Raw genomic sequence first — 60,948 nt, forward strand, 5'->3', positions numbered from 1 at the left:
GTCCCGCGTTCTTCATTTACGAAGAATTAGCAAGGCTCGCTTTTCTATTTACGAGGAATGAGACGAAGCTAATTCGTCGTAAAACCTTTCGAAATTTCCTATAAATACTCACTATTTTGCTTCTCAAATCAAAGATAAACTCACCAATTTGCTTCTCAAATCAGAGATAATTACTCACCAGTTTGCTTCACAAATTAGAAAGATTTGAAAAAAAAGAAGGAGAAAAAAAATACTGGAACACATGTGGGCAGAGACAAGGCTAGACTTACGTAGGTCTCGCTTTGTTTCTTCCCACCTGCGATTCCAGTATCTTTCTTCTTTTTTTTTCAAATATTACAACGGTAGTCCCTAATTGGTCGTTAAGAGAGGAAATAGATTCCAGTATCTAAATTCTCTACACTAACCACCTAGTCTACCCTAAACTAATCAAATTAGAGAGGAAATAGCAAGGCCCGTATTTTTATTTTACGAGGAAATAGCAAGGACCGTGTTTTCCAGTTACGAGGTCTTTACGACGATTTCTGCTTACGTGGAATTAACGAGTCCCGCGTTCTTCATTTTTTTAATTTCGTCATTATTTCCTCGTAATTTTACGAGGAAATTACGAGGATTATGTTTAAATCCATAAAATCTGAAACCCCAAACTCCATATTCCTTATCTTCTACTTCATATATTCCAAACCCCAAACCCATCTTCTCTTTAACCTCAATCTATTCTTTCCATTCCAAACCCCAAATTCTAAAACCACAATTCCTTAATTTATAATCTCAATCTCTTATTTCTAATACAAACTCCCATTACCTTACACAAAATCAAATTATATAAATAGTTTTTCATGATTAAATCCATCAAATCACATGCATTAAGTCTGAAAATCAATCTTATTAAAAAAAAATACATCAATCGGATACATCGACATTCTAGTCATCACTAGAAATATCATCATTTTTATTAAACTCGTCTTCAACAGCTTCGTCCGTGGCATCGTCGGTAAGATCTTCGTACTCATGATTATGCGGATCAATAAGAAGGATGTCATCAATTTCTTGTTCAGGTTCCTCGACTTCATTTATCTGTTCTTCTTGCAATGGTGGTTCTTCTCCACTGATGATTCGTCCTCGAGGTGTAACTTTGATCACGGCTAACCAATTTATTCCTGATTCTCTCATCCGAGGGTGTGGAAGGAAGCTAACTTGGTCTGCTTGTGAAGCTAAGATGAAATGCTCGAATTTGTTGTACCTGCAAAAATAAAGAAAACGTAGAAATTAATTTATTTTGCTCATGTATGGCAAAAAAAAGAATTTGTTGTACCTTCGTCCACCATTGACATCAACTACACCGAATTTGTTAAACCGAACACCTCTGTTGACGACGGGGTCGAACCATTCACATTTGAAGAGGACGCATTTCAGCTTCAATATCCCTGGGAATTAGACTTCAATAATCTCTGTCAATATTCCGTAGAAATCTGTTTTCCCTTTCACACATATTCCATAGTTACTGGTCGTCCGCTGTCTACCATACTCATATGTGTGAAAAGTATAACCTCGTGTGAAATACATCTGTGATGTGGTGACCTTTACAAGTGGAGATTGAATTACTTCGTGTAACCACTTAGGACAATCTGCATCGTCGTCATAATCAACCTGCAAAAATAAAGAGAACGTTGAAATACAGATCATGTATGAAAATAGAGTTTGATCGACATGAAAAAATTAAGAGTTTGAGTTAATACCTGATTCTTCAACCACTTAATAAAGTGTTGATCTTTCCTTTTGTCTACGTCACTTGTGGATATACATGGGAATGTTTCTTCGAGTTGAGAAACAAATAGGCTATAAAATCACATTTTATATTAATTAATCTTTGGCAATTATATAATTTATACTTATATGTGTTTAGAAGTGTACATATATGTTACCTTTCAAAATAACGCGGTTGCATCACATCGAGGTTGTGGCGCAGAAGAAGATCCTTCCAATATGGCAACTCCCAAAATATACTCTTCTCGTGCCAGTTGTGATGAACACCGTAAGAATCATGCATATTACGAGGGACATGCCTATTACCACCACAACGAACTATTTCGTTAGCTCCGTAGTAGTCGATTTGTTCTTCAATATGTTCTCCTGTTAGATATGGAGGAGGAGTGTCTCTCACAACCCTTTTGTGCCTAAACAATTTCTTGTTTCTTCGGTACGGACGACCAATGGGAAGAAATCGACGGTGACAATCGAACCAACTTGTCTTCCTACCATTCTTCAGTTGAAACGCATCTGTCATTCCATTACAATATGGACAAGCTAATCTCCCATATGTAGTCCATCCAGACAACATCCCATAGGCAGGAAACTCACTTATGGTCCACAAAAGCATCGCTCGCATCGTAAAATTCGTCTTCGTTGAGCAGTCATACGTCCTCACCCCTGTTGACCACAAATCATTCAACTCTTTTATCAGTGGTTGTATGAAAACATCCAGAGACCTTTTTGGATGGTTCAGACCATGGATTAATATGGTCAAGAATAGCAACTCCCGTTGCATGCACATCTCCGGTGGCAGGTTGTATGGCATAAGAAAGACTGGCCACAATGAATATTGTCTCCCTGACATTTCGAATGGAATAAATCCATCTGTGCATAATCCGAGATACACATTCCGACTATTGCTAGTGAAATCCGGATGTACTTTGTTAAAATATTTTCAGGCTCTTGCATCTGATGGATGAGTCATCTCACCATCCGTTTGAGTATGCTCGCCATGCCATCTCATATTTCCAGCAGTCTGCTCTGATTGGTACATTCTTTTCAATCTGTATGTAATTGGTAGATACCACATCCTTTGGTACGGTACCCTATTACGTCCCCGTCCTTGCGGCTTGAATCATGGCTTCTTGCAGAATCGACATTCTTCTAACTTCTCATCATCTACCCAGTAGATCATGCAATTGTCGATGCAAACATCTATCATCTCCGAAGGCAGCCCAAGACTATAAACCAATTTCTGAATCTCATAATATGAATCAGCAAACACATTGTCTTTCGGCAAATACTCTTTAAACAAGGCTGCCCATTCATTCATGCAACTTTCAGGTAGATTGTGATCAGTTTTAATATTCATCATTCTAGCAGCCAACGACAATTTAGAGAGACCTTCTCCACAACCATAGTAAAGTGGCTGATTCGCCGCATTTAACATTTCATAAAACTTTTTTGCATCTATATTAGGTTATTCATGTTCATCATGAGCTACGAATGCATCATCTACCATATCATGAACCCTATCATAATCTACCATCTGCTCCTCCTGATGGTAACTATGTTCATTATGCAAATGATGATCAACGGGTTCTTCCTGAAAATTGATATTACTACTACTAGCTTCATTCTGATCATAATTATAACCTTCTCCATGTTGAAACCAGATATTGTAATTTGGCGTGAAACCTCTATTTATTAAATGCTTCCAAACATTTTCACGATTTGCCAATATCGAATTGTTGCATTTCCGACAAGGACAAAACATATTACCACTTTCTTGGGCGAGCGGTGTGGAATCTGCTTGATGCATAAATGTCTCCAGCCCCGCAAGGTATTCTTTCGTCACTCTCCCGTTAGCATCTCTATGCATATACATCCACCTCCGCAACTCGAAAATATTCTCGGAGCCCGACATTTTTTTTTCTTTCACGTTTTTTTTTTCTTGTTGGTGTGTTTAAAATGATGTTCAAACGTCCATATTTATAGGAAATTTCCGAATCTGGTAGTTGTAATTTTTCTAGGAATTTACGACGAAATTTAGTTAGGTGGCCGAAAAAAATGTTTTACAACTACAAAGTTGGTGGATTCAAAATTTCCTCGCTAAGTAGACGTAAAATATTTTCTCGTAAAGTACACGCTACATTTACGTCGAGTTTACGAGGAAAGCGTATTTCCTCGTAAAATCCACGTGACATTACATCGACTTTACGACGAAATAATTTCGTCGTTATTTTACGAGGAAATAACACTGATTTTATATTTCCTCGTAAATTCTTCGTAAAGTCAACGTAAATTTACGAGGATTAGTTTTCCTCGTTAAGTTTCCTCGCTAAACTTGTGTTTTCTTGTAGTGCACAGACAGTGGGATTTGTAATAGGATCCCAAGAGAAAGAAAGGAGATAGCACAATGTAAAAAAACATTCCTTCCCAACAGAGAAAAAAATATTTTTAAAAACATTTACTTATATATCTTTTTTTTTAACATTTACTTATATATCTTAGAGAGAGAAAACATTTACGTATATACATTAACAAAAAATATTTACTTATATATATTTTTAAATAACATTTACTTATATATCTTAGAGAGAATTTTTTTTTAAAGAACATTTACTTATATATCTTTTAAGAGAAAACAGAGAGAAAAACATTTTAAAAACCAGAGAGAAAAATATTTACTTATATATCTCTGAATCAGTTTTCATAAAAAAATCCATAGATATTATTAAAAATCAGAAAATAGGAAAAATCAGAAGTCCAAGCAAAATACAACATGACCTTACATGATAACTAAATCGACATCATCATCATCAACATCGTGTAAATATAAGTTACAAAAAAAACATTATAAAAATATAAAATATTGATCGAACTAGAGATATATTCCTCTCATTCACTATGTTTGTTGCACTATGCTTCATTTGTAGCCAAAAATAATACATATTGTTTTTAAAATGCCTACAATAGTAACATTACAATCTCAATATTAATAAAATAATTAACATTAAGATGCAAAAACACTTGCGAGGCTCATATCAGGAAGGGGCAAGTGAAGTCTTTCACTTCTTCCTGTGGTAGCCTTTCTACTGCTGCAAATAATCCAGTACCAGAATCAATGACTTCAATCGGATATACTCAAATCATGCAATAATGTGATCAGGAACATGCATTCACCTTCCTCCTTTTTAATAATTTTAATTTATGTATCTTTCTTTGTGAATTATAATATGCAATAATATTTTACAGCAAAAAAACACTTTGGAGTTACACCACCAAAGGACTTTAAATTAAAAAATTACAATTACAGAAGAAAGAGAATTTAGGGAAAACGGTAAACATATAAAGTTAACTTCAAAAAGGAACCACACAGAGAAATTCATTTAAAATATACAGAAAGTAACTGCTGAATGAATAAAATAAATTTATAACAAATTTAAAATTCATTCAATAATAAAATGTAGTGAATTGTTACTATTAAAAGTCAATGTATAATTCATATTCAGAAAATTAATCAATAACACTTATATTACAAATTATAATTAGTTATTCATATAACATGGTTTATTTGGTGCCGAAATGTAATAACTTTTACAAAATTCAAATAAATATCTATATTTCCAAATAGAAACTATTGATATAGGTTAAAATGCTACCTACCTAATTTAAAGTATTTTTTATATAATAAAATGACTATTATTATTTTTTCCATCATCTAAAAATGTACCAAAAATAAATTAATTTAAAATAAACATATAAGAGATAAAATCATTTATGTTTTCGGTGTTAAACTCAGCCGACCAATATTTTAAAAAAAAATCTAATTACTAGCCCAAAAAAGAGTAAATAAATAAACATCAAATTCAAACATCCGATATGAAACACTAGAAAGCAACATCCAATATCTGATCACGAGGTCCATAACAAATTATAATCCTACAGTAAGGCATTTACTAAACTTCAAACGGCCAAATATAACTTCCAAAAATCTGTTTTAGATAAAATCAAACAAATTAGAAAAAGCAATTAGTGTTATAAATCATGGAGTGGATTGCCATTAACCAAGCCCGGTCCAAGACCGGCCCAATACCTAGAAAATGGAGAGACGGCCGATGCCCTAGAGAGAGGAGAGAGAGAGTCGACTTTAGGAGAGAGAGACGGCCACAAAGCTTGGAGAAAATGAAACCCTTTCCTTTTCCTAGTAGATGTAATCTTTCCATTATTATGTACTAGTAGTTTTCCTAATCCTAGTGAGTTTAGGTTTTGGATACTTTCCATTTATTTTTATCTTGTAATCCTTATATAAAAGAACATCTATTGATCATTAATAATACACAGAAATATTCAGTCTCTAAACTCTCTAATTACAACACGTTATCAGCATGATAGACTCCAAAACCCAGAGACAAAACCTAACCTAAAATCCGTCACACATAAACCCTAAACCAGGCGAAACTTACAATCGATCTATCTCTCAAACCCCGAGGAACCAGACGACGAGCCACATATCAAATTGAATCTCTGGACGAGACGAATTCATCAGCGGAAACCGTTTGTCGATCCGATCTCAGACGCGCCCGAACTCGCAGAAACAATACGCGGCGCCGTTTTGATCTTTTGGAACCCTAATCCCGAAGAACCCTAAATTGTTCTTGCTTGCGTTCCGGCTTGCAAACTCCGATCAAGCTCAACTCCGATCAAGCTCAGCTTCAGACGTTCCCTGTCCGTGATCAACGTCCTCAGCCTCAGCTCAGCTTGCGTCCAGCTCAGACCAAATCCCCGACCAGACGCAACCGTCCGCGAGAAGAAACAAGCTCGCTATAGTTCTCGGCAACGCGACCCGATAGGAGCCGTCCCGCGTCCGTTCGTCTCAGCTCGTCTATGATCTTTGGTGGTCCGGTTCAGACCTGCAAAAACAAAGGTACATACTTAATCTGAGAACATGAAGCGAACCTGGTTGTTTTGTAAAGATTGAAACCCTAAAAGATAATCTCTAAAACTAAAAGCCATAGGTTAAATAGATCAATCCCCTATGAGTAAATCGAAGGTCTATAAGTTCGATCTAAAACCTAAAAACGAGATTGATCCATTGATCAATTAAAATCAGAACCTTAAAGTTTTTTGAATCTCAAATCAAATCCCCTTGATCAAAGATCAAAGTTTTCGAAATCTCCTAAAACCCTAATTTTGGAAAATCGGTTTTAATTTTGATTTGAAACTTGAGTGTTTGATTGATCGCCTAGAGCTATGATTATGATTTTTTTAAAAACTTGAATCTGAATTTTGTTTAAACTAAAACCCTAATCTCGATTTTTAAAATTCCTAATGGCCTTGAAACCCTTAATCTTGATTGATATTTCTAAAGGCCTTGAAACCTTAAATCTCTCATTACTTAAAGCTTGAAAGATTGATTTAAATAATTTACATATTGAATGAGAGTTAGGTTGCTAGATTATTTAATTCTAAAACCTAATAGAAATGCAACTAAGAAATATGATAGAATGCATTTAGATCCCGTTTTGTATATGGCCGTGTGGCCTAATACATTGTTCATACTTGCGGCCTTGTGCCCTTGATTGATTAAAAGCTGTGTGGCTTAGTGCATATCAAAGTGACCGTGTGGCCTAGTATTAGGATGGTTATATAAACCGGATTGCATCATGATCCGATCCTTAAGATCGTTGTATCTTATAATGGCCGTGAGGTATAAGCGTCACAATGCAAAGCCGTATGGCCTAAGCATTATAGAGAGACTTATGAAATCATATGCACTGATTATTTGAATTGGTTGCAAGAATTCTAAATCAAAGAATTGATTGATAATATGATTACAGATGCCGAGATTTAACCCATGGATTATGCCATTCTAAATCTCTCTGGAGATAATTATCTAGAATTGGAAATGAACACTTCAAATTGCCCTGAAGTCTAAAGGACTCGAGAAATGTATCATTGAAAGAAATGATGAAATTGAAAGTGAAAAGTTAAGAGCCATAATTATTATGAGCCATCATCTCACTGAGGAACTGAAAAATTAGTATTTACATATCAAGAATCCTCGTGACCTTTGGACAGAATTAAATTCCAGATACACTATGGTATTATTACCAAAGGTCAAACATGAATGGATGAGTCTCAGATTCCAAGACTTTGAGACAGTGGCCGAGTTTCACTTTGCTTTGTCCAGGGTCGTGTACCAACTGAGATTATGTGGAGAAGAGGTAACAGATAATGATTGTCTATTCAAGACATACTCCACATTCCATCCAGAAGATTTGTTGTCAAAACATATCTACATAGAAAGAGGTTCTACCACTTACAATGACCTGATCTCTTGCCTAACGGTGATTGAGAATGACAAGGTACTAAAGAAAAGCAGTGAGATGAAATATCCTGAGGAAATGAATCAAGATGAATCCAAGGCAGCCGTGTCCAATGCAATAGATGGACAGGCCGGCTTATCTATTTAATTAAGAGGGATCTCGACATTTTATTTTAAAGTCCTTGTTTTGTGATTTGCTTTTAACCTACTTGATGGTTCACGATTTTATATATACAATGGAATTGGTTTTGAATTCATTGTCTTGCCTGATCTTACTTGAACATATAAATGATTTTAAAGAGTTGCCTAAAGGGCATAAAACCAAGTAAGAAATCATGAAAGGGGTATAGTAAACATAGTAAAGAAACTATGGCTAAGGCATTGCCTTAAAAGGCATTATACACACCCAAAAGAACATGTGACCCATTGAAGTTATAATGTATGGTTTCCAAGTAGAAACAATGGGTAAGGAAGGAAACAAGTTCCTTTAGACTTTAAGAAGAAAAACGCCTAAGACCTTGAAAGAAAGTGTTCGAGACTATACATATGATCTCTACTGATCAAAACTATGCTACAGATCAGTATGATAAAGAGGCAAGAGATGTGGTAACCCTATTGAGATAACACCACAAAATTTTACACTATATGGCATGATATGATTAGCCATCCTAAAGTCTAAACTTGATGCAAAGATTGAAAAGGCATAGAGTTATCCCGTAAAAGATCTCATGTTGTGAAACATGTACACAAAGGAAAACTCATTAGGCTAAATTGTCCCAAGCACCACGACCTTATAGTATGGTCATGAGGGGGAGAGAGGATAAACCCATGATCAATACTACAAGTTCGTGTATGGTCTACGACCAAGTTATATGGCTCGGTCATTACTCGGCCATAAAAGACCATTCCTCGGCCGTAGAGGCCATGATACAAACGGCCAAACCGAAGAGGCCATTACTCGGCTGAAGAGACCATGTTATGGTCGGTTGCAAAGACCATCACCTATAAACGGCTTGGCCACGACTTGGCCATGACTTGGCTGTATAGTGCAGGCTTGGCCGCATACAAGCCATTACCTATAAAAGGTTCGACCATGTAAGCCATTATCTATAAGACTAAGATTCTAAAGTCTATAAGCTTGGAGACATTATGTTTTACATGTATAGAATGATAATATGATCATATGCATCAGGCCATATAAGTGAGCATAGATATTCCCATCTCAGATAGAATACGGGTCATAAAACCAGACATACACCATCTTAAGAGATTTTGAATAAACCACCACATACATACATGTGCCGTCTAAGATGGAATCTCAAAAGAGGATTGGGAATATATAAGAATAAGATCTTCTCCACGAATTCAAAGGACCGTGAGCCAAAACTTGGGTGATTAAAATAGTGGCCAGGTACGGATTGCATGAAACAAATGAATCCGAATATTAAAGGAGAAAGATTATAAGCTGGATAAAGAATGTTAAAAGTACGAATGGTTTTAACCATCATTTTCTTGGCAAAAATCCTCGGACTAGAGATTATAATTAAAGACGTCCAAAGAAAGATTATATAAAGCTAGCTAATTGAGAAGCTAATCGAAATGCCAGACACTGACCCGAGAAATGACTAACCAGCTTAGCACCAAATGAATGTCCTAGAAGAGACATAATCAAGTTGCTATAGAGTCTATACAAGATAGATCAAGTGTTCCATAAGATAAAGGAATCTCGGATAGAAAAGAATGGTGCATAGAATAAAGATCCGAGATTATAAGAGAAACCATACCAGACATTGAGAAAAGGCTGCGCAACTACACATCTAAGGTACCAAACCATGTGGCTTGGGACGCCAAGCTACTAGGTAATAAAGGTCCTGGATAATAAGATCTCAAATCTATAGATCATGTCTGGAACATAATGGAACCACATGAAAGTGTCGACACACACACACATTTGTATAAAGATACATAAAGTTATAGCACTTGAACATAAAGAAATGAACGAGGATCATGAACCCATGAAAGAGTACTCATACAATCATAAAGATCATAAAAGATTATATTGAAAGATAAACGTGGAGGTTCAAAGTATCTAAAGGAGAGATGAGCGTATTGGCCATATACATATACAAAAACGCCATCTGATCAACCAGTGAAATAAATGGATCTTGTGAGAAGTAAAGAAACCGTGAGAGATGTACATGATGTAAAGGTGTTCATGTTTTCCTACTAACAGCATTCGATTATAGCTTGTTACACAAGGTACTCGCAGAGATCAAAAAACAGATTATAAGGAGATAAAATCCTATGTGGTGGATGCTGCTACAGATTTTCGAAATTGACAATGGTCTGGTCATAAGAAAGAAATTAGATACAAATGATGTAGTAAGCAGCATATGGATCACTGGATAAGATGAAAGAACAGCTTCGTTCCTAAGCTGATTCATGGACTAAAACATAAAGCAGCTGCATATAGTATGTAAAAGAAATTGATCACGCATGATCATTGATCTTGGAGTTGTATAAAAGATAATACAATACAGTCCATATATTTGAAATTCCTTGTGATTATACTAAACCTAAAAGAGGGTAGTAGGCATAGAATAAATCTATGTGGGTGTCCGACCAAAAGCATCCGGCCCCGGCCCTTCAAACTAAAGATGTCCGACTATGTCCGTCTAAGGGCGTCCGGCTCTTCAGCAAAGAACGCGTCCGGCTTTTAAGACTAAAAGACGTCTAGCCCTTCTTCTTGATCACGGGCTAGTAGAGACAAAAGATCAACCGGATACAAATGTATTGTAGTCCATAAGCTTGTGAGAGCCGAGATCTGTGACCTAATAATATATATTTCAGTGTGTGATATAATCCACATCAACAGAGGTCATGAGACACCATCAAGAGATGGATAAAGGACTACAATGTCCGAGATAGATATGGTACTGCATAAAGCAAGAAAGATCGATGTCCACATGTGAGATACATGAGAGTGTTCGGCCACAGAGCCATAATGAGAGATTATAAAACTCACAGCAATGATCATTGATTTTGAACACTCATGAGACAAGTAGTGGACATGTATAGACGAGGTCTATGACCCAGACATGGATCGGCCATATAGAGACATAGGTTCATGATAACCATGTCTAGTACATTGTCCATAAGTACTTATTTTGTCCGGCCAAAGTAAAGAGTTAACAGTAGACGATCACGTCTAGACTATGGACACATACAAACATGATTTGCAAAGACCCAATAAGTGATCTCCGAGAACAGTATGGTTCACATTAGTTAGCACACATGCTTTACCGGGATACTTAATGTCAAAAGACATGAGAGACGACCTGAGAGGTCGAAGTGGTCTAGTTACGGCTTAGTAATGAAACTGGCCGATTACTCTCTTCCTACATATACAAGAAAGATCACACACCAGATGCGTAGAATGTAGAAACCTACACTGAGGTTCACATTAGGGGGAGTAGTGCGTGTTGTACTCTTTTTCCTTCATCATGGTTTTGTCCCACTGGGTTTTGTTTTCCTGATAAGGTTTTAATGAGGCAATATGAAGCGTACTACAAATCCTGTATGGTTATGGCATCCAAGGGGGAATGTTATAAATTATGGAGTTGATTGCCATTAACCAGGCCCGGTCCAAGACCGGCCCAATATCTAGAAGATGGAGAGACGGCCGAAGCCCTAGAGAAAAGAGAGAGATAGCCGACTTTAGAAGAGAGAGACGGCCACAAAGCTTGGAGAAAATGAAATCTTTTCCTTTTCTTATTAGATGTAATCTTTCCAATTATTATGTATTAGTAGTTTTCCTAATCCTAGTAAATGTAGGTTTTGGATAATTTCCATTTATCTTTATTTTGTAATCTTTATATAAAAGAATCTCTATTGATCATTAATAATACACAGAAATATTCACTTTATAAATTCTCTAATTCCAATAATTAGCTAATTATATGAACCAAATACAATAGTTGATATTTTAAACAGTTAAAAATCCATTAGCACAGATCCACCCTAGTTAAAACATATAGAAGGGAAGCCCTCTCTCTTCGCTCCCTTGTTCTCTCTCTCGATATTTTTACAGGGACGAAAGAGAGATGAGTTAATATCATTTGTTTTTTTTGGACTTTTCGATCTGTAGATCGACACTACTCTTCCGCACCGTTGGATAATTTCCTTAGCACGGCGATTTTCGTTTCTCGTTAAGATGATTTTTGTTCTGTTTTGTCAAATTAAACTCGATTTGTTTCTTCATGTTCTTATCTTTCTCGAGTTGATTTGATTTTTGTTGTGTTTTAAAACCTAATCTGGTCTCTCCTTCTTTGAATCAAAATTTTTCCGGTTGATTTTTAAGGGTTCTTGTTTTCTCAATAGATATGCTTGATGTCTAACTCTGTTAAGGAATCAATCTCCACTCAAATAATATGGTGGAGTATCCTTCCGAGTATGAGATTAAGATGTTTGATCAAGCATAGAAGGAATGATGCAGACTCAGATTAGCTAGAGTTTTCTCTTGAAGGCGTTCTGGTGAGGCTCCGCACCAACCTCTTTGAAGCTTTTCATCATTGGACTTCATCTCTACCGAGTTAAAAAGAATATGGTAAAACCAACGGTGAGAACGGGAAGTAGGAGCGGGCAAGTGATTCAACTAATCGAAGAACGAGATCGAGGATCATCGGTCCGGTAAGAATTTTGGCGTAACCAACGATGCTCACTCTTTGGATCTAGGATGGTCGGCTACCACATCGAGAATACGTGTCAATCGTGCGACAATTGATTCATAAAGGAGCACGTGTTTTTCTTCATCTTTATCTGATGTAAATGGGGAAACGACTGGCATTAATTATGTGTCTGGGAATGGGTTCAATGGCTTGTAAGTTAGCCTATTGGGCTTTTCCATAATGGAAACATTTAACAAAAAAAACATATAAAATTGATTACTAAACCGTACGAGAGGGGATCGACTATTATTCTCTTTCGACTAGAGGCAGGCTATTAGAACTATCGTTCAGCACCGATAAGTTTTACGCATGTTATGTTGATCAGTAAAATACTATTTGATATATTCTTCTTGCTTTACTACATTACTCTCTGATTTATAGTATCAGGAAAAATCATTTTTTATTTTACTCAAACAACTAGATGATAACCCGTGCGTATGCACGTGGTAAATTTATTTAATAATGTTTGTTAATTAAATAGTTTTTAACATTTTGTTACACTACAGTTTTTATCGATTGTAAAATGACGAATACAAATGTTGATCTCTTAAATTTATCATCATTGTTGAAGAGTTAATGTATTACAGCTCATTTTAATTATTTTTAAGATTTCATATGTACAAAAATAAATTAAGTTTTTCAGCTGACATAAATCACCAAAACCAAATATGCAACATCAATTGTATAATGACAAAAGATGATTAGGTTTTCTGCTCTTGATTTGTTTACTGTTGACTCTCCATAAGTGATTTCATTTTCTACCTCTATAAAATTATGTTTTCGTTCTCGTTTATGTTTCATTGATATGAGTTTAATTTATTTTTAACTTATTCTATGAATTCAGAGAATTACATAAATGTAAATTTAAAAAGATGGATATTTGTAAAAATTAGTTCTACTCGAGATACATATATAAGAATAAAAAATTTGAAGAAAATTATTGACAAACTCTTTTAACAGGTTAGTGTTCAAATCTAATATATCAAGTTGTTATATAATATAAGTGCACACTCGAAATATAAATGTCTTTCTAGTATATATTCACCAGTTCGGTCATAAAATCATCTAATTCTACAACAACAAAACAAATTACTTATTTTATTAGCCTACACTTTTAAGGTTTAGTTATTTAAGAGTATACAGATAAAAATATATATAATACTTTATAATTTTAGTATATGTAAACTATGTATAAACTAATAATTGTTGATTTATTAAACGAAAAACCAGAAAACTTATAATAAATAGTACAAATCTCTCATTTTTACAATTATAATAGCTAGATAGGGTATTAAACAGAAACAAATATTAGACGAATGATCAAATCTCTCATTCTTCGAATAAACTCAAAAGATGGTGATTAGAATTTTGTCATTATATTTCATTAAAAGCTTTTTACGAATAAAAATCAAGACTAAATTATTTAATCTGAATGAAATAATATATATAGTGCTTCCAATATTAATAATCACTTCGATTTGAAGAAGTGTGTTTCTGGGATTGTCAGAATCAAATAAGATATTAGAAACTACTATTTAAAAAATAATTTGTATACATAAAAGTATATACATAAGAGTACACACATAAATCAAAACAAATACCTTTTGTGTTTTTGATAAATAAATCAAAACAATCATTTTATTTACTTTATATGGTATAAATTAGACTTTAGGAGTATATTTTAATATAAATATTTATTATTGATACTTCCTACTCATATAATTTTTTAACATTTGTATATTTACTGTAGCAAAAATTTAAACCGTTAATTACAAAACTTTTAATGTAAGATTTTTCAACACAAATTTCAAAATTAATATTTTAAGATCTCAATATTTTTTTCGCTGCAACTTTTGAAATTAACATATTTATATATTTTTATATAGTATATAATTTATTTCAAATGATATTAATTAATTTATATATATATATATATACATATATATATATATATAATATGAATATCTATTAATGAGACTTCATATTCATACGATTTATTAGAGCTGGTATTTTATTCGATAACCGAACCCGTATCTGAATCCGATTCAAAAATCCGAACCGATCCAAACATAAATATAATTAACCATATATTTCAAGTTTACTTATCTCATTTTATTCAAAATAATTATATTAATGATGCACATTGCTCAAAATTATATAATATACATATAATTATGGACAAAATCATTTGCTACTCACTTAAAATACATATCAACCTCTTGTTTCTTGCATTAATAAAAGTTCATCTAAAATTTCAAAACAACAACTAAATTTGTGTATTTCTATTTTTTAAGTTTTATCTCCAAACCTATTAATAGTTTAATCTTTTAAAATTTTGAAAACCATTTAAGTTAAAAGTATATTTTAAATACAAAAACTTAAAAACGAATAATATATTTATTTTTTTCTTCAAAAATTATATATCTGAATCCGACCCAAAATATTTGAACCCGAACATAAAATACCGGAAACCGACCCAAAGTGCACACATACTTGAACAGATTCTATACCTTTATACTGGAATACCCGATACGAAGCTGAATGGGTAACATGTATCCGAACGCCCACCTTACGATATATGATCATTTGTATCTTGATTGAACAAAAAAAAAGTTAAACCATTGATCACAAAAATTTCACTGTGGGACTTTTACCATTTTTAGTAATTTATAGTCATTTTTAAAAATTCAAAATATCACATATAAGAAAAAAATCTAAATTTGTATTATATTCTTAATGTGATTGTTTAATTTATTTTAATAATATAAAATTAAACAAAAAAGAGAGAGGATACAAAAATTGTTATCAAATATGTATTATTCATAATCATTAATTGTCATATATATGTTAATCATATTAGATAATTCTGTAACTTTTATTTAAGGAAATAAAAATATTCTTTTGTACACTATTAATTAATTTGATAGTTAGTTTAATAAAAATCATAGTATATGTTTATATGGACCAACTTATTTTTCTAAGAATTCTAAGAATCATTCTCGTGATGACACGTGGTTACGAAAACATGTTGTAATGCTCCACGATTAATATTTAGAGGATTTTCCGCTAGAAGGAGTGGCATACCATGTTTACATGGCGATGACTGTAAGTGGGCATGAGCAACCTTTGGCCACTTTTGTCACATCGACTTGCCCAACTCTAAGTCTTGCAGACACAAATCACCGAGAAGAATTCTGCCATAGAAAACAGCAGTACCCCCGCGGGTGATCCCATAATTATCTCATAGATCCTTATGCCAAAAGAAGGATGGAAGAATACTCCAAGCATTTGGAGTAGAGCATACACAAGCTGTCACAACTTGAAGCCTAGAACTTAGTTATCTAATAAAAAAATTCAGCCCTCAACACTATGGTTCTAACTGGTGACCATTAAAATAGGAATAGAAATGAGTAGTAAATGGATGAAGAGGAACAAAATAAAAGGAATGAAAATGAATATTTATTCTTTTTGTTCCATATCAATTTTGATAAGAAATGTTTTTCTTCTATAGTTCCTTAAAATTCAAGGAATGACAAGGAATCAAACGCAACGAAAATTCCCCATAAATGGTGTACTTTTTAATGAATGAGTAGGAATTGACTATTCCCCTTAATTCCATATGTCACCATTTGGACCCTATAAGAAAGAAATGATGTAGGTTCCAAACCTGCGATCGACCTATGCAGCTCATCGATACTCCAGCTAAAGGAGACAACATGACTCAACGGGCTTTGCTAGTGAATGGAAAGCCGACGAAAAACTGGTATCACGAATATAAACTGTGTTAACCTGGCCGGAAACGACAACGATTTGGATACAGATACAGAGATGCAGAAAGCAATCAGGCCAAGAAATCGGCAGAAAGGGCTTACGTAGAAGAAATCTTCTCAAAGAAATTTGAAGTTATTTTGTAACTCACATAAAGACTTCCCGGTGTTGCTTCCCCGATCCAAAGAATCGCTCCATACTCTTACGCGGATACTCCTTTCGCCGATGAGATTGCCATGATCTAGATGCTAAGAAAATAATCCTTCCTGAATATGAGAATGTATATGACAAAATCAGTGATCCATGTAATCACGTGGCCTAGTACAAACGACGGATGCTTACTTCAACTATCTAGAAAGAACTCTAAGAAGCCCATATGCAAGATTTTTCGCTCAAACTCTGACTAAACCCGCCCTGAATGGGTACATCAACTTTCCCAACTGATCAATACACTCCTTCGCAGCTCTGGCCGAACAATTTGTGAATAATTAGCAAGCAAAAGAACTAAGAAAAGACGGCCGAATATCTATATGATAGCCTTCAACACTAGGTTGAACCCGCTTCAACCAGAAAAATGTATTCATCCAGAAAAATGTATTATCCCCGGATGTAACGCCTCGACAACCATCACTGCCTTCAAGAGATGCATGTTGCCCGATAGTGACATGTACAAGAAGCTTACCAATTATCAATGCAGAACTATGGAGGACGTATTGTCTACAACTTGAGCACAAATAAAAGGTGAGGAGATTCAACATATCAGTACAAGCATTCCCAAAAGCAAAAACCCTGGATCGCGAGAAATGAGAAAAGCGATAAGGATCGTTGAAGATACCACCATCGTTCATAGACAAAGCCGAAGGAATTGCATTATCGACATGTCAAGACATCTCCAGTCTCTCCATCTCAAATCAGAATTGGTCAACATTATGAGGCAGATGTGTCTCCAAGTTAAGTGATTTCCGAAGAAAGCACCATAAGCATTCTAGAATACAAACCGATGGGGTGAATTCTATAATGGCCAGTGTCATAAAACGAAAGATTGTATCTTACTGAAAATTGAAATCAATGAACTATTAATGAAGGGATACCTCCGGAAATTCTTCTTCAGAAAAGGCCAAGAACCTCCTCAACAACACATAAGAGAACAACAAATTTAGTTTCATGTGGTTTTTAGCTTTGTCTGTTCTATGTAACGTAGATTTGGTTACTTTTCCGTTAATTTCCAGGCGCTTGTACTGTTTCATATTCTCGATTTTCGGGTTGGTTTAAGAAATAGAGGGTGATGGAGAGAGGGAAAAACAGCTCTCCAAATTTCGAAACAATGATCGTTAGCGATTGATCACTGTTACCAACCGAACAACAATTAATTGTGGTGGCTAGTCACTGATTCCATAGTATGCCAAACTAACAAAATCAAAAATGTATGCAACCGTTTACAATTTATACGAACGTCGTGTGCTTACAGTGCGAGGGCCTAAGAAAAAATATAAAAGTTAAATATTTTAATCGTTCATGTGTTGTCTACTTTGCACAACTTCCACATATACTAGGGATAAGTCCTTTGACATTATTCTAAGGGCAAATCTCCGAAATAACAGCTTTCCAAGTTTATGTCATAAAAATAGCTTTCAAAAACTAAAATGACCAAAATAACATTTTATCTTTTGAAAAATTTAATTTTTTTTATTTTTCAAAATTTGAAATCTTATCCCAAAACCCCACTTCCCAACTCTAAATTCTAAACCCTAACTCTAAACCCTAAATCCTAAATCCTAAACCCTAAACCCTAAATCCTAAACCCACCCCTTAACTCTAAACCCTAAACCCTAAACCCCACCCCTAAACTCTAAACCCTAAACCCTAAACTCTAAACCCCAAACCCTAAACCTTAAACCCTAAATCCTAAACCCACCCCTTAACTCTAAACCCTAAACCCTAAACCCCACCCCTAAACTCTAAACCCTAAACCCTAAACTCTAAACCCCAAACCCTAAACCTTAAACCCTAAACTCCGCCTCTTAACTCTAAAACCTAATGTCTAAATTAATTTACCACTACAAGAAAACATAATCTTAACGAGGGCGGTTTTCCTCGTTATTTCGTCGTAAAAAAAGCTTTACGACGAATTAGCGAGGAAACGCGTTTGCTCGTTACACGTCTGTCGTAACACATATTTCCTCGCTAATTCGTCGTAACTTAGCGAGGAATATATTTCGTCGTAAAGACGAAGTATGGCGATTCGTCGTAAAGACCACGTCAATATTCCACGTAAGGACGTCGCTATAATTCCTCGTAAATACCTCGAAAATAGTTCCTCGTAATCTACACGTAAATACCTTGAAAGAGTTTCCTCGCAAAATACACGTAACAACCACGAAATGATTTCCTCGTAAAATGGTCGTAAACTTTTCCTCGTTATTTCCTCGTAAATGGTTCCTCGTAAAATACTCGTTAAATGTTTCTCGTCATTTCCTCGTAAGGTTTCCACGTAAAGAGGTCGTACATTGGCTACGAATTTACTTCGTTTTTATTATTTTACAGAATTTAAAAATATAATTAAAAAATAATTAAAATTATTTAATTTAATAATAAATTAAAATTCAAAATAAAAATAAATCAATATGAAAATATTTTATATATAAATAAGTTTTGAATTTATATAATACAACAACAAAAAAAAAAACTAAGGGTCGTTCATCGCCCGGTAGAATTCATCACTCCTCCTCGTAACATCCGCCTCGTTATGTACGTCGGATGACTCGCCTTGAATGGGATGTTGTTGTCGCATGTTCCTCAACATGGACTCCCATTCCGGATTTGTGGCCGCAATAACGTCCAAGAAGCCCTCGACTCCACCCATACGAGATTTTGTCGCGGTCAACTCGTTACGCAGCTGAGCGGACTCTCTACGCAGCTCCGTGACTTCATCATCCCGTCGCTGACCATAAGACGATGTCGCTCTCGGAACATCGTTGACAGAACCAATACCCAACGTCCGTCCCTTTTTTTTAGGGACAACCTTAAAAACAAAAAATAAATATTGTAAGTAAAAATTTAAAGTTAAATTAAATGAATAATTAAAAATTAATTTTTTTGAAAATTTACCTCCTCGTAAATCTTATCCACTTCAAGTGTGGATAAGGTGACGGGTAATCCGTCGGTAGACTGCTGGGTCAGCTGAGTCTGGCGGTCTTCAACCCGAGCAACTACGTCGTTGTAGATTTGCTCGGACTTGCCATCTACAAATACGCCCGCCTTGTTCTTGTGGGTCCTCTCGTAAAGTTCCATAAGAGACGGGAGATGTCCCGTCTCTTTGGCCTAAAAAACAGTTAAGAAAGTTAGAATAAATTAATATATGTATTAAAAAAATTATTTAATAAAATATTTAATTACCATTTCCAAACGGACACCGGCGTGGGGTTTTTGGCCCGTAGTGTGAAGCATCGGCCCGTTCCCGTGCTCATCGACCGTGTTACGGGAGTTAGAGCAAGCCTGGGCGATTCTAATGGAATCAGGAAGGCGCCAATAACGGATGAGGCCATCCCACACATCCGTGGTGAGCTCAGCGGGTTTGCCACGCTCATACCCCTTCACGATCCAGTCACCCTTCCAGTTGGAGACCGTGTCCAACAAGCGAACTTTCGCTTTCGCGTTAAACTTCTTCCTCACCCTCTCAGTGATCCCCAAGGCCCAATTATATTTTTGCTGTTGGAAAAAATAAATTAACAATTAGTTTTTTAGAAAGTATATATATAAATCATGAAAAAATTAAAATATATATAATTAATTAATAGAAACTTACAGCGTAAATTTTGAACCACGTCTTTCTGACGTAGTGAGGCGTCTTACTCCAGTTTGGATGTGCCATGGAGAAGTAACCCTTGATCGTGTCGGTTACGTCCGATGCAAGACATCCGTCAACCCCCCACCTGGAAAATACAAATTTAAAATATAAATTATTTTTTAATGTTATAAAAGAAATTTAAACGAATTAAAAAAAAATTAATGCAACATACCACAACGTTCCGTCCGGTCGGTCTGGGTCGATGACTGGTAAACCTTCTCTGCCTGGCAGACTGAGAATGTCCTCTACAGTGTACTGCGAGTAAGGAGCACTCGGAGGCACCATCAGATCAGGATGAATATCGGCGGCCATCGGAGGTGCCATCGGAGGAGGCACAGGAGGAGGCATCGGAGGAGGCACATGAGGAGCCGATGGTGCACTAGAAGAAGTAGACCCAGAGACTCTCTGAGTGTACTGAGTCTCGGGGACAGTCTCCTGGCCCGAAGAACTGGGAGCGGAAGAAGAGGCCGGGTCTAAACGACTACCCGGCTCACCGAAGATCTCTCTGTAATGGGCAGTAAGTCTTCCTTTTCGAACCTGGGAAAAAAATGAAATTTTTAAAATTAACATCAACAATATATTTCCCAACATTATCCACCTAATCAACACTAAATAACATAAAATCCGCAAACCTATCTAAATTCCCTATACTAACCACCTAATCTATCCTAAACTAACCAAATTAGAGAGGAATCAGAGAGGCTTACCATTGCTACGAAATGGAGAGGAAGTAGAGAGGAAGTAGAGAGGAAAGAAAGAGTGAGCGCTCGGGTGTATATATAAGATTACATATCGTCGCAAATTCGTCGTAAGTTTACGACGAAATAGCGAGCAGTTACAAAGGCCCGTGTTTTTTTTTACGAGGAAATTGCGAGGAATCACAAAGGCCCGTGTTTTTGTTTACGAGGTATTAACGACGATTTTGCCTACGTGGAATTAACGAGGCTTGCTTTCCTATAAATATACTCACAACTCTCATTCTCAAACCACACATAAACTCCCAAATCACACACCTATCTGAAATCACATTCCTCAGCAAAATCATATTCAAATTATAAATATTTGAAAAAAATAGGAAAAGGATAAGATATTAGAATTCATGTGGGCGAGACTTACGTATTATAATTGCTGGAAGTCTTGCCACATGTTATTCTGGTATTTTGATCCTTTTCCCTTTTCTCTAGTTTTTACACTACGAGGTATTTACGACGATTTATGCTTACGTGGAATTAACGTGTTTTATGTTTAAATCTTTTTACGTGGTCTTTACGACGATTTTTGCTTACGTGGTCTTTACGACGATTTCTGGTTACGTGGTCTTTACGACGATTTATGCTTACGTGGTATTTACGACGATTTCATCCTACGTGGAATTAACGAGTGTTATGTTTAAATCCCTAGAATCCAAAAACCGAAACCCAAAACCCGAAACCCCATACCCGAAACCCCAAACCCCAACCCCCAAACCCGAAACCCGAAAGCCCAAACCCGAAAACCGAAACCCAAACCCCCATCTTTAATTTTCTACTTCATATATTCCAAACCCCATATTTAATTTTAAGTTTCGTCGTTATTCCTAAACCCCAACCCCCAAACCCGAAACCCGAAAGCCCAAAACCGAAACCCGAAACCCCGAAACCCGAAACCCAAACCCGAAACCCCAACCCGAAACCCCAAACCCCAACCCCAAACCCGAAACCCGAAAGCCCAAACCCGAAACCCGAAACCCAAACCCCCATCTATAATTTTCTACTTCATATATTCCAAACCCCATATTTAATTTTAAGTTTCGTCGTTATTCCTAAACCCCACCCCCAAACCCGAAACCCGAAAGCCCAAACCCAAACCCGAAACCCGAAACCCCAACCCCGAAACCCGAAACCCGAAACCGGAAACCTCATACCCGAAACCCCAAACCCCAACCCCCAAACCCGAAACCCGAAAGCCCAAACCCGAAACCCGAAACCCGAAACCCAAACCCCCATCTTTAATTTTCTACTTCATATATTCCAAACCCCATATTTAATTTTAAGTTTCGTCGTTATTTTTAACGAGTGTTATGGTTAAATCCCTAGAACCCCAAACCCGAAACCCGAAACCCGAAATCCAAAACCCGAAACCCGAAACCCCGAACCCCTAAACCCGAAACCCCAAACTCGAAACCCCAAACCCGAAATCCGAAACCCGAAACCCGAAACCAAAACCCCAAACCCCTAAACCTGAAACCCAAAACCAAAAACCCGAAACCCGAACCCAAAAACCCGAAACCCGAAACCCGAAACCCCAAACCCCAAACCCCGAACCCCTAAACCCGAAACCCAAACTCCGAACCCCTAAACCCCGAACCCCAAACCCCAAACCCCGAACCCCTAAACACGAAACCCAAAACCAAAAACCCAAAACCCAAACCCCAAACCCGAAACCCGAAACCCGAAACCCCAAACCCCAAACCCCAACCCCAAACCCCATATTCCTTATTTTCTACTTCATATATTCCAAACCCCATCTTTATTTTTAGGTTTCGTCGTTATTTCCTCGTTGTCTTACGTTGTATTTACGACGATTTCATCCTACGTGGTTTTTACGACGAATTCATCCTACGTGGTATTTACGACGATTTTGTCCTACGTGGAATTAACGAGTCCCGCGTTCTTTATTTTTATATTTCGTCGTTATTTCCTCGTTGACCTACGAGTCCTTTACGACGATTTTTTGTTACGTGGAATTAACGAGTGTTATGTTTAAATCCCTTGAATCCGAAACCCCAAACCCCATATTCCTTATTTTCTACTTCATATACTCCAAACCCCATCTTTATTTCCATTCCAAACCACAATTCCCACATTTGCTTATTCATAAAACAAACTCCCGGCATTACCTTATTCATAAAACAAACCCCACATTATCTTATTCATAAAACAAACTCCCTCATCTTATTCATAAAACAAATACATCAATCGGATACATCGACATTCTCGTCATCACTAGAAACATCATCATTTTCATTAAACTCGTCTTCAACAGCTTCGTCTGTGGCATCATCGGTAAGATCTTCGTACTCGTGATTATGCGGATCAATGAGAAGGATGTCATCAATTTCTTGTTCAGGTTCCTCAACTTCATTTTTCTGTTCTTCTTGCAATGGTGGTTCTTCTCCACTGATGATTCGTCCTCGAGGTGTAACTTTGATCACTGCTAACCAATTTATACCTGAATCTCTCATCCGAGGGTATGGAAGGAAGCTAACTTGGTCTGCTTGTGAAGCTAAGATGAAAGGCTCGAATTTGTTGTACCTTCGTCCACCGTTGACATCAACTACACCGAATTTGTTAGACCGAACACCTCTGTTGACGACGGGGTCGAACCATTCACATTTGAAGAGGACGCATTTCAGCTTCAGTATCCCTGGAAATTCGACTTCAATAATCTCCGTCAAGATCCCGTAGAAATCTGTTTCCCCTTTCACACATATTCCATAGTTACTGGTCGCCCGCTGTCTACCATAGTCATATGTATGAAAAGTATAGCCTCGTGTGAAATACATCTGTGATGTGGTGACCTTTACAAGTGGAGATTGAATTACTTCGTGTAACCACTTAGGATAATCTGCATCGTCGTCGTCATAATCAACCTGCAAAAATAAAGAGAATGTTAATGAAATACAGATAATGTATGAAAAAAAGTTTTAGTTAATACCTGATTCCGCAACCACTTAATGAAGTGTTGATCTTTCCTTTTGTCTACGTCACTTGTGGATATACCAGGAAATGTTTCTTCGACTTGAGAAACAAATAGGCTGTAAAATCACATTTTATAGGAATGAATCTCTCGCAATTATACAATTAATTATACTTATATGTGTTTCGAAGTGTCAATATATGTTACCTTTCAAAATAACGCATCAATGGATCTTCGCAATTGAGTAGAATATAGGTGTGTGCACTATGAGCGTCTTCTTCACTCGACCACCAAACCTCTTTAGACTTCCCACCGAGTCGCCCAATCTGGCTAAAGATGTCTGGAACACCAGCAACTGCATATGTTGGCGCAACACCACCATCATCATATCTTCTTGGAGCTCTTCTCCGTGTACGTACTTTTGACGCAAAGTAGTACGATGTGAAGTGAGAAACTTCTTCCGTCAAACTTCCAGCAATTATAGAACCTTCAACTTTGGCGAGGTTCTTTGCTTTTCCCTTCAAATATTTCATGGCTCGCTCATACTGATACATCCATCCGTAATGTACAGGTCCACGAAGCAATGCCTCATATGGGAGGTGGACAGCTAGATGCTCCATGACGTCAAAAAATCCGGGAGGAAATATCTTCTCCAAGTTGCACAATAAGATGGGAATGTTCTCCTGAAGCTGTTCCACAACTTCTTCTTTAAGAGTGCGTGTGCTCAGATCCCTGAAAAATGCTCCAATGCCTTTTATATTCAAAAAAAAATTAAACACATTGTTAGTCATATATTATTTTGTAAATTATTGTGATATAATACACTACGTACCTGCAAGTGCTTCATGTACGTTTGTTGGAAGTAGCTCCGCAAATGCAAAGGGCAGTAGTCGTTGCATAAATACATGACAATCATGACTCTTCATCCCGGAGAACTTTTGACCCTTTTCAACACATCTAGAGAGATTCGAAACATACCCATCGGGGAACTTCACTTCTGATGCCACCCAGTTGAACAACACCGACTTTTTTTCTGAAGATAATCTGAATATCGGAACGGGAACTTGTCCATTGCTTTTAATATGTAACTCGCTTCTTGAGCAAATATCCGGCAAGTCCAACCTCGATTTTATGTTGTCTTTTGTCTTCCCTGGGACATTCAATATTGTATTCATGATGTTCTCAAAGAAATTCTTCTCTATATGCATCACATCGAGGTTGTGGCGCAGAAGAAGATCCTTCCAATATGGCAACTCCCAAAATATACTCTTCTTGTGCCAGTTGTGATGAACACCGTAAGAATCTGGCATATTACGAGGGACATGCCAATTACCACCCCAACGAACTGTTTCGTTAGCTCCGTAGTAGTCGATTTGCGCTTCAATTTGTTCTCCAGTTAGATATGGAGGAGGAGTGTCTCTCACAACCCTTTTGTGCCTAAACAAATTCTTGTTTCTTCGGTAAGGATGGCCAATGGGAAGAAATCGACGGTGACAATCAAACCAACTTGTCTTCCTACCATTCTTCAGTTGAAACGCATCTGTCGTTCCATTACAATATGGACAAGCTAATCTCCCATGTGTAGTCCATCCAGACAACATCCCATAGGCAGGGAAATCACTTATGGTCCACAAAAGCATCGCTCGCATCGTAAAATTCGTCTTCGTTGAACAGTCATACGTCCTCACCCCTGTTGACCACAAATCCTTCAACTCTTTTATCAGTGGTTGTAGGAAAACATCCAGGGACCTTTTTGGATGGTTCGGACCAGGTATTAATATGGTCAAGAATAGTAACTCCCGTTGCATGCACATCTCCGGTGGCAGGTTGTATGGAGTAAGAAAGACTGGCCACAATGAATATTGTCTCCCTGACATTCCGAACGGACTAAATCCATCTGTGCATAATCCGAGATACACATTCCGGATATTGCTAGCGAAATCTGGATGTACTTTGTTGAAATGTTTCCAGGCTCTTGCATCTGATGGATGAGTCATCTCACCATCCGTCTGAGTATGCTCGGCATGCCATCTCATCTTTCCAGCAGTCTGCTCTGATTGATACAATCTTTTCAATCTGTCTGTAATTGGTAGGTACCACATCCTTTGGTACGGTACCCTATTACGTCCCCGTCCTTGCGGCTTGAATCGTGGCTTCTTGCAGAATCGACATTCTTCTAGCTTCTCATCATCTCCCCAATAGATCATGCAGTTGTCGATGCAAACATCTATCATCTCCGAAGGCAACCCAAGACTATAAACCAGTTTCTGAATCTCATAATAAGAATCAGCAGACACATTGTCTTCCGGCAAATACTCTTTAAACAAGTCCGCCCATTCGTTCATGCAACTTTCAGGTAGATTGTGATCAGTTTTAATATTCATCATTCTAGCAGCTAACGACAATTTAGAGAGACCTTCTCTACAACCACTGTAAAGTGGTTGATTCGCCGCGTTTAACATTTCGTAAAACTTTTTTGCATCTATATTAGGTTCTTCATCTTCATCATGAGCTACGAATGCATCAGCTACCATATCATGAACCCTATCATAATCTACCATCTCCTCCTGATGGTAACTATGTTCATTATGCAAATGATGATCAACCGGTTCTTTTTCCTGAAAATTGCTATTACTACTACTAGCTTCATTCTGATCATAATTAAAACCTTCTCCATGTTGAAACCAGATATAGTAATTTGCCGTGAAACCTCTATTTATTAAATGCTTCCAAACATTTTCACGATTTGCCAGTTTCGAATTGTTGCATTTCCGACAAGGACAGAACATCTTACCACTTTCTTGGGCGAGCGGTGTTGAATCTGCTTGATGCATAAATGTCTCCAGACCCGCAAGGTATTCTTTCGTCACTCTCCCGTTAGCATCTCTATGCATATACATCCACTTCCGCAACTCGTAAATAGTCCCGGAGCCAGCCATTTTTTTTCTTTCACGTTTTTTGTTGTTGGTGTGTTTAAAATGATGTTCAAACATCCATATTTATAGGAAAATTCGAATCTGGTAGTTGTAATTTTGCTATGAATTTACGACGAAAATTAATTAGGTGGGCAAAAAAAACGTGTAACACCTATAAAGTTGGTGGATTCAAAAATTTCCTCGCTAAATACACGTAAACTATTCCCTCGTAAATACCACGCAAAGTTTACGTCGTATTTACGAGGAAATAGTTTTTCCTCGTAAAATACTCGTAAAATTACATCCACTTTACGACGAAACAGTTTTGTCGTTACGTTACGAGGAAATAACGACAAAACTGTTTCGTCGTAAAGTGGATGTAAATTTTACGTATTTTACGAGGAAACTTTTTCCTCGTAAATACGACGTAAACTTTGCGTGGTATTTATGAGGGAATAGTTTACGTGTATTTAGCGAGGAAATTTTTGAATCCACCAACTTTATAGGTGTTACACGTTTTTTTTGCCCACCTAATTAATTTTCGTCGAAAATTCATAGCAAAATTACAACTACCAGATTCGAATTTTCCTATAAATATGGATGTTTGAACATCATTTTAAACACACCAACAACAAAAAACGTGAAAGAAAAAAAATGGCTGGCTCCGGGACTATTTACGAGTTGCGGAAGTGGATGTATATGCATAGAGATGCTAACGGGAGAGTGACGAAAGAATACCTTGCGGGTCTGGAGACATTTATGCATCAAGCAGATTCAACACCGCTCGCCCAAGAAAGTGGTAAGATGTTCTGTCCTTGTCGGAAATGCAACAATTCGAAACTGGCAAATCGTGAAAATGTTTGGAAGCATTTAATAAATAGAGGTTTCACGGCAAATTACTATATTTGGTTTCAACATGGAGAAGGTTTTAATTATGATCAGAATGAAGCTAGTAGTAGTAATAGCAATTTTCAGGAAAAAGAACCGGTTGATCATCATTTGCATAATCAACATAGTTACCATCAGGAGGAGATGGTAGATTATGATAGGGTTCATGATATGGTAGCTGATGCATTCGTAGCTCATGATGAAGATGAAGAACCTAATATAGATGCAAAAAAGTTTTAAGAAATGTTAAACGCGGCGAATCAACCACTTTACAGTGGTTGTAGAGAAGGTCTCTCTAAATTATCGTTAGCTGCTAGAATGATGAATATTAAAACTGATCACAATCTACCTGAAAGTTGCATGAACGAATGGGCGGACTTGTTTAAAAAGTATTTGCCGGAAGACAATGTGTCTGATGATTCTTATTATGAGATTCAGAAACTGGTTTATAGTCTTGGGTTGCCTTCGGAGATGATAGATGTTTGCATCGACAACTGCATGATCTATTGGGGAGATGATGAGAAGCTAGAAGAATGTCGATTCTGCAAGAAGCCACGATTCAAGCCGCAAGGACGGGGACGTAATAGGGTACCGTACCAAAGGATGTGGTACCTACCAATTACAGACAGATTGAAAAGATTGTATCAATCAGAGCAGACTGCTGGAAAGATGAGATGGCATGCCGAGCATACTCAGACGGATGGTGAGATGACTCATCCATCAGATGCAAGAGCCTGGAAACATTTCAACAAAATACATCCAGATTTCGCTAGCAATATCCGGAATGTGTATCTCGGATTATGCACAGATGGATTTAGTCCGTTCGGAATGTTAGGGAGACAATATTCATTGTGGCCAGTCTTTCTTACTCCATACAACCTGCCACCGGAGATGTGCATGCAACGGGAGTTACTATTCTTGACCATATTAATACCTGGTCCGAACCTGCCACCGGAGATGTGCATGCAAAGGTAATGCCGGGAGTTTGTTTTATGAATAAGCAAATGTGGGAATTGTGGTTTGGAATGGAAATAAAGATGGGGTTTGGAGTATATGAAGTAGAAAATAAGGAATATGGGGTTTGGGGTTTCGGATTCAAGGGATTTAAACATAACACTCGTTAATTCCACGTAACAAAAAATCGTCGTAAAGGACTCGTAGGTCAACGAGGAAATAACGACGAAATATAAAAATAAAGAACGCGGGACTCGTTAATTCCACGTAGGACAAAATCGTCGTAAATACCACGTAGGACAAAATCGTCGTAAATACCACGTAGGATGAATTCGTCGTAAAAACCACGTAGGATGAAATCGTCGTAAATACAACGTAAGACAACGAGGAAATAACGACGAAACCTAAAAATAAAGATGGGGTTTGGAATATATGAAGTAGAAAATAAGGAATATGGGGTTTGGGGTTTGGGGTTTGGGGTTTAGGGTTTCGGGTTTCGGGTTTCGGGTTTCGGGTTTGGGTTTCGGGTTTTTGGTTTCGGGTTTCGGGTTTAGGGGTTCGGGGTTTGGGGTTTGGGGTTCGGGGTTAGGGGTTCGGAGTTTGGGGTTTCGGGTTTAGGGGTTCGGGGTTTGGGGTTTCTGGTTTTGGATTTCGGGTTTGGGGTTTCGGGTTTTGGGTTTCGGGTTTCGGGTTTCGGGTTTCGGGTTTGGGGTTTCGAGTTTGGGGTTTCGGGTTTAGGGGTTCGGGGTTTCGGGTTTCGGGTTTTGGATTTCGGGTTTCGGATTTCGGGTTTCGGGTTTCGGGTTTCGGGTTTCGGGTTTCGGGTTCTAGGGATTTAACCATAACACTCGTTAAAAATAACGACGAAACTTCAAATTAAATATGGGGTTTGGAATATATGAAGTAGAAAATTAAAGATGGGGGTTTGGGTTTCGGGTTTCGGGTTTGGGCTTTCGGGTTTCGGGTTTGGGGGTTGGGGTTTGGGGTTTCGGTTATGAGGTTTCGGGTTTCGGGTTTCGGGTTTCGGGTTTCGGGGTTGGGGTTTCGGGTTTCGGGTTTCGGGTTTCGGGTTTGGGCTTTCGGGTTTCAGATTTGGGGGTTGGGGTTTAGGAATAACGACGAAACTTAAAATTAAATATGGGGTTTGGAATATATGAAGTAGAAAATTAAAGATGGGGGTTTGGGTTTCGGGTTTCGGGTTTGGGCTTTCGGGTTTCGGGTTTGGGGGTTGGGGTTTGGGGTTTCGGGTATGGGGTTTCGGTTTTCGGGTTTCGGTTTTCGGATTCTAGGGATTTAAACATAACACTCGTTAATTCCACGTAGGATGAAATCGTCGTAAATACCACGTAAGCATAAATCGTCGTAAATACCACGTAACCAGAAATCGTCGTAAAGACCACGTAAGCAGAAATCGTCGTAAAGACCACCTAAAAAGATTTAAACATAAAACACGTTAATTCCACGTAAGCATAAATCGTCGTAAATACCTCGTAGTGTAAAAACTAGGAAAAAGGGAAAAAGATCAAAATACCAGAATAACATGTGGCAAGACTTCCAGCAATTATAATACGTAAGTCTCGCCCACATGAATTCTAATATCTTATCCTTTTCCTATTTTTTCAAATATTTATAATTTGAATATGATTTTGCTGAGGAATGTGATTTCAGATAGGTGTGTGATTTGGGAGTTTATGTGTGGTTTGAGAATGAGAGTTGTGAGTATATTTATAGGAAAGCAAGCCTCGTTAATTCCACGTAGGCAAAATCGTCGTTAATACCTCGTAAACAAAAACACGGGCCTTTGTGATTCCTCGCAATTTCCTCGTAAAAAAAAACACGGGCCTTTGTAACTGCTCGCTATTTCGTCGTAAACTTACGACGAATTTGCGACGATATGTAATCTTATATATACACCCGAGCGCTCACTCTTTCTTTCCTCTCTACTTCCTCTCTACTTCCTCTCCATTTCGTAGCAATGGTAAGCCTCTCTGATTCCTCTCTAATTTGGTTAGTTTAGGATAGATTAGGTGGTTAGTATAGGGAATTTAGATAGGTTTGCGGATTTTAGGTTATTTAGTGTTGATTAGGTGGATAATGTTGGGAAATATATTGTTGATGTTAATTTTAAAAGTTTCATTTTTTTCCCAGGTTCGAAAAGGAAGACTTACTGCCCATTACAGAGAGATCTTCGGTGAGCCGGGTAGTCGTTTAGACCCGGCCTCTTCTTCCGCTCCCAGTTCTTCGGGCCAGGAGACTGTCCCCGAGACTCAGTACACTTAGAGATTCTCTGGGTCTACTTCTTCTAGTGCACCATCGGCTCCTCATGTGCCTCCTCCGATGCCTCCTCCTGTGCCTCCTCCGATGGCACCTCCGATGGCCGCCGATATTCATCCTGATCTGATGGTGCCTCCGAGTGCTCCTTACTCGCAGTACACTGTAGAGGACATTCTCAGTCTGCCAGGCAGAGAAGGTTTACCAGTCATCGACCCAGACCGACCGGACGGAACGTTGTGGTATGTTGCATTAATTTTTTTTTAATTCGTTTAAATTTCTTTTATAACATTAAAAAATAATTTATATTTTAAATTAGTATTTTCCAGGTGGGGGGTTGACGGATGTCTTGCATCGGACGTAACCGACACGGTCAAGGGTTACTTCTCCATGGCACATCCAAACTGGAGTAAAACGCCTCACTACGTCAGAAAGACGTGGTTCAAAATTTACGCTGTAAGTTTCTATTAATTAATTATATATATTTTAATTTTTTCATGATTTATATATATACTTTCTAAAAAACTAATTGTTAATTTATTTTTTCCAACAGCAAAAATATAATTGGGCCTTGGGGATCACTGAGAGGGTGAGGAAGAAGTTTAACGCGAAAGCGAAAGTTCGCTTGTTGGACACGGTCTCCAACTGGAAGGGTGACTGGATCGTGAAGGGGTATGAGCGTGGCAAACCCGCTGAGCTCACCACGGATGTGTGGGATGGCCTCATCCGTTATTGGCGCCTTCCTGATTCCATTAGAATCGCCAAGGCTTGCTCTAACTCCCGTAACACGGTCGATGAGCACGGGAACGGGCCGATGCTTCACACTACGGGCCAAAAACCCCATGCCGGTGTCCGTTTGGAAATGGTAATTAAATATTTTATTAAATAATTTTTTTAATACATATATTAATTTATTCTAACTTTCTTAACTGTTTTTTAGGCCAAAGAGACGGGACATCTCCCGTCTCTTATGGAACTTTACGAGAGGACCCACAAGAACAAGGCGGGCGTATTTGTAGATGGCAAGTCCGAGCAAATCTACAACGACGTAGTTGCTCGGGTTGAAGACCGCCAGACTCAGCTGACCCAGCAGTCTACCGACGGATTACCCGTCACCTTATCCACACTTGAAGTGGATAAGATTTATGAGGAGGTAAATTTTCAAAAAAATTAATTTTTAATTATTCATTTAATTTAACTTTAAATTTTTACTTACAATATTTATTTTTTGTTTTTAAGGTTGTCCCTAAAAAAAAGGGACGGACGTTGGGTATTGGTTCTGTCAACTATGTTCCGAGAGCGACATCGTCTTATGGTCAGCGACGGGATGATGAAGTCACGGAGCTGCGTAGAGAGTCCGCTCAGCTGCGTAACGAGTTGACCGTGACAAAATCTCGTATGGGTGGAGTCGAGGGCTTCTTGGACGTTATTGCGGCCACAAATCCGGAATGGGAGTCCATGTTGAGGAACATGCGACAACAACATCCCATTCAAGGCGAGTCATCCGACGTACATAACGAGGCGGATGTTACGAGGAGGAGTGATGAATTCTACCGGGCGATGAACGACCCTTAGTTTTTTTTTTTGGTTGTTGTATTATATAAATTCAAAACTTATTTATATATAAAATATTTTCATATTGATTTATTTTTATTTTGAATTTTAATTTATTATTAAATTAAATAATTTTAATTATTTTTTAATTATATTTTTAAATTCTGTAAAATAATAAAAACGAAGTAAATTCGTAGCCAATGTACGACCTCTTTACGTGGAAACCTTACGAGGAAATGACGAGAAACATTTAACGAGTATTTTACGAGGAACCATTTACGAGGAAATAACGAGGAAAAGTTTACGACCATTTTACGAGGAAATCATTTCGTGGTTGTTACGTGTATTTTGCGAGGAAACTCTTTCAAGGTATTTACGTGTAGATTACGAGGAACTATTTTCGAGGTATTTACGAGGAATTATAGCGACGTACTTACGTGGAATATTGACGTGGTCTTTACGACGAATCGCCCTACTTCGTCTTTATGACGAAATATATTCCTCGCTAAGTTACGACGAATTAGCGAGGAAATATGTGTTACGACAGACGTGTAACGAGCAAACGCGTTTCCTCGCTAATTCGTCGTAAAGTCTCTTTTACGACGAAATAACGAGGAAAACCGCCCTCGTTAAGATTATGTTTTGTTGTAGTGCACTCTTTTCCTTTTAATTTCTCATGGAAAAATGGATTTACAAAAAAAAGTTTTCCTCAACAATTCTGACCTGGAACAAAATGAATAAAAATTCTATTTTTTTATTTTTTCAGTTCCTCGAATGAAAATTTATACTTTCTTTTGTTCATTTTTTTTTCATTCATTTGGTGGTCACCAATCAAAACCCTAGTCATTAAGTTATTGTACAATTTTTTAAAAAAAAAATATTGTACCAATGTTTTTCGAACTTTGTTGTTCCAATGCTTTTTAAAATGATATTTTACAAAAAAAAAATATTCATTTTGGATATATGCATTTAAAGTACTATAATTACTGTAAATGTAAGTATGCAACTCTCTGTTGTAGTGAATAACTAACAAACTCAATTCTAAATTGAATAGGAAATGATTAAACAAATAGAAAAAATATAAAAGTATTTATTGAGAAGAAAAAAACTAAGTTCAAATAGAAATAATCTATAAAAATGAACCAATCACAATCTATAAAAATGAACTAAATCACAATATATCTGAAACTTATATGATCAGAATTGAGTAAATCATTGTGCTGGGGTTAAAACACAGTGCAATGGAATGTAACGGCCGATCGTGTTCCCCTGACCTTATGTGAACCTGTGAGGAAAATATTTTGACGATAGTAGGATATAATATAAGCAGAAACTAAATGAGACAAGCACTTTTTAACGTTGGAAAATCTCCTAGATGTGAGAAGGAAAAACCAACGGGACCGTACTCCACTCAAAAATCTACTATATAAATGGTTATGAGTACAACCACGTACTCATTTTTCAATACCCTGAACAGAACAGAGACTCTAGGTACAAAGAGCTATCTCCAACACAAGAACAACAACAACAAGAGCAACACAAAGAGCTTCAAAACAGGCAGCCACAAGACGACCTCAGCTCACTAGGATTCCGGCAACCAGAGACTAATCCCACCGTACAAATCCAGGATGAACAAGTCAACAACACCTCTGCCAAGTTTCAGCTCAATCAGAGAAGATCCAACCGTTGGATTTACCAAAAACTCAAGACAACACTGATGAAGAATTGTGACGACCAGCTTCACTAAAACCCAGACAACAGAAGCTCCAACCATTGAAATCCAAATCCCTTCCGTGAACCTTTAACCCACTGACTCAAGAATCTTCCCACAAAATATCAGCCCAAACAGTATCCGTTTGACCCTCCAAATCTGCCTTGACAAACCCAAACGAAATCTATCTTCTTCTCACCTTTTCTCTCTTTTGTCTAATGAGTCTTCTTAAGCACTCTTATTTTTTGTGTCAAGTCTAACCACACAAATTAGGTTAAGAGACTTTATATAGTGTCTCATTAACCCCAAAGGACCAATACTAATATCATGGACTAATACCAATGCCCAACTTCCAAGTTTGGTTATCACCAACCAAACCCAATGGGTTTCCACCATCTAGAAGGAACCCAACAAACTCCTCCTCCGACTAGGTGGAGGAAACAGCCATTCCGGCTATCCCTCGGCATACTTCAAGTTTCCCCCTCGGCAAAGACTTTGCCATCATATCAGCTCCATTATCTCATCCGTATCAACTTTCTCAAGTTGCACTTCCTTACAAGCATCCACATCTCGTATCCAATGATACCTCCTCTGAATGTGTTTCGACTTCGAATGAAATGTAGAGTTCTTCCCAAGACAGATAGCGCTTTGATTATCACAAAGCAACACATACTTTTCTTGCTTGAAACCGATCTCTTCACAGAAGTTCTTCAGCCACAACAACTCTTTACAAGCTTCAGTTGCAGCAATGAACTCTGCCTCAGTGGTAGATAGTGCAACGCACTTTTGCAGCCTTGACTGCCATGCCAAAGCTCCACCCGCAAACGTTACCAAGTAACCCGAAGTAGACTTGCTAGAATCAACATCTCCAGACATGTCAGAATCAGTGAAACTAACCAGCAAAGGCTTCTTTGCCCCAAATGTAATCTTCAGATCAGAAGTCCCTCGGAGATATCTCAAAATCCACTTTACCGCATTCCAATGTTCTCTTCCCGGATTGGAGAGAAACCTGCTGAAAAATCCAACGGCGTAGGCTAAATCCAGTCTTGTACACACCATGGCATACATCAAACTACACACTGCAGAAGCATATGGAACCTTCTCCGTATCTTCCTTCTCCGCATAAGTCTTCGGACTTTGTTGACTGCTCAGTCTTAAGTGTGGAGCAAGGAGGAGTACTCAACACTTTAGACTTGTCCATGTGAAACCGCTTAAGTACTTTTTCAATGTACCTCTCCTGAGATAAGTGAATCAGCTTCTCACCTCTATCTCGAACAATTCTCATACCGAGAATCTGTTTCGCTGGACCCATATCTTTCATGGTAAAGGACTCACTTAGCTGACCTTTCAGCTCCTTAATTATGTCCATGTTCTTGCCCACAATCAACATATCATCGACATTCAGCAACAAGATGATAAAATCATCCTCACCAAACACCTTCACAAATACACAATGGTCTGAATCAGTCTCTGCATAACCATGCTCTCCCATAACAGACTTGCACTTCATGTACCACTGTCTTGGTGCTTGCTTCAATCCATAAAGGCTTTTTTTCAAGCGGCAAACCAAATTTTCTTTGCCCTTTTTCACATAGCCTTCCGGTTGTTCCATGTAGATCTCCTCCTCCAAATCACCATGAAGGAAAGCAGTCTTCACATCCATTTGCTCAACCTCTAGATCAAGGCTCGCTGCCAACCCAAGCACAACCCAAATGGATGACATCTTCACAACAGGAGAAAAGATTTCATCATAATCAATCCCCTTCTTTTGGCTGTAGCCTTTCACAACCAATCTAGCCTTGTGTCAAAGTGGCAAATTGTTATCCTCATGCTTAATTCTGTACACCCACTTATTAAGCAAAGCCTTCTTGCCCTTAAGCAAATTCACCAACTCAAACGTGTGATTCTCTTCAAAAGAATCCATCTCTTCATCCATGGCTCCAAACCAAATATCCTTGTGTTCATCCTCCAAAGCTTCTTCATAGCTTTCTGGCTCTCTCCCATCAGTAAGTAATACATACTCACTAGGATCATACCTTGTCGACGGTTTAAGACCCCTCTCGGATCTTCTAACAATAATATGTTGGTTCTCAGCAGCTGGTGTCTCACCATGATCGTCACCATGATCACCATTGCCGTCTTCATGTGCGGGAGCATCTGCACTGGGTGTATCATCCTGAACCTCAACCTCGCCTCACCGTGGACTGATGTAGAAGGAGTAGCCTCTATATCGATCAAACCCTCAAAAATCTGAGTTGGATTTTTGAACTTGTCAATGTCCTTTATCGTTTGATCTTCCATGAACACAACATCTCTGCTCCTTACGAGCTTCCTCTCAACGGGATCATAAAATCTGTACCCGAACTCATCCTGACCATAACCGATGAACACACACTGCCGTGACTTCATCTCAAGCTTCGATCTCTCATCCTTGGGAATATGAACAAATGCCTTACACCCAAAGACCCTCAAGTGACTGTAACAAACATCCTTACCAGTCCAAACCCTCTCGGGAATATCACCCTCCAATGGAGCACTCGGTGACAAATTCAACACATGAACCACCGTGTTCAAAGCTTCTCCCCAGAAAGTCATTGATAAGCCTGACTGTTAGATCAAACATCTCATCCTCTCGACAATCGTCATGTTCATCCTTTCAGCCAACCCATTCAACTGTGGAGTCTTAGGTGGCGTGAACTGCTGCCTTATTCCATGCTCTTTGTAATAAGCATCAAATGGTCCAGAATACTCTCCACCATTACCACTCCGGATACACTTTATCTTCTTCCCCGTTTGTCTCTCAACCAACGCCACAAAATGCTTGAAATATCCCAGCACCTAATCCTTCGTCCTCATAAGAAATACCCACAACTTTCTTGAATGATCATCAATGAAAGTCACAAAATATGATGCGCCGCCAAGAGATCTTGTCCTCATTGGACCACACACATCTGAATGTACCAGATCCAGTACCTCGGGTTTTCTAGAAGGCGCAGAAGACTTGAAAGATACCATGTGTTGTTTTCCCGCAAAGCAATGCGAGCACTTCTGCAGGTGCAAACCAGAGATTCCTGGAATCACCTCATTCTTAGACAGCACAAACATTCCCTTCTCACTCATGTGACCGAGTCTCTTATGCCATAACTCCATGGCACCATCATTCTCCACCGCATTAACAACGTCTTTGGAGACCGTAGCATGCATCCAATAGAAGGATGAAGACTTCTCACCTCGAGACACAATCAAAGAACCGCGATTGAGCATCCATTTACCACCACCGTGAAAACTAAAATAACCCTCATCATCAAGTCTTCCTGTCGATATCAGATTCATCCTAATATCAGGAACATGCTTAACATCCTTAAGCACCAACCTAGTCTCAAAACTAGTTTCCAAGCATATATCACCAATGCCAGCAACCTGAGCCATCGCATCATTTCCCATCTTCACAGAACCATAATTACCTGTAGTATAGGTAGAAAACAAATCTCGCTGTGATGTTGCATTAATGGCATCACCCTCAAGAAGAATGAGAAACTGATCGTCGGTGACAGTCATCCGATCCACCTTTTCTTCTGATTTCCTTGCTGCTTGTTTTTCAACTTCCATCAATCCTTCTTCATGTGCCCTTTCTTGTGACAGAAATAACACTCCATATTAGCAAATTTATTAGATTTGCTTCTGCTCCTGTTCTTATCTCTCTTGGGATCTCTACTCGAACTCCTCTCCCTTAACTCAGTAACATAAACATTTGAATGTGAACTGCTAGCATTCGACTGTCTTCTTGCTTCCTCATTAAGAACATTGTTCTTCACTAAATCCATCGAAATAACACCTTCTGACGCGAAGTTACAAAGAGACATCCTGAAAACCTCCCAAGAATCCGGTAAATTACCGAGAAGCCACAGACCGTGGATCTCATCATCAAACTTGATGCCCATATCAGATAGCTTATTGAGCAACCCCTGAAACGCATTCAAGTGATCCATCATCGGAAATCCCTCCTGATACCTCAGCTCAATCAACTTCTTGATCATGTACATCTTGTTATTTTCGGTCTTCCTAGCATACAACTGCTCCTGCTTCTTCCACAAAGAACGAGCATCCGTCTCAGTCTCAATATGATGCAGAACATTATCATCAACCCACTGCCTTATCAACCCACACACTTGGCGATGCAGCAACTTCCACTCTTCATCCGTCTTCTTCTCAGGTTTCTTCTCCACGAAAACTGAAACATGGAATTCTTTAACAAAGAGCAGATCCTCCATCTTGCCCTTCCATAGATGATAGTTAGCACCATTCAAGCTTATCATCCAACCCATATTCTCCATCATTCACAAAAGCAAATAATAACCCGAAGTTATCAAACCCAAAGATCTAAAACCAGAAGCTCTGATACCACTTTGTTGGGGTACTTAAAACACACAGCGCAGCGGAATGTAACGGATCGTGTTCCCCTGACCTTGTGTGAACCTGTGAGGAAAATACTTCGACAATAGCAGAATATAGTATAAGCAGAAACTAAATGAGACAAGCACGTTTTAACGTTGGAAAACCTCCTCGATGTGAGAAGGAAAAATCAACAGGACCGTAGTCCACTCAAAAATCCATTATATAAATGGGTATGAGTACAACCACGTCATCCCTGTTCAACACCCTGAACAGAACAGAAACTCTAGCTACAAAAAGCTATCTCCAACACAAGAACAACAAGAACGAGAGAGCAACACAAAGAGCTTCAAAACAGGCAGCCACAAGACGACCTCAGCTCACTAGGATTCTGGCAACCAGAGACTAATCCCACCATACAAATCGAAGATGAACAAGTCAAAAACATCTCTGACAAGTTTCAGCTCAATCAGAGAAGATCCAACCGTCTGATTTACCAAACACTCAAGACAATACTGCTGAAGAACTGTGACGACCAGCTTCACTAAAACCCAGACAACAGAAGATCCAACCTTTGAAATCCAAATCCATTCGGTGAACCTTTAACCCACTGAGTGAAGACGCTTCCCACAAAATATCAGCTCAAACATGATCCGTTTGACCCTCCAAATCTACCTTGACAAACCCAGACGAAATCTATCTTCTTCTCTCTTTTTTTCTCTTTTGTCTAATGAGTCTTCTTAAGCACTCTTCTTTCTTGTGTCAAGTCTAACCACACAAATTAGGTTAAGAGATTTTATATAGTGTCTCACTAATCCCCAAGACCCAATACTAATCTCATGGACTAATACAAATGGCACAACTTCCATGTTTAATTATCACCAACCAAATCCAATGAGTTTCTTCCATCTGGAAGGCACCAAGCATATTGAACTTTGTTTTGAAGTGATTAACTAGTTACTTATATATTAATCCAACAAATATCATTTTATACGAAGGGCTCCCGAAAATTACAATTATATGAGGGGCCTAAGGCCATTGTTATAACTATAAGCACAGCTCTATATACGAGCAAACTAAAACTAGACCTAAGATGGAAGCTGGGAACTATGGTATGATTCTAATCTACCGTAAAAATCCTACGAGAAAAAATGCAGTGAAATAACAATTTTAATATCTCAAAACCTCTTTCTGTCTCTGCTATTATTATCCCAGTTGAAAAAATCAAAAGATAAAAACAGTCCGAGGGAGAGGAAACGGTGGTCCGAGGCAGCCGTGGCTCCTATCATCAGCTACTGTCTTTTTACCATTGATGATTTATCTAGTCTCAACCTTTGCTGCGTCGTTGGTTTGTACATGACACTTGTTTTTTTCTTTTGAGCAAAAACCTCTTTCCGTCTATGAAACATGTTTCATTCCTACTAATTCCAAACTATAAGATTTCTGGTCTTATATTGTATAATAGTTTTTGAAAGCCTTTAGTTAAAAAAAAAGGTTTTCATTCATCTCGTTAAAAAAAGAAAAGAAAAAGAAGAACAGTAATATCGGGTTCGGCCGGTTTGGCTTTTATTTCTGGTCAAGGTCCCGATTTGGGTAACGTTAGCATTTTATTGGAAATGTAACCAATGTTGGAAAGAAATAATATTTAATTAAATAGAAAAAGAGAGGTCAAGTGGGGCAACGTTCCGAAGATTTCAAAAAACGGAAATCAATCCAAACCGTTAATCAAAACGCTCCCTTAACCCTCCGATTATATCTATATGGTCTCCTTGACACAACGTCTCACTTTCTCTTTCCCCCTTCACACCCGATTTCAAAATCCTCTCTCTCTCTGAGTACTCAATCAGATGCCGTTTATTTCCGAAACTGCTAGCGCGATTAAGCGCCGGTTCGGATTCAACGAGCGGGGCGCCACGTCGGAGTCGGCACGCGCTGTGCCGTGCACGCCGGATCCAAGCGCCGTATCGAGGGAGAACCACGCTCATCATCAGTCCATGGTTCGAAGAATGGCGGATTTGGACGAAGAAGCAGAGATTAGCGCTGGATCTGCACAGATATCGAGGTCTCACAGCTTCGAGTTCAACGAAGATCCGGCCTTCTGGAAAGATCACAATGTGCAGGTGCGGTAGATATTTGATTCAGTTGGTTAGGGATTCACAACTATTACACTGATTCTTGGCTAAATCTTCTAGGTTATCATAAGAACCCGTCCACTAAGCAGCTCAGAGATTTCAACACAAGGGAACAACAAATGTGTTAGGCAAGACAACGGCCAGGCAATCACTTGGATTGGGAATCCTGAAGCTCGTTTCACTTTTGATCTTGTCGCTGACGAGAATGTTACGCAGGTTCCTCTCTAATAGTAATACCATTCCTTCCTTTTTTTAATAAGCATTAACACACTTCCTCATTATCTCTTTCGCTCACTTACAGGAGAAGATGTTTAAAGTTGCTGGAGTACCTATGGTGGAGAATGTTGTGGCTGGCTACAACAGCTGCATGTTTGCTTATGGCCAGGTGAGAGCTTCTTTCTTTTCTACATTTCTACTAAGTTCCAGTCTGCGATAATAATAAGTTCCCCTTTTCTTTTTTTTTTTGCAGACGGGAAGTGGCAAAACTCACACTATGCTTGGAGATATTGAGGGAGGAACACGTAGACATAGTGTCAACTGCGGGATGACTCCTAGAGTTTTTGAGTTTTTGTTCTCTAGGATCCTAAAGGAAAAAGAGGTCCGCAAAGAGGAGAATCTTCACTTTACTTGTAGATGCTCATTTCTGGAGATCTACAACGAGCAAATTCTTGATTTGTTAGATCCTTCTTCTAATAATTTACAGGTATACCAAACAAATTCTCTGCCTTGTTATCTATGAGGGATTAACTTAATCCTCCTCCTCTTTTGCAGCTTAGGGAAGACCACAAGAAAGGTATTCATGTTGAGAATCTTAAGGAGATTGAAGTTTCAAGTGCCAGAGATGTGATTCAACAACTAATGGAGGTAATTCATTTCAAACTGCAGACTTTGTTGCTTTCTTTTGCAACTAACACAAATTCATCTCGGTTTATGTGTAGGGTGCTGCAAACAGGAAAGTAGCTGCAACCAATATGAATCGTGCAAGTAGTCGATCTCACAGTGTTTTTACATGCATCATTGAAAGCAAGGTAATCAATTTTACTTGTTGAGCAGAGTTCTTCCGCTGTATTTCTAAAACTGATACTATGTATATATCTTCTAACCTGTCCTGTGCTTTCTATTAGTGGGTATCTCAAGGTGTTACTCATCATCGGTTTGCACGGCTTAATCTTGTTGATTTAGCTGGATCTGAAAGGTAATATCAGCTCAAAAATTCTACAAGCGAACTTCCGTCCTTAAGATATTCTACTAACATACATGTGGATACAGGCAAAAGAGTTCAGGAGCTGAAGGTGAACGGCTCAAAGAAGCAACCAACATCAACAAGTCTCTTTCAACATTAGGGTAAGAATATATATTTTTTCTCAAGCGTCAATTATTCTACTTTAGTCGTTCTTATGTAGTTCTAATGATTTGTCCCTATAATGACTTTTCAGGCTTGTGATCATGAATCTTGTTAGTGTTTCCAATGGAAAATCAGTGCATGTTCCTTATAGAGATTCAAAGCTTACATTTCTGCTCCAGGTAAATTATTTCCTAAATGTTGATGTCTGCATTTACAGTTCTGTAATCTCTTTGCTGTCATTCTTACATACCTGCAGGATTCTCTTGGAGGGAATTCAAAGACGATAATAATTGCTAACATAAGCCCATCTAGCAGGTACATATTACTCTTGCGTCTGTTAATCATTCCCTGAAAGATTCACCGGGCTGTATCTCATGGTCCTTTTTCCCTGATTCAGTTGCTCGTTGGAGACCCTAAGTACCTTGAAGTTTGCCCAGCGTGCAAAGCTTATTAAGAACAATGTAATGGAATTATTCCTTGGTATTGTTGGTTAAGTCATGGATCAGATATAGGGCATACGTTTAGTTATATTAATTATATTATACTCAACAGGCAATTGTCAATGAAGATGCATCTGGAGATGTTATTGCAATGCGGCTACAAATCCAACAGCTAAAGGTATATTTTTCAGCAAAGACTGTTTATTTTTCTCTCCCACGGACCTTTTCTGAGGTGTTGTATATACAGAAAGAAGTATCCCGCTTAAGAGGTATCGTTAACGCTGAAGTAGACAATCAGGACATTGACACTGCCTCAACAATGAGTTGCCCTGCTTCTCCAATGTCTCTTAAGTGGGATGGGTTCAATGGATCATTTACTCCTCTGACGACTCACAAAAGGACGTCTAAGGTTTGACATTGGTTTCCCCTAAGAATATGATCTCCAATGTTCAGCATTTGGCTTGTTCTTAACAATTTCACTTGCATGGGTTTGTAGCCAAAAGACTACGAAGTTGCACTAGTTGGTGCTCTCAGGAGAGAGAGGGAAAAGGACGCTGCATTACAGGCTTTGACTGCTGAAAATGAGGCCTCAATGAAGTTGGTACGCTAGAAATATACTCCTCGTTTGGGATTGATTCATCAGAGGAATAATTGAGGAAAGAAAGATGAAAATTGACGAGTTCATAATTTTATTTTCTCCAAACAGGAAAAGAAAAGAGAGGATGAGATACGCGGGCTGAAAATGATGTTAAAGCTCAGAGATTCAGCAATCAAGAGTTTACAAGGGGTAGCTTCAGGAAAGATCTCTGTTGAAGCACATCTGCAAAAAGAAAAGGCTGACCTTTTGAAGGAAATTGAGGTGCTACGTGCTCAGGTTGATAGAAATCAGGAAGTTACCAAATTTGCCACGGAGAACTTGCGGTTGAAAGAAGAGATCCGAAGGCAAGACACTTTGAAAATTCCCTATCTTTCCTTAGATTTAACTTTTACTCACCTTATGGTTATGAAACTTTTACTTGCTACACAGATTGAAATCACAATGTGAGGAAGGTGAACGGGATATCTTGAATCAACAAATTCAAGTGTTACAAGCTAAGGTGAATAAAATAATCTCTCATTTCTAGACCTCAGAAGTTTTCTTTACGGTTTGAATTAGCATGTAACTTGGATCTATAATGTACAGCTGCTAGAAGCCCTTGATTGGAAACTCATGCACGAATCAGATTACTCCACGGTGAAAGATGTTACCATCAGCAACATGTTCTGCTCGAACCAGGTATGGGCTTAAATGTCTTTCATCTGTGCTGGTAAGTACCTCACAAAGTATTATATTCTGACACTTGTTGTTATTGTATTGTTGCAGAATCAGGAGTCAAAGAAACTTTCATCAATCCAAGATGAGAATGAATTCCTCCGGATGCAGGTTATTCTTGCCTTCTGTCGAGTTTTCTTCTCTCTTTAATTTCGATGAAAACAAACTCTAACTTATGGCTTGTTTTTGCTACCTGAAGGCGATTCAAAATCGAGCAGAAATGGAATCTCTTCAGAAATCATTAAGTTTCTCCATCGACGAGAAAGAGAGATTGGAAAAGTAATTTACTACACATACAGCATGTATTTCAGCCATCAAGCCTCAGCTCATCTCTTTGGTTTTTCTCTTTCAGGCTTGTGGAAAATTTGGCTAAGCAGCTTGAGGGAATAAGATCCTCAGGCAGGGTTGGCGATGGTGATCAGATTGAGGTTGAAACAATGGTTCAAGCCATTGCATGTGCTAGTCAAAGAGAAGCTGTAGCTCACGAGACAGCAGTCAAGTTGTCGAAAGAAAATGAGGAACTGTGCCAGAAGATTAAGGTCCTGATTGAGGACAACAACAAACTTATAGAGCTGTATGAACAAGTAGCCGCAGAAAACAGCTCCAGGGCTTTGGGGAATACCGAGACAGATTCATCAAGTAATAATGCTGAAGCTCAGAAGAACAAAAGTTGTGATATTACTCTGGAGGTTGAAAAAAGTGCAGCAGAGGAACTGAAGAAGATAATTGGAAATCTGGAGAATCAGCTTAGCGAGATGCACGAGGAGAATGAGAAGCTAATGAGTCTGTATGAAAATGCCATGAAGGAAAAAGATGAATTCAAAAGGCTGCTCTCTGCTCCTGCCCAAGAGAAGCTTATTGAAGCTGGTGACACTGAAATGGAGTTGCGTAATACTACTTCTGACAGGTCCACAGGAGATTTAAACTCAGCGAGGCTGAAACTCGAATTGGCGCAGGAAAAACTTTCAGTCTCTGCCAAAACCATTGGAGTGTTCTCTTTGCTTGAAGAGATCATGGTGGAGATAATCAAGTTGTCAAAGCAAAGCAAAGAGGCCGAAGACAAAGTTAAGGGGCATCGGAAGGAGCTAGGATTAATTGAAGCTGTCTCTGATCAAACTAAAGCAAGAAAAGAAGTTGCAGAGAGAAAGCTGGCTGCTCTCAGATGCTCGCTATCAAACTTTGTATCATCGTCAGCTTACTTTCAACAGCGAGAAGAACGGGCAAGGGCGCGTGTGAAGGCATCGTCAGATAATCTAAACCAGAAAAATGAAGAGCTCAACGTTCTCCAATCGTATAAAAGAGAAGTCGACGGGGCAATGGGTAAGATCCAACAATCCGAGGCAGAGCTGAAGAGTAACATTGTAATGCTGAAGATAAAAGTGGATGAAGAGAACAGGAGACACGAGGAAGAGAAGGTACTCTGTGCGATTGATAACATTGAGAAGATCAACACTCCTCAGAGAAACACTCTGCTTACAGGGAAAGCCACAGATCTGCTGAAATCCGAGGAAGAGAAAACAAAGCTCCAATCAGAGATGAAGCTTTCTCGGGAGAAACTGGCTTCGGTAAGAAAAGAAATTGATGACATGAACAGAAAGTCTTTGAAGCTGGAGAAAGAGATCAAAACCGTAGAAAAAGAGATAGCGAAGAGATCAAAGACGAGATCGGAATCAGAGAGGGAATTGGAACATACTATCCAGGAGAAGCAGTGTCTTGAAGAGATGGAAGAAGTAGGGATGTGTGAAATACAAAGCATGATAATGGAGATTCACCAGCTTGTCTTTGAGTCAGATCTTAGAAAAGAAGAGGTGATGATTGTAAGAGAAGAGCTAGGTGCAGAGGAGCATAGAGCCAAAGATATCCACAAGGCTACAATGGAGACAGTCGATGATGCGTTGAAGGGGAAGAGCGGAGGAGAATACATGTTATCAGGCAAGGTTGAAGAAGAAGTAGGCAATGTTTTGTGTTTGGTTCACGATGCCGCCAAGTTGCTTGAAGATTCTCATTGATTAGGAGTGGCACTCGACTCGCAAGTACCTTTTTTTTCTTTTCTATCAGCTCTATAAAACTCTTTTGTTTTTGTAATCGAGGAAGTATATCACTTCCTTTTCTTGGAAACTCGGGTCGTTTACTTGACACTTGGAAGTCTTATCAGAACAAGTGAAGGAGCTCTCTAACTTGTTAAGAAGAGTCGAGTTTAAATGATATTACCGAGCACTTATTATCTAATGATCTGGAAAGTCTTAACACTTGAGCAGAGGCAGGAGGTGGATGAAAGAACGTCGCAAATGACCATAAATATAGAAACAAAAGATTGATGTAGATCGATGACAAGCCTCAAAGGGGCATTTTATTTGGACAGCACACAAGTCTACGAGAGAGGTTCACAAAAGAGGCAACATATTTTCACCGGAAAACTTAACTAGCATAAACCGTGGAAAACAATGTGATCTTGAATTTGAAGCTGATGCAGGTCAGTCGCCCGCCATTCTTGTCCTTTATCGTCATCTTAAGCGTATAAGTACCCTGTTTCAAAGAGCGATTAGTCAAGAAGCCTAGCAGATAATGATGGGGAAACTCTCAAGAGAAACAGGAAGATGACTTACGGGTGGTGTAATAGAAGGCAGTGTTTGGGAATGAGAAAGGACAAAGGTGCCAGGTGCGATCGGGCAGGAAGACTCATCGCAGAGATCATGAGTTTCGGTATGGATATGAACTCCATAGAGTGAAACACTGATCACTACTTCTCCTCCAGAGATGTCTTCATCTATTCACACCAAGGAAATGTTGACAGACTGTATGTTGTAAACTTTTAAGAAGCAGGGAAGGAAAAGCTCATACCAGTAGAACCAGTGATCTTAAATGTTGCGGCTTTGCCACTCACAACAGGGTCAGGAGAGATCTCCACACCTGTGACCTTAACGGGATCGAGCCTCTTATCTACAAGAGTCAAACGTACGGAGAGCAACACTTAGGCTCCATGAATTTAATTATCTCACACTCAAGATTTATCTTTAACTAAATGAATCCAATCAAATTCAAAGCTGACAAAATGGAGCATGCTCTAAATTAGTCTTATATAACCAAAAAATCCAGAGCAAAAGATGCAAAATTTAATCGAGCAACCCATCCCAAAAAAAAAACTAATCTAGCAGGTATCCTCGAGGGGAGCGTAAGAAGAGGGTTTAGAAACAAACCGCAGTTGTGGAAAGAAGTGGCGCGCAAAGAAGGTAAGAGGAAGAGTGAGAAGAGGAGAAGAAGCAGAGGCTGAGCGTAAGAAATCGCCATGGATGAGTTGGGAGGATTTGATGAAGCTTGCCAGCCGATTTTACAGGTGTTGAAAGAGTTTGGTATGTTTGACAATGAAATTGGAATCTAACGGTTTATGAATACTCCTTGCCATCTAACGGTTCCAGTTTTTAGTACATAAAAAAATAAACGAAGAAGTTTTTAAAAATCGACAGCCATAATATAAGTCAGCTTGGTCGATAATTAGTGCAGATTTTGTTATGGCGATACAAAGTTTCTTTGAAAAGGGCTTGTTGCTAAAGGGGGTAAACACGACAATCCTTGCTCTTATTCCTAAAATAACAGGAGCTAAAATGACGAAGGATTATCGTCCCTGCTCCAATGTTCTTTACAAAGTGATCTCAAAAATCATCACTAATCGTCTGGAGAAGCTCCTTACGAATTTCATTAACCTCAACCAGTCTGCTTTTGTCCAAGATAGACTTCTCATTGAAAATCTTCTCTTGGCAACAGAGCTTGTGAAAGACTATCATAAAGACTCAATCTCTCGAAGATGCGCGATATAGATTGATATTTCAAAGGCTTTTGATTCAGCGCAATAGACGTTTCTCTTCAACACACTAAAGGCTCTGGGTTTACCTCAAAAATTCATACATTGGATCTCGCTTTGTGTCACTACACCATCATTTTCCATTTAAGTTAATGGTGAGCTGGCCGGTTTTTTCAGAAGCGAGAGAGGCCTGAGACAGGGATGTTTCTTTCGTTTGAGCTTAGTTGGGTAATTTTCTTTGCTTCCAGGACTTAATCAATGACAAAGTTATGTATTTTCAATTTTAGAAAGGCATTGACTGGTTCTTGAGAACTGTGTTTGTGTAGAAAGCACAAATCAATAGGTTAGTTGAGCGATTAAAACTCAAATGGAGCTTTCAAAGGGATTCAACTTCTTTGTTGCAATTCTTAGTAGTCATTATTTCCATGTTTATGATAAAAGGTATGTCCTTGAGATTTCTTTTTCAAATCTTGTTACAGCCCACACTGAACCATTCTTGTGACAAAACCGAGATGCTACATGTAATAGACAGAGACCAACTGTGTACAAAGATGGGTTTAGAATAATTATATTTACTTTACAGATAGTCCCCACGACTCGGCAAAATCACTATTTTATTTGATATGGATGTGAAGACAAAAAGCACTTATCCAAGGAAGGAAGTGAGACCATCTTGCAGCTATTCCTTATGTGATTTGAACCAGAGAATCAAGAACATTTATCCATCCTCCAAACCCCACTTGTAACACTATACTTCAACAACATAAACCCACAAAACCAAAACATGAGATAAAATTTACTATTGTTTCCACTCTCATGTAACAATACGAATGGCCATGGTGACTCATATGGTGAACGGTTCAAGTAGAAGACTACTGAGATTTAATAACCCTACTTAAGTTTACACGTTCACCATTTGAACCTATCAAGTATTATATTTTTGAATGAACATGAACCTATTAACAACGATCAAAAACATACTTGATAGGTTCAGATTCAGGCCATTAAATCTCAGAATTAGTAAAACTGAAGGAATGACCTTGAAGGAAATTATCGTTGCACGGTCAGGTTTTGTGTCGTTGGAGCCGGATCTGAGAAAATGTTGGTATGAGTTTCCCGACGTGGCTGTTCCAAGCTTGACAAATTTCTCCACATCTTTAAATCTTGACATGGGTACTGTTTGTACATTCTCGAACAATTTTTATCAATAAATAGTTTTGGTGAAACCACATAAACGTATCAAAACCATCGTTGATAAATGCAAAGAACCAACATCAACTATAATGAACACAAATGATGCTCAAAAAACCCTTTCAGCAAACTGAATGTAGCATATGCGTCTAAATAACTCACAATCTTTAAATCCTAGAGCTTAGATATGCATTATCATGTATTTTTGTTGGAAGTAGCTCCGCAAATGCAAAGGGAAGTAGTCGTTGCATAAAGACATGACAATCATGACTTTTCATCCCGGAGAATTTTTGACCATTTTCAACACATCTAGAGAGATTTGAAACATACCCATCGGGGAACTTCACTTCTGATGCCACCCAGTTGAACAACACCGACTTTTGTTCCGATGACAATCTGAATATCGGAACTGGAACTTGTCCATTGCTTTTTATATGTAATTCACTTCTTGAGCATATATCAGGTAAGTCCAACCTCGATTTTTTGCTATCTTTTGTCTTTCCTGGGACATTCAATATTGTATTCACAATGTTCTCAAAAAAATTATTTTGTATATGCATCACATCGAGGTTGTGGCGCAAGAGAAGATCCTTCCAATATGATAACTCCGAAAATATACTCTTCTTGTGTCAGTTGTGCTGAACTCCGTAAAAATTAGGCATATTACCGGGAATATGCCAATTATCACCACGACGAACTGTTTCTTGAGCTCCGTAGTAATCGATTTGCGCTTCAATTTGTTCTCCATTTAAATATGGAGGAGGAGTGTCTCTCACAACCCTTTTGTGTCTAAACAATGTCTTGTTTCTTCGGTACGGATGGTGAATGGGAAGAAATCGACGGTGACAATCGAACCAACTTGTCTTCTTACCATTCTTTAACTGAAACGCATCTGTCATTCCATTACAGTATGGACAAGATAATCTCTCATGTGTAGTCCATCCAGACAACATCCCATAAGCAGTAAAGTCACTTATAGTCCACAAAAGCATCGCTCGCATCGTAAAATTTCGTTTTCGTTGAACAATCATACGTCCTCACCCTTGTTGACCACAAATCTTTCAACTCTTTTATAAGTGGTTGTAGAAAAATATCTAGAGATCTTTTAGGATGCTTCGAACCATGTATTAATATTGTCAAGAATAGAAACTCCCGTTGCATGCATTTCTCCGGTGGCAGGTTGTATGGCGTAAGAAAGACTGGCCATAATGAATATTGTCTCCCTGACATTCCAAATTGACTAAATCCATCTGTGCATAATCCAAGATACACATTCCGGCTATTTCTAGCGAAATTTGGATCTACATTATTAAAATGTTTCCAAACTCTTGCATCTGATGGATGAGTCATCTCACCATCCATCTGAATATGCTCGACATGCCATCTCTTCCCTCCAGCAGTCTGCTCAAATTGGTACAATCTTTTTAACCTGTCTGAAATTAGTAGGTACCACATCCTTTGGTACGGTAACGCCCTCGTCCTTGCGGTTTGAATCATGGCTTCTTGTAGAATCGACATTCTTCTAACTTCTCATCATCTCTCCAATAGATCATGCAATTATCGATGCAAACGTCTCATCTCCGAAGGCAACCCAAGACTATAAACCTATTTCTGAAACTCATAATAAGAATCAGCAGACACATTGTCTTCTGGCAAATACTCTTTTAAAAAGTCTACCCATGCATCCATGCAATTTTCAGGTAGATTATGATCAGTTTTAATATTCATTGTTCTAGCAGTCAACGAAGGCAACCCAAGACTATAAACCAATTTATGAATCGCATAACAAGAATCAGCAGACACATTGTCTACAGGCAAATAATCCTTAAACAAGTCTGCCCCTGCATCCATGCAATTTTTAGGTAGATTGTGATCAGTTTTAATATTCATCTAGCAGCCAACGACAATTTAGAGAGACCTTTTCTACAACCACTGTAAATTGGCTGATTCGAAACATCTAACATTACATAAAAATATTTTGCATCTATGTTAGGTTCTTCAACTTCATCAGCTACAAATGACTTAGCTACCATATCATGAATCATATCATAATCTACCATCTGCTCCTCCTGATGGTAACTATTTTCATTATGCAAATGATCAAACGGTTCATCCTGAAAATTACTATTACTATTACTAGCTTCATTCCCACAATTATAACCTTCTCCATGTTGAAACCAAATATAGTAATATGGCGTGAAATCTCTATTTACTAAATGCTTCTATACTTTTCACGAGGGGCCAATTTTGAATTCTTGCATTTCTGACAAGGACAGAACATCTTAGTGTTTTCATGCGTGAGCAGTGTATAATTTGTTTGATGCATAAATGTCTCCAGCCCTTCAAGAAATTATTTCGTCACTCCCCCGTTAGCATATCTGTGTGTATACATCCACCTCTGCAACTCGAAAATATTTCCATCACCGAACATTTTTTTTCTTTCACGTTTTCAGTTTTTTTTTGGTGGTGAAGTCACAATGTTCTCCGGTCTGCTATGGTGGTTTCACTTCACGATCTAAATCTGTGGGGGGGGGGGGGGAGAACATCTCGTTTCCCTCCAAGCTTGCTGTAGAGATGTTAAATGGGCCTCATGTCCATGGGAGAGCCATGAACAAACCCAAATGGTCTCCTCATATTAAACCCAAAATAAAAATAATCCAAATGGGTCAAAAACCATATTTGTCCAAAAATAAATGCGTAAACACATTTAGACTAGGCTGCCCAATAAACAAAAAAAAATAGGGTTTCTAAACTGGGAGAAAGTGTCTCACTCTCATCTTGTCTCTCTCACTCTCTCGTGACGACTCTCTTCTGATTCATCTTCGATCGATTCTTAGAGATGTCTCTGACTTAACACGTCTCCGTCTATCCATCTCTCCGGCTCTCTCACTCTCTCAGGTAGAAGAAAACACTCTTCTTCTTCAGATGGATTTCTCTGATAGTTTGCGAGATGGGTTTGTGTTGATGGATTTCTCTGATTGTATTAATGCATGGGGTTTGATGTTATTGGTGAGAGTTGAATTTATAATCATAGTTTTTAATATATGAAACTATCGAGTAACTTCTCTTGTTTTGTAGGTGGATGCGATTTGGATGAGGAAGATAAGGAAAATGCCTTAGATGAGGAAGCAAAAAAAAGTGTGAGGAAGAAGATCCGACTCAATTAAAGCCTTAAAGGTAATAATGTTTCTGTTGATAACTTATAACTTGTATTGTGTTGATGGTTTGTGTTGATGGAATGATGGGTTTGTGCTGATGGTTTGTTGTTTGTTGTTAAGGTAGACCGTAGATGTGATTATGTTAAGTGTTATGTTACTTTTAGTGTTATGGGATTCTCTGATTTATAATTCTGTTGATGGATTGTGTTAAGTGTTTATACTCCTTGATCTTGTTGCTGGAATATGATTCATTATTAAGTGTTTGGTTTTGTTTCATTGTTATTTATATAATCTATTCTCGTAGCCACTGTCGCGCCGTGTTCTTTGGTTGGATTTACGATTTTTAAATAGAATTCATAGCCACTTCTGTGTTTCTTTGGTTGTTGTTACTTACTAGCTTCAGTAAAGTCAGTGTGATTTGTGTAAACTGTTAATGGTTTCAGTGTTCATTGCTTAACATGTTCATTGCTTAACATTGTTAGTTGCTTAATGGTTATGTTATCACTTTGGTTCCGTTGTTTGCTTATAGTGATGAGTTTGGTTCTGTTGTTTCTTAACTTGATTGTACTGTTGTTGTATGCTTGTTTATGTTTGATTGTATATTGATGATAGTTTATATTCATTTTTTCAGATGGATAAGAGTGTAATGAGCTTGTATAATGACTACATGGGTGAGGATGATGGTTCAGAAGATTATGTATAAGGAAAGACTGAAGTTTAATTATGTATGTATGAACCTAATCTATGCTTTGGAGTTTGAATTATGTATGATACTTATCTATGCTCTGGAGTTTGGATTATGTATGATACTTGTCTATGCTTTTACATTAAGAACCTTATTTAAGCTTTTGGATTATGTATAATCTTTATCTATGCTTTTGAATTCTATAAAACATAACGAAGTTATGTTAAAAATGATTTTTTTGTATTTTAACAATGTTTTATTTAATTGGGCTCCGCAGAATACCAATTGGAATGGTCTATTTTGGTTTGGACTGGGTACAATTTGGGCTTAAAAAATATCCAATAAACTGCTTTGTCCATTTGGACATACCCATTGGACATGGACAACCCATTTGACATCCTTACTTCACGCGCATGTGGACCATGAGGCAGGCTCTTCAATTTCTATCGGCGCGGCGGCGACGGCGATTTTTTTAAATAGGAGGTGAAACGTGGTGTCAAGGTTTGGCTACTGTTTTGGAACCACCGGCTCTTTTCTCTAATCTTAGATTATTTTCAGGATGGCGGACAGAGCTTTCAAGTAGGATTTCTTAGTGGTGGTGAAGGAGAGTCCGCCATGGTGATATTTTGATCGATTTATAAGCCTGCTCCGCACCACATAGGCCGATATGTTTATTTTTACGTCTCTCTTGGTCAGCATTGTTTTTTTTTTCACTCTCGGATCTGGTCTTCATGTTGTTTGCTGCTTTACGCTTCTTACCTTTAGCTTGGCTGGCTCGGTTGAGTTCTCCGGTGTAAGTTGCTTCTCCTCCCGGTTTGATTCTCCGGTGGCGATGACCTTAGCTGATGTGGCGGCTGTCTCTGATGGTTTGTTCCGGCGAGCGTCGTCCAGCTCATGAGATATGTTTTGTATTTGGTTTACTATTTGGTTCGAGAATTATACCAATATTGTTTTACTAAGGCTTTGGCTATTTCTATTTTTTTTCTTTTTAATTTTTTCCTTCACTGTATTTCCAGTTGTACCAAAAAGGAAAAATAAATAAAAAAATCAATACAAAAGTCTTTTTAACAGAAAAAGTATCATTAGTATCAAATATAAACAAAACTATACAATAGTATCAGGATTTTTAGTGAGAAAACTCCTCAACTATTTTTGAATCAGAAAAAAATTCTTAGTTATGTTTTTAATGTTTTAACCCCTCAACTTACAAACTCTAATGTATGTCACCCTCTATCTACGATTATGTGATTGAGGATGATAGAAGTTAACAATTTGTAAGTTGAAGGATTTAATACTATCATATTATCTGAGGGGGTTTCTTCCGATTTTAAAAACAATTGAGAGGTTTTCTTTTTGTGAAACATTGTGACTGCCACTTGGATCAAACGGGTAAACTGACTTCCTGATGGATCCTAAATTAGATAAAGAAACAATTCAAGGTTGAATCTCACCCAACCTAAGCGACCCATGAAGAAGAGCTATGTACATATGATATTCTCAGCTGTGATATTTCTGCCGCTACAAAACCTCTAAAGATCATGCAAAAATTAATATATTTTACTTAATAATTGATACAATCAGGTTTTACCCTTAAAAATATATAGCAAGTGCACAGTGAACCGAAATAGTATTTCATGGATTGATCCACAAGGACTCAGGTTACACAACTACTCTTCAAAATTAGAGTTGAGCTAAGAGAAATAGGTTTGTTTGTAGTTTTCAGTTGCAATAATGTAAAACACAGATTGGATGACATGATTGCTCAACAAGAAATGTAGTAGTAACCGTTCTAGAACTCAAACCACTTAATTAGATTAGCCTACTTCCACAGTACTAAGCTCTATGTATTAGAATCCTAAAGACTAACTTCATTTGAATTTCAGTTACTAGACATGCATAAACATCGAGTTTAATATGTCCACGAAACTCCCTAAGATCAACTTCCAATGGTTAAGAATATTTCGCTCACCTAGTTTCATTTAGGCATTTAATGGAACAGTTTCAGTGCATTAAACAACCTATATATGGATCGGGAACTATGTGATCAATTCAGCTCAGGCACTAAGAACAACCTAAATGAAAAAACTTATAGACTATTTCCTATTCCATCAAATCACAATCATCAATCCACTGAAACCGTAAACCTAACAAAAGATCTACTCAGACATAGATATTGAAGAGCATAAAATCACAGATTAAATCATAGCAATAGAAATCAATAAAAAGGGGTTTCAAAAAGCTTCTTTAGAAACAAAGTATGAGCCGTCTTCCCAAATCTTACAAATCTCCATATCAAAGTAAAATCAAGGTAAAATTAATGTAGTCTCCAAAAAAAAAGTAATGTAGTCTCCAAAAACTACTGAGAAAACTCAAAATAAAGGTCCAAACACGTCTGGCATGAATCCTTAGGTTAAACTGGCTAAATGTTTTGAAAAACATGGTTTTTGTTTGCGCAGAACCGGCTCCGGATCGACCAGTCTTGTACGGGATCGACCGATTCATTTTTTAGCAATCAATTTTATTCAGTTGACTCGATCCAAAATTGCTCAGCAAAAATTTAATGAAATGGGATCAATCGATTCAAGTTAAGATCGACTAATCTGGCCCTGGAAAAGTCATTTTGCTCAATTTTGCTTCATTCCTTGATTCTTGTGCCCAAAACTCTATCTTAACGTGTTTCAGTCTGAAAAAGTTCTATAGACACGAAAAAACTCGAAAACAGCTGTAAATCATAGTCAAGAATAGATTAAAATAAACTGTTTATTAATATTTAAATTCATTATAATTTATTTTTCTTCTTTTCATTATAATATTTTCCGAACAAAAAGGACAACATCCGTAAAAATATTATTTGTTGTAATAAAAAATAATTTAGCTATTTGTTTTGAATGAATTATTATAATAAAACATTATGTTAAATATATAATAAATACTTAGAATACTTTTATCATATATATTTTTATGAAATTATTATAAAAATAATTTTTTTTATAATAAGAGTTGATCATATAAATTATATATTAATATTTTACATCTAGTCTGATTATAATACTATTTTATATCACATTTAACTTTACCCTAAATAATCAATTCAAAAATAAAATTAAACTTATAGTTTTCAATTAGGGCAAATCTCCAAAATAGCATTTTTATAAGTTTATATCACAAAAATAGCACTCAAAAACTAAAATGACCAAAATAGCACCTTTCTAAGTTTATCTTTTGAAAACTTTAATTTTTTTATTTTTCAAAATTTGAAATCTTATCCCCAAAACCTCATTTCTCAACTCTAAACCCTAAACCCTAAACTCTAAACCCTAAACCCTAGCCGCTAAACCTTAAACCCTAAACCCTAAACTCTAAACCCTAAACCCTAAACGCTAAACCCTAAACCCTAAACCCTAAACCCTAAACCCTAAACTCTAAACCCTAAACCCTAAACTCTAAACCCTAAACCCTAAACCCTAAACCCTAAACCTCACCCTTTAACTCTAAACCCTAAGTTTGTGACTTTTGATAAAACATTAAGTGCTATTTTTGTGACTTTTGATTTTAAGTGCTAGTTTGGGAACAAAAACTTGATTTAGTGCTATTTTTGTCTTTTTCTCTTTCAATTAATACATCACTTCAATTTATTTTCACTGTTTTCTAAAAATAATATATATCAATTATATAAAATTTTAAGAATATATATTTATTAAAACTAAGATAATAAACTTAACTAAATTTAATTAATCAAACTTCTATGATTTATCAGTTTAAAACTCAAAAAATTGTATTTTAACTTGAAAGTAAATAAGTGAATCAGTCATATTTTTGTACATAAAATTGCAAATATATAAGAAAAAAATTATTATGATTTTAAATATTTTTATTTATTTTCATATATATAAGCCATGTTCGTTTACCTATCGCGCGACCTGCAATCTGCGACATGCGACTTGCGACTTGCGACTTGCGAATGGTAGCAGGTTGTTCGTTTTTCTGTCGCGTAACTTGCGACCTGCGATTGGTCGCAAGTCGCATGTCGCAGGTTGTTGTTCGTTTTGATGTCGTGTGACTGATCGCGCGACCATTCACAGTTTTTGATGCAAGTCACCCGAAAAAACATAACCTAAAAATTAAGAAAATTTTGATCGCTCTACTAGTCGCAGGTCGCAGGACACGTAAACGAATATAATTTTAGTCGCAGGTTTAATCGCAGGTTGCAAATCGTAGGTCGCGCGACACGTAAACGAACGTTATCTTAGTCATTGGTTGTAGGTCATGCTGCACGTAAACGAATATGGCAATACACTATAAAATAAAATAAATTACATAAAAATAAAAGAAAAATATTAACTAGTTATTAAAATTAAGTTATTTTAAAATATTTATATAGAATGACCTTGTATTATATATTTTATATGAAATTGTATGTTATAAATGCTTTAACAAAAAAAAATGCTTTAACCATCTATATATATATATATGTATATACTAGATGATTTCCTGTGCTCATGCACGGATACAAACATTTACAAAATAATAAAATTATTGTAATTGATTAACTTTTTATTTCTAATTATTAATAAGTTTAAATTATTTTGTAGTTTGTATATAAGAAAGACAAATATAACACTGTTCTAAACTACGTCATTTCGTTATCTTAATTAAATATATGATTTGGGGTATAAAATTTTGGATCGGTTAAGTTATTTTTGGTATGTTGAGTTGTATATATTTTTCAATTGAATTTTAATCATACTAAATCAGATTATATAATTTAATTTAATATCTAAGATTTGTAAATATGTATTTTTAGATTGATATATTTTGTTTCAGTTTAAATTTATGAGAAAAAGTTTAAATGGTTATCAGAAGTTGTATAAGTGAATCAAATTTTAAATTTTTAAAAAACATGTCGATCATTTAGATTTTTAGAACGTAATAGTATTGTAATTACTTTGATCAAATACCACATTCATAGAAAAACAATTTTCTAATGGAATTGGATTTGAAATAATTACTTGTTTATTTTTATAGATATTGAAACATTCACATAGTATTAGGCTTGAGAATCTGTAATTATGAAAAGAAAAACTGTATGAAATTGTGTGAGAATTTGTTAAATAAGAGACTGAATAATTATCCAAAAAATAATTATTATTTTAGAAAATTTATAATTAAGAAAAAAAATTTCTATAGTGTATTAAAAGTAAATACTGTTTTGGCAACTAAATTGACTTTTTCTTATGAAAAAGAATTATTATATTTAAAATGAAAAATATTTAACTAACATTATTAATAATTGTAGAAAAAAATTACTAGACAAAAAGTATCAAGAAATCTTTATGAAAGAGAGATTTATATAAAAGGATATTACTTTTTTTAAAAGCAACATGTTTTAAATATCAAAAGTTACTATATTTTTGTTTTAAGATGTTATTTCTGATACTAAATTCCTTTTTTGATATTGATATGATTTTATAAAAAAAAATATTACCAAAAAAAAGAAAATAGAAATAGATATATTAGTAATGAAAATTAGTAAATAGTTTATGAAATTGGGATTTATATAAAGGAAAATTTTTTATTGTCAAATTACATGTTTTAAATATAACAAATTGCTATATATTTTTACTTTAAAGATCTTCCTTTTTATACTAAATTTCTTTATGATATTGATATGATTATACATAGGTACATACATATATATTAAAACGAAAATAAAAATAGTTTATAGATATATTTTTTAAATATATATAATTTCCTTTTTGTATAAAAAGTAATAACTAAAATATAATTTTGATAATAACAATTACAAAATAATATTAATTTATTAAAGTTAATAATGTAATAAACGTGAGAGATCAATTTAGTTCTAGAGATTAGACACGTTGACGTTGATCATTTTCCTAAAAACTAAACTTGATAAAAAGATAAATAAAATAGCATGATCAAATTATCACCGACGAGGATAACGGGGTTAACACAAGTGGGCGTCAATAGAGGCAAGGAACGCAATCGTTACATGACGTCGTTAGGGACAGAGACTGTGTATGGGTCATGGATTGACACAAATACCCTCAGGTGGCGTCGGACGCAAACAAACAAAGCACAATCATCTTCCGTCATCGCCTTTTATCTCTTCATTCATAAGATGGTCAGTAACTGAGAGATCCCCTTAAAGCTTGCCAGTTGAAATCTGAAAGATCCTTTGACTCATCGTCACTCTTGAAATCGTCATAAAGCCAAAAGGACAAAGCTTCAAGTCGCATCCTGATTGGCTGAATCTTGTGCAAAGTTCTTCTGGGGGTGAAAAAAGTCGGAAAGTGAATAGATGGGAAAGCTAGTACGCACATTCATCTAGTTTCGAAATCGCAAATGTTGTCGAACCAGTTCGTTATCTCCTTCTTCCTTCTTCTTTGTATCCCGATCGTCTTCTTCCTCGTTGCCCCTCATGTCTTCCCTCCTCCTCCACGCGAATCTCTCATCCCTATCGCGGACGAGATCGACGACCAGATCCTATTCCGCCGCGCCTCCGCGGGATCTTCCTCGCATCTTTCCTCCGGGAGCCCACAGCCTAAGCTCAAAATCGCCTTCCTTTTCCTCACAAACTCCGACCTCCATTTCGCGCCAATCTGGGATGGATTCTTCTCCGGCCATCCTCGATCTCTCTACAACGTCTACGTCCACGCAGATCCCTTCGTCAACATCACCAGACCCGGCAACGGCTCCGTCTTCCAGAACGCCTTCATCACCTCCGCCAAACGCACATCACGCGCCTCTCCCACTCTGATCTCCGCCACGCGCCGACTCTTCGCCACCGCACTTCTCGACGACCCGGCGAACGCGTACTTCGCAGTCCTCTCTCAGCACTGCATTCCTCTCCACTCCTTCAGATTCGTCTACCAATCCCTCTTCGAATCACCCAGTTTCGATAAATCAAACCCGGATCCAACTTCCAAAGGGGTTCGAATCTGGTACCGGAGCTTCATCGAGCTCATCTCCGATGAACCCAGGCTTTGGAAACGCTACATTGCTCGAGGGAGATACGCTATGTTACCTCAAGTCCCCTTCGACAAATTCCGAGTGGGTTCTCACTTCTTCCTCATGACTAGGAGACACGCTCTTCTCACTGTCAAAGATCGCATCCTGTGGAGAAAATTCAAGCTCCCTTGCTACCGTTCCGATGAGTGTTACCCCGAGGAGCATTACTTCCCCACGTTGATGAACATGAAGGATCCACTGGGTTGCACCGGTTTCACTCTCACCCGTGTCAATTGGACTGCTACTGTCAAGGGTCATCCTTATTCCTACAAGCCTACAGAAGTCTCCTCCCACTTGATTCACCACCTCCGCCTTTCCAATCATTCAACCTCCTACTTTTTTGCTAGGAAGTTTATGCCTACTTGCTTGAAACCTTTGTTGGCCATTGCAGACTCCGTCATCTTTACGGATTGAATACCTTTCTTTTCTTGGTAAGTCCACCTCAACACTCTCACTTTACTACCTGTCTCTTTTAACGAAAATAAAGTTTGTTTTTGGAAGATTTGGATATTGTCTCCTCCGCAACCAAATTGGAATGAGAGAAAAGGTGTTGTTATCATAGATTATTTAGTTTCTTCATCTGAAGGCAATATGCAAGCAATCACCATCGCATGAGGCTGGAAAAATACAAAAGGTATTGAGAGAGGATTGGATTTTGTATTCCAGATGATGATGATGATAAGCTTAGAAATTTTATGTGCTTGTAAAATGTTATCACACGAGAACAAGACATCGAGAGGGCTTAGATACCCAAGTTGTAGGGTTTTTTTTCTTTCTTATTCTTTTTTGGGTTTATAATCTAACAAGCCAAATCTCCAAAATAGCACCTTTATAAGTTTATATCACAAAAATAGCATTCAAAAATTAAAATGACCAAAATAGCACCTTTCTAAGTTTATCCTTTGAAAATTTTAATTTTTTTATTTTTCAAAATTTGAAATCTTATCCCCAGAACTTCATTTCTCAACTCTAAACCCTAAACTCTAAACCATAAACCCTAAACTTTAAACCCTAAACCCTAAAATCTAAACCCTAAACCCTAAAATCTAAACCCTAAACCCTAAACTCT

At 37.5% G+C, this 60,948-nt stretch overlaps 3 protein-coding genes across 4 annotated transcripts; 2 read left to right on the forward strand and 1 right to left on the reverse strand.

The window, feature by feature from the left end:
- Positions 1-40,569: 40,569 nt before the first annotated feature.
- On the forward strand, positions 40,570-46,219 carry LOC106417089 (kinesin-like protein KIN-12E). The gene is made up of 20 exons (XM_048751594.1): positions 40,570-40,905; positions 40,978-41,133; positions 41,219-41,302; positions 41,387-41,620; positions 41,689-41,781; positions 41,856-41,945; positions 42,042-42,112; positions 42,187-42,261; positions 42,354-42,441; positions 42,519-42,577; positions 42,660-42,723; positions 42,815-42,880; positions 42,950-43,111; positions 43,199-43,303; positions 43,409-43,644; positions 43,730-43,799; positions 43,886-43,978; positions 44,066-44,125; positions 44,214-44,293; positions 44,367-46,219. The coding sequence occupies exons 1-20, from the start codon at positions 40,633-40,635 to the stop codon at positions 46,021-46,023; spliced, it is 3,816 nt and encodes a 1,271-aa protein (XP_048607551.1). The 5' UTR covers positions 40,570-40,632; the 3' UTR covers positions 46,024-46,219.
- A 67-nt stretch (positions 46,220-46,286) lies between these two features.
- LOC106418495 (MD-2-related lipid-recognition protein ROSY1) lies at positions 46,287-47,563 on the reverse strand. The gene is made up of 4 exons (XM_013859218.2): positions 47,212-47,563; positions 46,856-46,954; positions 46,621-46,781; positions 46,287-46,540 (listed from the first exon to the last, which is right to left on the reverse strand). Exons 1-4 carry the CDS (start codon positions 47,300-47,302, stop codon positions 46,433-46,435), a joined length of 459 nt encoding a protein of 152 aa, XP_013714672.1. The 5' UTR covers positions 47,303-47,563; the 3' UTR covers positions 46,287-46,432.
- Positions 47,564-58,652: 11,089 nt separating this feature from the next.
- LOC106418662 (glycosyltransferase BC10) lies at positions 58,653-60,700 on the forward strand. 2 transcript variants are annotated; one of them, XM_013859408.3, is made up of 2 exons: positions 58,653-60,310; positions 60,367-60,700. In XM_013859408.3, exon 1 carries the CDS (start codon positions 59,214-59,216, stop codon positions 60,291-60,293), a length of 1,080 nt encoding a protein of 359 aa, XP_013714862.1. In that variant the 5' UTR covers positions 58,653-59,213; the 3' UTR covers positions 60,294-60,310; positions 60,367-60,700. The 2 variants fall into 2 exon arrangements, with proteins under 2 accessions (XP_013714862.1, XP_013714861.1); XM_013859407.3 differs by having other exon boundaries at positions 60,381-60,700.
- Positions 60,701-60,948: the final 248 nt, after the last annotated feature.

Source organism: Brassica napus, chromosome C3 (genome assembly GCF_020379485.1).
Source record: "Brassica napus cultivar Da-Ae chromosome C3, Da-Ae, whole genome shotgun sequence".
Classification (NCBI taxonomy): domain Eukaryota; kingdom Viridiplantae; phylum Streptophyta; class Magnoliopsida; order Brassicales; family Brassicaceae; genus Brassica; species Brassica napus.

Coding starts and splice junctions, on each gene's coding strand:
- LOC106418662 (XM_013859408.3), top strand. CDS start 59,214: ATGTTGTCGAACCAGTTCGTTATCTCCTTCTTCCTTCTTCTTTGTATC.
- LOC106418495 (XM_013859218.2), bottom strand. CDS start 47,302: ATGGCGATTTCTTACGCTCAGCCTCTGCTTCTTCTCCTCTTCTCACTC. Junction 46,955..47,211: donor CACTTCTTTCCACAACTGCG/GTTTGTTTCTAA, acceptor TGACTCTTGTAG/ATAAGAGGCTCGATCCCGTT. Junction 46,782..46,855: donor TAAGATCACTGGTTCTACTG/GTATGAGCTTTT, acceptor TGGTGTGAATAG/ATGAAGACATCTCTGGAGGA.
- LOC106417089 (XM_048751594.1), top strand. CDS start 40,633: ATGCCGTTTATTTCCGAAACTGCTAGCGCGATTAAGCGCCGGTTCGGA. Junction 42,578..42,659: donor AACATAAGCCCATCTAGCAG/GTACATATTACT, acceptor TCCCTGATTCAG/TTGCTCGTTGGAGACCCTAA. Junction 43,979..44,065: donor ACATGTTCTGCTCGAACCAG/GTATGGGCTTAA, acceptor GTATTGTTGCAG/AATCAGGAGTCAAAGAAACT.